At 41.3% G+C, this 72,089-nt stretch overlaps 2 protein-coding genes and 3 long non-coding RNA genes across 7 annotated transcripts; 3 read left to right on the top strand and 2 right to left on the bottom strand.

The window, feature by feature from the left end:
• The first annotated feature begins 32,554 nt into the window (after positions 1-32,554).
• On the top strand, positions 32,555-33,766 carry LOC143258943 (uncharacterized). The gene is made up of 3 exons (XR_013032877.1): positions 32,555-32,755; positions 33,055-33,141; positions 33,359-33,766. It is a non-coding gene; the product is annotated as an uncharacterized LOC143258943 (long non-coding RNA).
• Pvf1 (PDGF- and VEGF-related factor 1) lies at positions 33,688-43,370 on the bottom strand. 3 transcript variants are annotated; one of them, XM_076519564.1, is made up of 7 exons: positions 43,074-43,368; positions 42,760-42,962; positions 39,087-39,201; positions 35,684-35,901; positions 35,481-35,591; positions 34,685-34,869; positions 33,688-34,053 (listed from the first exon to the last, which is right to left on the bottom strand). In XM_076519564.1, coding segments are annotated over exons 1-7 (993 nt in total). In that variant the 5' UTR covers positions 43,075-43,368; the 3' UTR covers positions 33,688-33,893. The 3 variants fall into 3 exon arrangements, 2 of the variants coding, with proteins under 2 accessions (XP_076375679.1, XP_076375680.1); XR_013032876.1 differs by having other exon boundaries at positions 33,912-34,053; positions 34,610-34,869; positions 43,074-43,370; XM_076519565.1 differs by lacking the exons at positions 42,760-42,962; positions 43,074-43,368 and adding an exon at positions 39,791-40,501.
• Positions 35,966-38,797, top strand: LOC117226736 (uncharacterized). Its single transcript, XM_033481382.2, has 3 exons — positions 35,966-36,319; positions 36,651-37,030; positions 37,836-38,797. Exons 1-3 carry the CDS (start codon positions 36,075-36,077, stop codon positions 38,378-38,380), a joined length of 1,170 nt encoding a protein of 389 aa, XP_033337273.2. The 5' UTR covers positions 35,966-36,074; the 3' UTR covers positions 38,381-38,797.
• Positions 43,371-46,791: 3,421 nt separating the features above from the next.
• On the bottom strand, positions 46,792-50,477 carry LOC117226868 (uncharacterized). The gene is made up of 2 exons (XR_004491927.2): positions 48,096-50,477; positions 46,792-47,062 (listed from the first exon to the last, which is right to left on the bottom strand). It is a non-coding gene; the product is annotated as an uncharacterized LOC117226868 (long non-coding RNA).
• Positions 50,478-52,134: 1,657 nt separating this feature from the next.
• Positions 52,135-53,475, top strand: LOC117226990 (uncharacterized). Its single transcript, XR_004491961.2, has 2 exons — positions 52,135-52,440; positions 53,347-53,475. It is a non-coding gene; the product is annotated as an uncharacterized LOC117226990 (long non-coding RNA).
• The last annotated feature ends 18,614 nt before the right edge of the window (positions 53,476-72,089 follow it).

Genomic DNA, 72,089 nt, shown 5'->3' with positions numbered 1-72,089 from the left:
AAAGTCGAGTATTAATTACCCACGGCCAAATAAACGTATATATTCGTGCAGGTCTAATTGGTGTATACGTGCTAACTATGGATCTTTCACCTAGGCACGGTCGCCGGGGGTTGCCCCCCAATTTCCGGACGATCGTCAGATAATGGAGTTAATGACTGTCATTAGCATTCGCCGCGCCGCCGGCTTATCATATCTTTGTTTATCGCGCGGGTTGGAATACCGAGTCTAATTTAGCGGATCGTTGTGTCCACATTATGGAAGCTTCTGAAAATTTCGACCCTCGAGTCTTAAGTGCATGATTCTTCCAAGCGTAACAATTGCACCGCGAATTTTATGCATTTACGATCAGAATGATTAGGTATCATTTAAAATGAGAGTCAGATTAAACGAACCGAACGATATCGATACATTACCGTCAACTTATTCAAATCATTAGGGAAAGACAGAAGCTATAAGTGGTTTCTATTTCACGAAATTAATGGACAAAATTTTTATTTTGCAAAAAGAATCACAGCCGAGTAATAAAGAGTGCATCTAACATTTTTGAAGCTGTCACGTTTTGTTTTAATTAACTGCACTTTTAATCCAATTTTTGTTCACGAGTTCGAAACCTGTTGCTTTCTCAATCACTTTATGTTTTCTATAATACAATTTTTACTTTGAACGTTGTTCTAGACACATGCTCATAGTTAAGATTGAAAATATTTCATATTTGAGTGGGAATTTAATTTTTTAAGTAAAAAACGAGAATCAATATTTAATCGGATTAACAAACATCGTAATTATCTATCAGATGAACTGTTTCGATTTTTTTTCGTTCTTATGGTTGCTGCGTCAAATTTTGCTGCAGCTTGCACTTCTTTAACGAATTACTTGCTGCAATCTTCGTGTGACTGTTACAATATAGAATTAAATAGTAATGAAATGACTTTTTTACTTTTTAAGTTTATAACTAACATTTATTTATTTTCTTAACTTGATCAATTAGCTATGTTTGACGAGTATACTCGTCATAGCACAAAATGTTACCATTTCTTCATGACGAGTATATTTATGCAATACAGCTAACTGGTTCATAGCATAAATCTAGCCACGATACCTAACATCTTAAATTATCAGTCAGTAATGCACTGTGGTCCCAGGAAGCAGACTAGTCTTCCTGTAGTCTGAGGTTGAAATTTTTATATTTCGGCGCCGAGTCCAAACGGTTCGAAAATGTAACTAGTCGCAACAGGGCTATCCGAACGAACTCTAATAGACAATTACATAGCGAGTGCAGTGAGTATACCATGTCAACGTCCTTGAACGTAAGCGATCTGTTTACGAAAGGTACGTCGACCCCATCGGTGGCTCGCCTCCATTATGGAGCTGGTCGAGGGGGAAAAGGAACTGAAACGATTGCGCGTGTTTATCTCTACTTCCCTCTGGCTTCCCTTCGTGTAAAGAAGCACAAAGAATTTCCTATGTTCCCTAGATTTATCATCCGCTCTCTCGACTGCACTGAATGCGTTCGCGACCGCATAGAGAACGCAGATCGCGAAAGCCCGTGTTGGGAAGAGAGGAAATTGCAAGTCAGCCAGGCAGGAAGTGTAAAACACCGGTGCGAGAAGAAGAAGGTTTTGCTTTCTCCGAAGCGTTTACCTACACTTTTATTAATGTCGAGGAGAACGAGCATCCCGGCTGGTTTCAGCGCGGTCAATGGCAATTGTAGTTTCTTTCGGTAGATTGCATTCCGGGAAGCAATTGCACTAGGCAGTAGCCATAGAGATTCCCCATTTCGACTTCTTCAGTTTTTACCAACAAACTTTTCTCGCTACCTATCTTTTCCACCGAGCAAAAAGACGGGTCGTTTGATCCTTTCGAGAACTCAATCAGGATGAATGCAGTTGCACATTTCATCTTTGGGAAAGTGGCTTGTCTAGAGTTCGTATTCGAGGCGCATGGCCTCCTGACCGTGAGTAATTCGGGTTAACCATAAACGGGAAAGGTCCTCCGCGCTTTACAATGTTGGTCCAACGTCCAAGCCGTCCTTGTTCGTTTTTACCCGATCGAGAGTCGGCCAGGACAGTTTCGTCTCGAAAACCGGATTGGTTGGGTAGCAATACGGAAATTCTTCGGTGTAAGAATTTCCAGTCAGCCATAGCTCCGGAGGATCGTATATCTATCCCGTCTCGGCCACTAAAGCGTTCCTCGCATTATTTCTAGATTGTTGCCTCCCTCCGGTGGCTCGTGGCCCCCTTGCATAGTTTACGGACCTCGGACCCAAGCCCTAAAATCCTCGCTACATAGTAGCAGCTGCACCACGCCTACGAAAATAGTTGACTAAAAGATGTTCTATTTTGTATATTTGGAGCTTAAAGTTTATGCAATAGTATATCAGTTACATAGTTGCACAGGTACATTATTTAACGTGCGATGGAATACTTTCTTGGCAAAAAAGATACATAACAACAAGGCTCGTTGTGCAAAAATGTAAATGCATCTTTATGGAGAAGAAGTCTAGATGATCGCAAACAATCGCAGTTAAGGACATCTAAATTTAATAGACCAACGAAACAAGTGAAGTAATAGGTAAAACAGAGTAGGTAAGAAATAACAAAAGTGTTTTCTAAATAAAAGGAAATCAAAGTCAGTTCAATTTGTCCTGTCACAAAAGAAAATATTTATTCTTGCTCAAGGATCTCCGATCGAATAATTAAGCTACGAGAACCACGGTAGCAACATTGGCGTCTCTGACCCTGACATTGGATCCTGTTTGAGGAGTAAAGATTTTGAAGTAGGTCAGCAACCGTAGGTCGCTTTCAAAAGCAAGGCTCGAATTTTCGACTCCGCGTGAGATATTCATCCTGCGAGAATGGTAGTCTTTGTTCAAAGCTGTGAAAGGTTAAGCAAAAGCGAGACTCTGCAATTCCGTCTAGTGTTTCACGGCTCTTTTAAACGCGAGCTAGGGGACTGACAACACACTCAGCCTGCTGGGTAACATATCCACTTTGTGGTCCGTTCTTCTACCCAGCTTGGAGAGAGACGTTTTTGTTCCACGCAACCCTGTGCGAGCACGCTCGGTTCAACGACCGAGAAATGACCTGCATCGATGTCAGCCGATGCTACGGGTTACCCTACTCTGTGTAACAATCTCACCACTTAAATAAAATACCAACACCGTCATAAAATAACAGCAGAGGAAGGGAAAAAGAGGAACAGAGGGAGAACACGGTAGAAATACTTTCGAAACGAGACTTGTTCCAATCCGAGAACGAACAAAGAGTATTCGCGGTTAATCAGTTGTTTTTCTGTCCAATAAAAGACGTCGTAAATCCGCACTGCGAGAGACGACGATTTCCGGGGTAAAATTCTATCTCGTAAAGTTTCACTCGCCGCGTTGTTGAAGATATTAAATAAAGCTCGTAAACCCGTCAGCTAGTAATAAAGGAAAACGTTCGGCGAATGAGCTTCCGGAGGCAGAGGACTCCTACGGCGGTTCGCATGGGAGCTGCGAACTGTACGGAGGAACGTGTACCAAGAGAGTAGGCATCCGAGTCCCGCGAGTATGTTCTCGCCCAGAGGCCTGCGAGAGGAAGAGTCCTGTAATTGGTAGCCAGTGACTTTCGCTGCAGAAATTGTTCCTCCGCTGCATGGAAACCTAGCTGTGAGAAGTCGACCACAGTGCACAGTGTTTGCCCCAGGGTGGAAGGGGAATTACGCCAGAGGCTGCGAACCTCGCGCAAGAAATCCTGAAACCGACCCTTCAATTGGCCTCGTGGAATCCGCCGCGGCCTGATTCGACGAACCCTTACCACGTTCTTCGAACAAACTTTGAACAAAACTGTGTGAAGCTAATCTTGAGAATAAATGGCATAGGGAACAGATGCAAGATCCTCTGTCTTACTCTCCAAGTGCATAGTGCTCGAGGGGCGTGGTTTTGTTGCCCTATCTGTACAAAATACTCTCGGGTGTGGTTTTGTTGATTTCTCTGTATAAACTATCTCAGAGGGCGTGGTTACGTTGTTTTCTCTGTTCGGAGTACCTCAGGAAGCGTGATTTCCTTATTCTGACTACGGAGCGTGCTATGATAGGTGTGTTTTCTTTAAGTCTTTCCATGTAAACTATCTTACGGGGCGTGACTTTATCTCTGACACCGGGCAAAGTTTTCTAAACACGTGATTTCCTTTCATTCGCTGTATGAAATGTGTATAAATGTGTCTCGTAGGGCGTCGCTTTATTTCTAACATTGTGTATAGTGCTCCAAAAGTCGTGGTTACGTTGCAATCTCTGTATGATGTTCTCTTAGAGGCGTGGTTTTCTTGTTAGCATTGTATGAATTACAATTTTCTGCTTACGTAGGATGTCTTATGAGGCGTGGTTTCACTTCTCTCGTTGCAGCGAGACCTAACAAAGGTGGTTCCGCAGCTCTTTATCGAAGTGTTCTAACGTAGTGTGTTCCTTCTATTTTCGTGTTGTCGATATCTTAAGCAGCGCAGTTTTCTCTCTGCGTAGAGTGCACAGAATGGTGCATCCCCTTAAAGCGTCCTAATTTGATACTTGATTCTTAAGGAGACTGGTTTCGTTACTTATTCTGCATGAACAGCTGCGAGAGGCGTGGCTTCGTAGCTGCCAATTCCGATCGATCCAAAGCACTGCTCCCAAAGAAATTACCATCGATGTGAAACGGAAAGCCTAACCAGAGGATCATCTCGATGATCTCCAGCAGGGACTGCAAGCTCTCTCGTGTAAAGCAAGGGCAATCTGTGATCGTGAAAAAAGGGGGATACTGTATGTATATCGTAATAAACCATTATCCTCGTCGGATTCGGCTGGTCTATTAGAGCAATTGTGCTGCGGTGTCATTTACGGTCTCTATACTGATTGTAAATTATGAGAGTGTCGTCGACCGGGGTCGTATTGCTTGGACATAATCAAGGAAACGCGAAGTTGTCCGATCGTCGGGTTCGTTACGAGGCACGGGTCGTAAGTAGTCCGTGGCGACGATTAAAATATTACACAGTTATCGAAACGTCGTCCCAGGGACGTTAGGCTCGTTGCGCGATTCAGGAGCGCGGTTAAAGTCCATTTTCTTAATTTAACGAATGGCCGGTCGGCGATCTAGTAGTACCCTTCCGCGGCGGGGAGAGATCTACAGTGGGCCCCGTATATAGGATGATGACCGGAGCTCGGTGTCGTAAAACGCATCCGTAATTTCGAAAAGAAATTGCACGGCGAGAGCGCGGCGTTGCCGCCGAGCCCGTTAAACCGGAGCCGGAGAAATAAAGGAAAGGAGAAAAAAAGAAAGCGGAAACGGTCCGACCTTCGCGGGGAACGAACGTGCACTCCGAGAAGTACGAGCAGCGGCTCCCTCGTCCCTGCACTTGTTGTTACAATGGAAGGTGAAAAATGTTTTTCAGGGTGAAGTTAATAACGCGGCCGCGGATACGCGTTCTGCACCTGTATTTGCTGCGTTGCGTGCGGCCTGGATGCGCCGCGCTTTTATTGAACGGGCGTACATCAGCCGCAGGCGGAGTACCCGCTATCAACTCTGTCCCATCCGACTAAAAACCGCCCGCAATGCGATCTACACGATCTTGCCCTATGAGCCGGCTGGTAAACAAACTACATGCAATATCAAAAGCACATAAGGAACTGATGAACCTTGCGTTTCATAGCCTCGAGACCGAGCTTTACTTCTAACACTCTCTGTTCTTAACACATTACCAGCGGGCCACGTATTAGTACAATTTTCCTATATTGTCGGTTGAAAAGCGTAACTTTGTTTGCATAAACCAGTATTTCATAAAATAATGACTTTTGATGGGAAGATATTGTAAGAACACTTCATTATGAAGAGTTCAATAAAATTGGATGGAAGTTCATAGCGTATTGATCCTCGCCATATCATGCCCCGGTTTTTTCGGACCCAGAGTTCGAGGCTTGCCTTGACCATTTGACACTTGATGTCGTCCGCCGTTTGTTTATGTTACAGCAACGATAACAAATACAGAAACAAATGTGGCAAATGTAATTACTATGTAAAAAAGTACGGTAAGATAACAGTAATAATAATAGTAATAATAATAGTGATGATAATAACAACAAAATTTTAGTTCAAAATGTTTGTATGCTTAAGGTCATGGGTCGGTCTGCACTCGAATGTGGGGCTGTGCGTGAACACCTAACCGCCGCTACTGCAAGGGTTAATACTTGAACGACTTCCTAACACTGTTCCAGTCAAATTGCTAACAATGGCCTGTGTACAATGCATTAACCCTAGCATGCTTATGGGAGGATCGAAAATTGTTTCCAGAATTTTAAACATGTATTTTTATTCTAACAATGTTCCTCTATAAATTTTTCATATTTTATTTTTTTTCCTAAATATATTTTATACCTCGAACAAAATAAATAATTCTTATAGCACTTTTTTTACGTGCAGACCTTAAGCAGACCTTAAATCTTCTAATATCTTAAGCGTCCTAGGGTTAAGATAATTTTTTACTGGAATGGTTTTCAAGAAAATTGTTTTCTCGTATGGTCTTAAAAAATAGCTGCATTGGACGATGTGTTAGCCTCTTGTGTTCTATTCTTTAATTCTAGATATATACCTTTATTAAATACATCAAGCTAGTAACTATGTGGACTGGATCTTTTGCAAGATAAAAATGTGGTGCATATCCATTGTAAGAATAAAGAACTACATAAAAGTGTCTTTCTTTATTTAACTTCTTGAATTGCAATTTCTTGCAGTTGTCGTTAAAAAATTCTTACATGAGAAAGAAACGTTGCTACCCGGTTTGACAAGTTGTTATATAGTGCTAGAGATTATTTATTTTAGTCAGTTGAAAATAATATCATTTTTATTATAAATACATAAAATTCGCAGTCTATTTATAAGTCAATGAGAAAGATATCAAGTAACATTTACTATAATATTCTGAGCGAGCGGAACAATCTCAACATTTTTCCAGTTATATTCAATTTATTCGAAGGTCGTGTAAATTGTAAATCATCGAGAAACCGCAATAATCGCAGGAAATCGAGTTTGAATTTTTCCAAACGAGCAATCACAACGATTTATATGTATATTGGCGAGCACATTGCGACTCGCAACTTGAGAGAATAAATCTGTATAGAGCGCACTGTTCGCCGTTCAGGTCGAAGTTATCTGGATGACCGTGAAAACGTGTGCAACTGATCATCCCGTGGCTTTCGATCTCGATCCGCCCTCGGCGGAAGGCTCGATCTGCATCGCCATTTTTAGTCACGATCTGGGGATCTCTGCCCCGTCCCCTCGATAAACGAATAACCATCTTCTCTGGCCAAGGCCATTTTAATAGCGGAGACATTTATCACGCGCTGTCTCTCGACTTTTATGTAAATTTACACTTTTGTTCTCACGATTCGCGAAGCAGTGAGACGGAATTTTTTCGGTAATTGTTTCATTAAGAATGTTACGTAGAGGTCAGATTTTTTATGGTGATTGTTTCAATGGCTTCAAAATGATCCAACGAGAATTATTTGTTTGAACAGTTAAAAAATTATACAGATTTTGGGAGCAATTGTTTCGATAGTTTGAGAACTATAAAAACAGAATTAGCATTTTCTGTGGTAGTTGTTTTAACACTTTCACGGCCGCGTCGAAAACCTAAAAAATTTTATAAAATTAAAATATTTCATTCAACTGAATTAATGTTTCAAAGCATAGCAGTATGACATTAATTACTGTTTAACATTCTTACCATCTGCGAATCTTAATAAAATTAAGAAATTATAATGGTTCCGAGTAAAAATTAATTTAAAGTCAATAAATACTATAATAAAGTCAATTTTAAATAATTCTGTCACCCATATATGAGTAACGACATTATATATTATACATTTTATACACATTAATAGTATAATTGTGATACACTTTTTAAATAGTACACTTATGTTATATTTTATTAATAATATAAGTAGGACAAATTTTGTTAATAATATAATTAAAGACACTTTTTCAAAAAGCTGAATCGATTTTTATAATTCAAATTTTCTCGAAGTCACGTGTGTACATGACAACGGCCGTCAAAGTGTTAATAGCTGAAAAATTATAACAAACGATATTAGAATTTTTCTGCTAAGAGCTTCAATAACCTCAGAGTGATACAGAAGAGTGATACTATTTTGAAAGTTATTATCTTAGTCTCTTTTGTAGATTTTTATCTTTCTATGTGTACATAAAATTACTCGCATTTTGGTTATAAAATTGTTTGTTCTATCTCAACCAAATCGTTCGGAGATTCTTTGAAAGTCCTTAGAAAATGTACAAGCTACTAGTTTCGAATACAATGGTTAATTTTCCTTGCCGAAGACAAATCGCATTTATTATGAATGAAATATTGAATGAAAACACGTAATTCATTCTTACACGTATAAATAAATAGATACAAGCAAAATCAATTATTCCATCAACAAATCTGCAGAGGGAATTCGTACAAGAATTAATCCCTGGACCAAAGGTTGCTAAAATTTCATGTTCACCATGTAAACCCGACATCGGAGCTTCTCAGTGGCCGTCCACCTTATCTCCGGCACTTTGTTGTATGTCCAAAGAACCAGTCAAGGAGACAGAGAGCGATTGTGTTGATCCAGCATGGTTTTGCTTGGGGAAAGATCGAAGAGGAACCATCCGGGAATTTTCTCGAGGAGGTCGCGACTTCTGGAAAGTTTTCCCTGGGAACGTTCGGAGGATCGTGCTCGAGGAACCACTGTTCCAACTCGGTTCTCGTTCATCATGCACCGTGCAGGACCCGACAAGACCGTCTTTTCTACACGGTCCCACTTGATCGCCGCAAAAACACGCACTTCCTTCTCGCACGCAAGAGTTTAATCGTAGATCTTCCTCTACAACCAGTCGTGCCGTTTCCTTTCGCAACATACCACGACGAGATGGCAATCGTCTAATGACACTGGCCATTACCTACGGTAATACCGCTGCAAGGACACTTTTTTTGCGGCTGGGAAAGCTGCTGGTAAAAAGTCTGCAGACTCGTCAATGTCCGAAGAGACGGAGCAGTGAGACTGTCGAAGACTTTTCGAAAGCGCAGAGGGGAGTCTGCACGGAGCTCGAGATTGCGCGAAGATGACACGAGGATCGAGGGAATAGGCGCATTGATTCGCATCGTGACGCGGCTAGATCGTCCACACGGAGATCGTTATCGGCCGGTCTGGCCATTCGACACCCTTCGTCCGCTAAGCAACAACTTCTAGGCTTACCATCGCATCGACGCGGCGACACTGTTGTTGCTAGGGGAGTCCGATTACGTTTTTCTCATGAGCGTAATCGATGCACTCCACGCTGACAAACAGCAAGCGATACTCTGCGCAGTGTTTGCCGGCTTGTTCTTCTTATCACGGTTTTTCGGAGCGGTTACATGGAAAAACCTGTCTGGCTTCTCTAATGTCCACCGACTTGTTTGCGATGGATAGGGTATTGTTTTGAGCTTACGTATAAACTGAACTGAGCTGGAAAAACATAAACCGATTAAACCATTGCTGGATCGAATTTTCACACCTCAGTCTTACATATATTTTTTAGAACAGTTCTTTGAGTTCAACGCTAGTCTTCTTATCGAAACTGATACAAATTGCTAAGTGATTGGTTTGCGGATATTTATGCAAAATAAAAATTGTTTAAGTTAACTGTAAGTTAGATGAAAAGTTGTTTCCTCTTCTAATACTTGTACTAAATTATAAGCAACATAAACAACCAACATCCTTAACCCTTTCGCTGCGGAACGCCTAAAAATGAATTACTCTCTCAGCAGCCGGCGCGATAGTAGATTGTCTGTACGAACGACACGATACGCGCGACGCTCGTAAGACGGTGTGTGAAACCGATTTTGTTGGTCTTTTCTTTGAGGCGACTGGCCGACATGGCAGCCAAACAATAATAGTAATAATAATGATAATAACAATTTTAGTAATTTTTAATAATCTTAAATAATATAGACAATTAATATAATATATTATAACAAAATTTAATAATCGAGCGCCAGAAGGCGCTGTTCGCTGAGAGAAAGTGTCTATAGCCGAGCGCCAAAAGGCGCTGTTCGCAGCGAAAGGGTTAAATGTTGGTAATGTCTTCACAATTTTGTATTTTACCTGTTCAAGTTTGTCATAGATGCATAAAATCAGCAGTCTACTGATGACTTCAAATGAATTCTAGCTGATTAGAGTTTAAACAGGTTGCAGAGTTTTGTGCATTTATTGCGTGCACAAGTGTGTTAAACAAAATGCATTCATCTCATTTTCTCAGGTGACAATTCATCCATTTTCTGTTTTTATACGGAGTATTTATGTGTGGAGCGCATTTGATCGAAACGAAGTATAAAACGAAAATGATTAAAAATCACATTTTTGTGTAAAAGTTTGGAGAGGGGTATGTGTAAGAAAGTTAACGAAAAAAGAAATCCTCGATGAAACGCGCAAGTAGTTGAACATTAATTTAAGAAAAGGAAAAGGGTTCGAAAAATGTTGGCGCACAATTTGGCTTAATGATGGCGATTAAAATCTGTTTGGTTTTTATGATTCGATCAAAAGCTACTATCTGCGATCGTTATTACAGGAGGTGACTCGCAATTAATAGAATCAGTAATTAAATATTAATTAAACTTTATTCTGCACAACCCTAAAAAGCTGCGAAAGGAAGCAGCGAAACGGTTTTCACGTTCGAAAAAATTCACTCATTGTCAGTGCATCTTCATGCTTCCCAGCAATTAATTAGGTCTGCATTACGTTTTATATCTCGATATATTTTTTTATTTACAAGACGCATCGCGTGTCTTATGGCCCCATTAACTCTGAGTTATTGATCTTTAAAAACCGTATATGTACTAGGCTCCTGAGTAGACGGGAGACTATACTAGAGGAGGGATTGTTGAGCACGGCATACAAAGTTGAAGTTAACATACCATTTGCATAGTTTTTTGCGGGGACGTTTATGTAAGGGGAAGTCTAGCGTGGCAGTGCTTCGAAATCGTCCGTCATCTTTTCCGACTCTGCTTTGCCTTTCCGTTCGGCAATGAAAAACGATTGCATCTTGACAGCCTTGAACATCCTGTCTAACATTTCTTCGACATCCACAGGAACGTAAACACGTTATTTCTGCAGCATGCGAATCAATAAATCCGTGACTCTGGAAAATCGCATAAACAGCGGAATTATTGATTTTTACGTGCGTTGAGTCAACGCGGATATTCAATTATCGTTCACGTACATACTATCAGTGTTACAAACAAGTTAAATGGTCAAGGTTTTACGTTGAAGTTTGATACTGGGACACCAAGCACTAAGAGCGATTAGTTTGTATTTTCCTTTAAAAATACCTTTTATCGCATTTATCAAGATATTGCACGATATTTTTTTGCAAAATATTATATAATATATTATATAATAAATATATATAATATATTAGTATATTATATAATAAATATATTAATTATTTATTAATATATTATATAATAAAAATTATTATAATGTCAATAATTGCAAACTAAAAAATTTGAAATCGGTCATTTTGACGTGGTAGTTCTACTGTTGAAAATGACTAGCTCTCGATTGTCAATTTCACTATCGAAACTATAAAACTGTTTTTCACTGGGAATTAGATAATCAATTTATTTTCATTTCGATAACAGTAAGTAACAGAGATCAATATTCCTAATCGACCGGCAGTTCCAGTATTAAATTCACCAGATCGATACACGCGAGCGTTACCAATACTCGAACTCGATTTGTGCATCGTGTTTACGTTCGAAAAGAATCGTATCATCGATTCGATAAATTCTATCGTGACTCTGGCTGCGTTATCAGCCTTGGTAACAACACGATTCGTTGGAAGATAAAGTGGCATTCATTCCGGTGACTGTCCGCGCGTGTTAGCCGCGAGATTATTGGGGCTATTAGCTATCGTTCTGGCAACTGCAGCGTAAATACAGTGAAACGTCCCGGCGCGGATTGAATCGCCGCAAAAAGCCAGTAATCGATGGCGGTACCGTTTCCTGTCGTTCTGCCGTGACTCCGGAACACAAGTCGACGGACACGCGGCGTAGAATGGATCGACTGCGATGGCGTGTGGATCGAATCGATTTCCCGTTCTCCGTCGAAAACCTTCAATTCGGGCCCGCGGTTTCGTCCGAAATTGCACCTCGATAAACTCCGAGAAAAAGCGGACACGGCCGCGGCACCGCTTCGGCCAGAAAAACCTGAAACGACATAACAGCGTCACGGAACAAACCGGTGGCTAAAAGAATAATTTGCTCGAATATTCGCGACGCTGATATACCGATGTGGGTTTTGCTTGGTCACTTCGCGTCTCCAAATTTTTCCAGATCCCCGGACCCTATCTGTAACCCTGAAATGCCGAGGCATGTCTTCGACATCTACTCAAATTTTGTAACACAAAAATTCCATAGAGTCTATACAAATGGTAATCAGATTGTGCTAATAATCGCGATCAATTTTTAAGTAAAAAATCAAATTTTTAAAGTAAGAAATCATAAGGTATCTCGCACTGTTTCCAAAATTCTCCGTTTTTTGACCTTCCGTAGTTTAAAAAAAAAAGGATACAATTTCACAGATGAACTGCGAAGTTGATTCGATTCCTCTGCAAATTGATTTTGAAATATTAAAAATCCAGTTACGCAGAAGTCAGGATTGCACTCGGGAACAGAGCTTGGATTTAACTGCAATTTAGCTGTAAACTTTTATAAATATAAGCTATTTACACTAATTTCTCGCTTCATACTGACTTATATAGCAGCAACATTGTGAACTGCTGCTGCTGACTGACTTAGAAACGGGTTTTTAAATTTTTGCTCAATCTAATATTCAAGTTTAATTTAAATCGACTCTTTGTAAGACTCAACTACTTTTACTACTAAACGGTAAATTTGTTTGAAAATATTTAACCTTTTTGAAAGCAGAACAACTGCCACTGTCCAACTAGAATTTTACCCGTTTTCAAAAAAGTAAAATTTTTCTGTTTCTGAATAAATATATGGAATAAAAGTTTCACCGGATTTACGACTTTTTTCTTAGAACAGAAAAAAGTTAAATATCAAAAAGTAACTATCGGAATCGATTGAAAAATTTAAGTTTCATTTAAGCTCCGCACGAGAATCTGCAAGCAGAGCGCCGAAAACGCATATTTGCATAAACAGCCTCCATCGATTGCGAATCTTATAGTTAGCAGAGTTTCTTGTCTCGTGACACGAAATTGGCTCGAATGTTCCATTTCGACGATACTGTCGAACCTCCGCTGGCAAAAGAAGAAAGTTCGTGGACATAAACGCAGACTGGTTAAGGATCACTCGTTCCTTTACTGCACAACAAATAAACCGTTAAGCGTTGCGGAAAAGAGAGCTGCGTCCCCGCAAGGGTCGACCGCTGTCGCGATTACAGCTTGCGGTCGATGCGATTCTTTGAAGCTGTGGACCAGATCAAAGTACCTCTGTCTCCGCGCGATGAGACATCTGTTCCCCGGCGAGCTTCTCTCCGCTTGTCGCATGAGAAATTTATTTTTTTCACCAGCGTTGAATCGCTGCCAACAGTATTAACGAATCTTAACTGCCTGTCAGCTGTCGACGGGATTACTGGACGGCGATAAAACCGCTCGAATCTCCGCAGGAATAGACGCGCGACCGAGCTCTCTTTGAGGTCGCAAGATCTGTAACCGAGGTGGGGTGGTCTGCAGGTTGACAGCGCTCTAGATTTGCCCCTGGGAGCGATTTTTCCAGGCAAATGGTGATGAAGAAAATGGTAGAAAATTCAGTGATAGAATACGGTCATTTAGTTCGCCGTTTTTTTTTTTTGCTAAGAGGCGTCTGAAGGGGCGTGGCTTCGTTGCTCTTGATTTTTAAGCATTTAGAGCAAACCTCCATAGAATACATTTGTTTTGAAAATCTTGTAAATCTTAGATAGAGTGGGCGTGACTTCGTTGCTCTCAATTTGTAAATAGCTACAGTAGAGATTAATTAGTACTCCAGAGTACGGACTGTGTACATCCCTTCTATTGATCTTGGAAAATTGATTTTATTCCAGGAAGGAAACTATTTATCCTTGTTCCTCTGTGTGCAAGGATCTAAATGGGTGTGCCTCCGCTGCCTCCAATTTTTGAAAACCGTAATAGAGTTTCAGTAACGCAATCTTCTAAGTTTGAATCTAACAGAAGTAGGAATCTGTATAGCTTGTTCTCTCTTTATAACGTGCACCAAATGCACGTGGTTAAATCACTCTCAATCAATATTAGCTACAATATTAAGTTACAATATTACCATATGCTGTAACCTGTGTATATAATTGTGTATATTTGTATATAATATATATATATATATATATATATATATATATATATATATATATATACATATAATGTAATATAATAATCTATATAATAATATATATAATATAATAATATAATATTTGTATAATATATTTCATTTTATTAGAAGATCTTTATACCCGCGGTTGATCGTTTGAGCTTTGAATGTATTTTTAATACTGAATCAAAGAACAATCAAACTTGTAAATCCCCGCGTACACGACCGTGCCGTAAAGCAAGAGTCAGGCGTTTATGACAGAACAATGCAGCTAAATTCAACGAGTGCCGGCCACGTAGCTTGGGACGGTCAGAAATACGGTTTTCCGAAGTGCGGGTGACAGTTTCACACCGTAGCCATTTAAGACATCAAGCACATGGCCCCCGCCATAAATCCCGGCTGAGGAAACCTCGACAGAAGTAGATAGAAGATTTTCTACTCTGTGCAAAGTGCTTCGAGTGGACGTGATTTCACGCTCTTAAATTTTAACCCATCGGCTGGTTTCTCGCCCCGTTCGAAAGTTCTTTTGTCGAAAAGCTACCGTACAACCCTCGCACCAGGGAGAAAGAAAAAGACCATCGTGCCCAGGAGAGGGAATAATGATCATGAAGGCAGGGAGGAATATTCTTTTCGAGCGGCTTAACACCCAACGCCACGTCGTGTATTTAAAATGCAAATCCCTCGCGCCAATAAATCTCTCGCTCGCGATATGAACCGTTTGATAGGCTGGCTCTTCGACTTTCTTTTGGAACGATACGCTCGCGAATCGTTTATTATTTACCTGGAGGCGTTGAAGTTTCAAGGGGTCTCCTTTGAAAATGATTGATGGCCACGTTTCTGCGTACTGCAAAAGTGGACGATTTCCAGAAAAGTCGCGCCAACAGCAATTGAAGATCTCGGTGCCGAGGCCTCTGGCAGCTTTGCACTTTTAAGTAGATTTTGAAATATCATGGCTGCCGTTTTGAAAAAGATACTTTCGTGAAGAGCACATTTAACGTGTTGTATATCAATACTGATCATTCATGTTGCGAATGATAAACCAGCTGTAACTTTCTTAATTTTAAGAATTCGGCCATGAAATTTTTTTAGATTTATTTTTGTGCCTATACTCTTCAAGAAAGCGTAATAAGAATCGATTTTTTCAAAGATTCACGCTAGAATATATATCTCTTAGTTGTTTCATCAATGTTTTCGCTTTTATTTATTTATTTTTATTATTGGAAAACCATGAATTTACCATAAAATGCAAATACTATCGAGCCAGTGCACTGAACAAATAAATAAATAGCATACACTTCTGGCTGTATTGTGAGCAACTATTGCGAACCGTCTGCTGTCCAACCGCGTGTCCAAATCTTGACAGTGTCGAGAGCAAAATCGACGGAGCCGGGACAAAAAGCCTACGTCCCTTGGATCAGCGTTCAAATAAAAGAAAGGTCGGGCGTGATTTGGTTCCCTCGTCCTCGACGACCTTTCCGCAAGGGTATACACCGGTGACGTCACCGTGGTTGCACACAGCTCGTGGCTAAAATGCAAACAGGTCGAGCACACAGTGTGTCGCGGGGCTCGGCAGTCGGTCGCGCCAAATCTGGCCGCGATGCTGGCGTACACGAGGACAGACAAGTTGCTTCGTTGCTTGTAGCCTTTACGACGTGTAAATCACAAATGTGCGACGCAAAGGATCCCCCGAGACGCGGCCGAGCTATTAAAGTGTCCCCGAAGATTTTACGACAGCCGGGGAATTCTTTCGTGGTCTCGGTACATTGAATCGAACGAGCCCACGGCTCTTTAATTTTCGGGACCAGTTTACGCCTGCGGATTTCCACGTTCCGGACTGTTCGAAATCTCTTCTGGAAATCGCATCGTGATAACGCGGTCCCCAATGGCGATAGCACGCAGTCCCCGATTCGCAATCCTCGCGAAACTGTCGGATAAATCGCAGTAAACAAAGGGCCAAGCGATCCGGGGACATCGAGCCGAGAACATCTAAATGCAGCAGGCGCAAAAACCGATAAGGAAGGTAATAACGGCCCGGAGTTTACAACGCGGATCTCCTCGAGTTACCACATCCTTGCTCTTTGATCTCTAACGACTCGCCTAGCGAGAACCAGTCGGTTTACAGCCGAACATCGAGAAAGTTTATAATTTTAAATTAAATACCGTTGTGACGAATCGTTCGACGACGGCTATTAAATGCTAATGCTCGGACCTGTTTAAAAGCGTCGCCGATCTTCCGAAAAATGATTCTGATGGTGTCAAGAGAAAAAGAGGAGCTCCGAGGGGGACGGGGACAGTTCGAATCAGATTGGCCGAACGGTCGCTGCAATTTCGATGGGCGAGGCTGTAGATGGAAGAAGATTCGACGATTTTAATCTGTTCTGATGTATACCTCTTGTAAGCCCCCGGTCCTCTTGATGCGTTCACCTCTTCTCTTTTTTTTCTCTTCCTCTCTCTCTCTCTCTCTCTCTCTCTCTCTCTCTCTCGCTCTCTCTCTCTCTCTCGCTCTTGTTCTTCTTGTTTCTCTTTCGTCTCGTTTCGCAGTGCTTGTTTTGCTCGTGCCTTCCTTCCGAATGCTATTACGTGCAACGGCTACCGCGGGGAACACAACTACCGATCGGCTCCACCCAGGAGACGACGAATGAGGAGGAACTTACAATTAGGCAATTTAAATCAACCCGTTCCCGATCGACCCGGGCATCGCGTTGAATTGCCCCGGCCCCCGTATTAATTTCGTGAAACGTGTAACGAAAAAATCGTTGCTGTCGCAATATTGATTTATTTCGCGAAATTGGGTCCGCTCGAGTTTTAGGTACTTAGGGGACTCTGTTTTGAAGCCGGTAACCAGCGACGGTGATCTGCACTACGGGTTGAAAGAAGACTAAATAAAATTCTGAGAAAAAGGACACATGACTTGCAGAGTATACTAGATTTAGGGGAAGCAATTTAGTATTTTTGCATGGAATGTTATGGTCGGACGTTTTAAACGGACGAAGTCAGCTTGAAATTTGCCTCTCGCCACTAATGGACCCGCTGCATGCTAAGGACCTTGGTATGACCACAAAGACCTATAAGGAGAGGTCCCCTAAGAGACCTTATAAGCTCATCGAATTATCTTGCTGGGACGCCCTTGCGTGGACCTCTAAACAGGACCTCTTTGAGACAGTTGAAGGTAGAACTCTACAGAGGTCTCTTAAAATACTTAAAACATTTTTGCTAGGTGTTCTAAGATTTTTGAATGGATCCATCATTAAAGAGAATTCTAGAAGGATGTTCCAAAAGATCTCCAAACTTGTAGCAAAGATTTCTCAATAAACACTTATTATCGGAATCTTCAGAAGGATTCCCTTTAGGACGACTAGGAACCTCAGATATATTCCAAACCACAATGATCAAAAGATCCAAGGAACACTTGAACTGATTGGGATCCACAAGATTCTCGAATGGATGAAATTAAGGACAGCTTCCGAAGGATTTTTTACAGGATTCGTAAGAGACTTGCATGGGGTTAGGAGACTCCTGGGATCCTTACTCTTTATGAGTCCTTACAGAGAGCTTCAAAAGACTCTAAAAGGGATTCAGCAACAGCACTCCAACCTGGACCTTCTCGAGATCCTGCAAGTTCAAGGAACTTGAACTAACGCAACTCCGTACAATTTACACTTTATAATATTTTTTCATTTCTCTAAACCTGAAAAGTACGATTTAATAAATCGAGACCTGATAAGTCGATAGAGTACTCGAATATGTACTCATGTAGACAACTATAGAGATCACAAATGTTTAAAAACGGTCACATGGAAATTATTATATAAATCATTGCATCGTATCAATAGCAATAAACAATCGACCAAGAAAGTTCAGAGTATGGCACCAATTTGCAATCTTGCATTCTGATTGTCATACTCTTTAATATTTCGTCCTCTGTTTACAATTATCTTGTGAAGATCAATTCCCATTCGCGAATCTACCAAACAACGACTGAAGGTCGCATTCGATGCATCCGTGCAAATTACTGTGCCGAAAATACATATTTAGCGAACGACCCTGTCATCACTTGAAAAGATAATTTTTGCGCCAATTGGGCCTGGCAGCGTGGACGAGGATAGGATCTTGACATCCAGCGATTGGCAAGTTGCCCCGATGCTGTCTCGGAGTCCGAACCTTAGAGGACGATGCTGAAGCGGTACACGCGCAGGTACATAGCCCCGATGAAAAAGAACCAGTGCGCATTATGCTCCCTTACACACGTGCACGTGCACGCTGAAAAGTCGAATGCGCTCGGCGTGGTACTATGTCTTGGCTCATCTGCACATTACTACACTCTATACGGCAGGCGTGCTGAACTGGTGGCCCGCGAGACGTTTCTCCTCCTTCGCTGTTACGTTCAACGGTCCCCTCCATATCTACTAGAATCTGACGATCTCAGTAGTCGTAAATGCACGTATTTATACGAATGTAGATACGAGTGGTGAAGGAGGAGTTGATCTGCTGCGATCGTTGGTCTCTAGTAGGTGTGGAGGGGATCGTTGAACATAGCAGCGAAAGAGGAGAAATGTCCCGCAGGCCACCAGTTCAGCGTGCCTGCTATACTATACGGTATAGTAGGAGCCAGCTAACCAAAGGAACCAGAAGAGGAGGCAAAGAGAGAGAAAGAGAGAGTGCCGGAGAGTGCGCGTGGTTTTGCCCCTTTTGCCAGTTCTGCCTTTTTTTCGTGGCCTCTTCTTCCCTCTTCCAGCTCCTTTATCTCTTCTGCCACGGTCCAGGGACGTAGCGACCAAATATCGGGGTCCGAGGAGACGTTTACGATTGTTGCGGTTCATCGACTCCTGTTCTTTCACGTTCCGCAACAATGCGTGCACGCTCCGCGCTACCTCGCTGCTTTTTGTTTGCTGCAGCACGGGTGTCGGAGCCGATTACATTTTTCCCGGATTTCACGTTCACGCCTCTGGCCTATTAACCACTGTCGAGTTAATTGGTGTCGGAGCTTTTCCCACCGACGTCACCAATACATACCAAGGACGGAAAGCCGGTGGAGGACACTCAGCTGATCGATCGAGTTACGAGGAAGTTGGCGCGGACACTGCGGTTACGGAAAGAAAACGAAACTCACGGTCGATCGGCTCTGTCTATATATAGAAGACGAGTCTTCTGCGATTCATCAAATTTCTCAGCAAGTGTTCAGCCATTGCGGAAATGAAATCTGCGTGCTGCTTGGTTCTTGCGCTCGGAAGTCAGACTGAGAGAGGGGATGAACATGATCTAGTGAGGATGAAATTTGTGAATGTGACATGGTTCGTTTTTTGGCACATTTTTTGTTTTTTGCATTTTATGAACTTGCATATGCTATAAATGCATAAGGGTCCGCAGTGCCGTCCCACATACTCTGCTGTTATCAAAGCTTAAACACTAAAGTGTTTAAATGTAAACGATATTTCTACAATATTAATGATGACAAAAAGATCCCAATCATACTAACTGTAAAATAAATTGTAGGGTAGGTAGCTGACCCTCATATACTACTTAGAAACTGTGGCACGAAAATTCAGTTTTATGCTATCATATCTTCTTAATTTTATTAGGATCTTCAAAATGTAAGGATGTTGTAAAAGTAATTGATATAATACAACTTAACATTTCAATTTTAATTTGGTTAAGTAAGATACTTGTATAAAAGTTTTCAAGTCGGTAGCGTGGCAGTCAAAGTGTTAAGGAAATATATCACACAATTCAAATAGAATGAAATAAAACATTTCATCGTACGCAAAAGCAGAAGAAAAGTAAATGTATGCCATCCCGGCGAACACGTGAACGTTGATCGAGTTTGTAATGAATGTCCTACATTAACCCTTTGTGCTCAAGCGACGACTCTGAGGCACCACTGAAAATTGTTACGTCACGTTCCAAAATAATTTTTACATATATCTTTGTATTAACAATTTTTTAAATATAAAGATTTTTAATCGTTTGCAATCGAAGCTATTTGAACTATAAATCCAAAGTAGTTTTTCTGACATATTTCCATTTTACTTGACTTAGTGCATTTTATGTATATGAAATTGAGTCTCGTGACTTATACAACAATTACACTTTTACCTTCTTTCTTTTAATACAAAGCATAATTGTTGTATGAATCACGAGACTCACTTCCACATACATAAAATGCACTAAATCATATAAAATAGAAGAAAATACTATTTTGGATTTATAGTTAAAATGGCTGGAACTGAGAAGGATGAAAAATCTTTTCTTAAACAACCATTCCAAAAGGAACTATTCGATTAGATCAGAATTACCGACAAATAAAAAAATTCTGAGAACTTAGTTAATTCCGAGGGATTGCACCGAAAGGGATTATTTTCCCATGACACCGAACCGTAAATATGTAGCAGTACCCTGTTAAATGGAGATACAGACCCCGGAATTAGAGGATGACTAAATTCCCGGTTCCCCCGAAAACGATCGATCTAATCCGGCCGAGGCCGCGTGTATGAGGCACGAAAGTCTCCACCTTACATCCCTGAGGTCCCCTCTTCGTTTGGCCGGTCTCTTCTTCTCGGTGCCCCCCTCGACCTCCCTCGGGCCCCACTGGTCCCCACTGGCAAGCCGCAGAGGATCGACTCTTTTTCGTCTTTTTCCAGCACGGCTGTTCGGTCGGTTTGCTCGCTTTGCGCGGCGTCACGGCTACTTTTGTTGCGCCTCTCTTTCCTCCTTCTTTTTCCCTCGTTCCCTCCTTCCCTGTTCCACCCTCTATCCTCCTATCTTCGGCCGTTCGTGTCCTCTTTCCTCCCGTCGAACCCGCTGCCGCTCAACGGTGCCCCTCCATCACGGTTCCCCATCGCGGAGGAAGAGGCCCTCGCGGTTCTCTTTCTTTTTTCCTCCACCCTCTCCTCTCTCTCGGCTTTCCTCTCCCTTTCTCTCTTTCTCTCTTTTTCTCTTCTCTTCTGCCCACACCAGTTGCTCCTTTTGTTTCCACCGAGTAAGTGAGTCAGTGAGCGAGCGAGAGGGAACAGACAACGATCGGAGGAGGATCGAAAGCTGAAGAGAGCGACGATGATCGTACGAGGAGAAACAGAGAGGCGGAGAGATGCTCGCCGAGAGAGGAGAGACAGCGAAGCGTGTCTCGACACGCGAGATGCAGGATCGAATTCGACCCTCGGATCCGGATCCACGAAACTCTCGATCTCTTGGATCACTCGCGGGTCCCGCGTCCCTGACTACCTTCCTCCCCGGTTTTGGAGAAATTTGACGGCCGACACCGCAAACCACCGTATTTTCAAGGACATCAGATTTCGAAATCGAAAAGCCAGGTCACAGGAGCTATCACGAGCAGCAGAGAATGAATTAGCTTGCAGAGAAATTGGCTCTCGATCTTCTAAACCATCGTCGTTACTTTCGATCCGATTCGTACAGCATTACAAAGACTAATATTCTGTAGAAAAAGAGCGGCGGTGCTGATGGTATCGAATGTGGATCTTTATGATAATAATTCTTGCATCGGTCAAGATCATGTTTTTCTTACGGTTTTAAAGATTGTATCGGACAGGCGATGTTGAAACGGCTATAGGTGATAATCCAATGAGGCAAGGGATAAGCTGCAGAAAGGAGAATGAAACTTGACGTCTCAGTATAATGTTTCTAATTAAATCACGGAGAGAATACAATCTCGGGTACTCGTTGGACAGAATCGAGTTTGACAATGCTTTCTGAGGTTGCATCATTTTTTTTCTCATTATATAATATTACACTTCAGTAATGTTCAAACTGAAAGTCGAGATTTCGAAAAGAAACAACATAGAAATCCACTTGTAATCCAGAGTGAGGACTTGCGTGATGGTGTAGATTCCAACTTACAGAATGGAGATGCAGCATCGACGGTCCTTTTTATTAATCTTTCTTATTCTTATTTTAGCAAACGGTACTACTTGTATGTTTGATAGTTCTTTATTTATTACATTTCCAGCACTATATGTATATAGATATACATATTATAATATACTACACTGCACCTCTTACTTTCTCTTCTTCTTACTTTTTGTATATCGTTATATTTATATTCTGATTATATATTATATTATTATATTTTGATTACATATTATATTATATTTATGTTATATTTATATTATATTATATTATTATATATACTTATTATATATTTATTATACACTGTACCTTACTGTTCCGTCTTCTTACTTTTTGTACTGCATTGTTACTTTTATATTCTGTTTTTCATTATACGATTTCGAAAATGGACGAGTGCGCCAGTGGAAAAAATAAACATCACGATATAGAATAACAAGTCCCCACAAATCTGCAACTTGATCACTGCCAAACTGAGCATTTTGAATCGTCGAAGGCAGAACACTCCAGCTCGGAGCGTTCGAGCCGCAATTTACATCTCCCGGCGGAGTGTCTGCGCTCGCGGGTCCGTATAAATATTTAATGGAACGATTTCAACGTCTATCAACCTTGTAGAAGAAGAGGGTCGTTTACGTGGAGCGAATGCATCGCGCCCGGACCACAAGGTTGCGCTATTACTCTTTCGCCGCAATATTCCACAATCGCGAACTGCTCCTCGTTAGATACCGTAATCGTGACTAAGATTGTCTGTCGCAAAGTTTCGTCCGATGATAGGAGAACCGCGTATCAAAACGGAGGTGATAGCGAATTTCACGAGGAAGTTCTGTTCGCCGCAATAGTCCCATAAGACCAGATTCCTGCGGTCGAGCTTCTTTTCTTGCGCGGCGCTATCGGCACGAGGCGTCATGTAAAGCGGCACGATATGAGCAAGGACTTAATCAGCTCCCAGCATTTAACATTATAGACCTTGGACACCTCATACATTGTCACAGACGATTGCTTCATAGTTTTTCAGAATGTACAGGGTCACAGCAGCATTTGCACTGCATATAATTAATTGTAACTCGAATACTTCGTTAATTGCACACAAATTTTCAGTAACATCTTTCCACCAGTTACACTTTTAAAAATTATGTAAAATGAAACGATACGCTGCTTATGTTGTTACGGTGATGTGGAGACTTTTACAATTTTATCTACCCTTTTGTAGTTATGCTAGTTACGTTCCTAAAAATCAAGTAAAATGGAAACGTGTAAGAAACGCAGTAACTTGAAAACAATCTATGAATATTCTTTAAAGTATCTCTACGATTCTTACCCATTTCTATCATAATACAATTAAAAATACTGAGAACTATCTTTAATACACCTTGGTACATAACAAAATTCAGATATACGAAACGACCTAAATATTCCAATGGTCTCAGAAGAGGTAAGCAAACACGCGGTTAAACACAAGGAGAGAATTGTAGCACATCCTAACCAACTTCCTGTACAAATGGAGAAAAAGTCATCAGAAAGAAGATTAAAAAGAAAGCATCCCTCGGACCTGATAGTCGAATAACAAAACATGAAGAAGAATCTTGTAATGACATCTCAATGGGGCTGTTACACACGTGCTATGAACCACACATTAAATGAATTTACCAAATGTCCATTAGGCAAATTGTAAAGCACTAATCATTGAATAAAAAAAAGAAAAAAAAATTTCTATCATAATGCTTAAAACCTACTTTACTTCTTTTCACCAAGGCTAGTCGATCAAGGCCAAGACACGCATAAACACGTTAGTCAATAAAAATCGCATAAAAGTAAATCCGAAAAGGCAGTACAAGTCGTTACGGTAAATTTATTACCTTGTGGTTTAAAAAATCATCAATCGTCAGATAGAAAATAATTACGGGATGGTTATTGGAGCCGCGCAGCAGCCAATGAAGAGTGAAGTGTGGCTCGTGCGAGGCCAGTTCGATGAAGCCGTAAAAGCGTCAGATAGTCGCGTAGATATGTTCGTGAATGCGAAGAGAGAGGGAGGGAGAGAGAGAGAGAGAGAGAGAGAGAGAGAGAGAATGAATGAGAAAGCCAGAAAGAGAGAAAGAGAGTGAGGAAGGACAGTAGGAAAGGAGAATCTAGGAGTAAGGAAGGGCCGCTTATTGAACGCGTTGGGTACGGCACGCTTTCCATGGGCGCATTTTCCTGGCGCGTAAACAAGTCCTCCCTTACAGATGCAGGCTGTATCGTGGACAAAATGCACTCGTAATTCTGCGGTGACCATTAATGTCGCCGACACCGGCCGCGAAATGCAGTTCTCCGTACGCGGTCTTCTGCATACGCATCTTTTCCGCGTTTTTACAAGAGTCCGAAGACCGTTTGTCTCTGCCCCTCGGCCCGTACCTAGCCTCTTTCGCCCCCTCTGTCCCCCGAGACCTTCGAGAGTTCCGAGGATAATACCGCAAGCGAGAACGCGAAACACAATCTGTATCGATAAAATTAAATATTAAGTGGCACCGTCCGCTCGTCCAGGGACGCGCGTTTCACGCGTGTGGGCAATGCTACGGGTTTTATCGGTTTCACGGTTGAAATGAGAGACAAGTGGCTCGATACGCGAATAATTTTCTCTCACCTCCTTGGCTGCAATTTTTTCCTGCGCCCTGTGCTTGCTCTCAACATTGTCGGTTCCCTTCTCGGATCGTCGAGGATCGAGCTGGAATCCGCACGTACCGACGGGAAAGATTCGTGCAATAATCGCAAATACGAGGCTTGATCGAGTTCGCGCTCGTTCTTTTTCTCGATTCCACGTAAGTGGCCACGTATCGCGTGTAGATCAAAAACGCTCAATACCCTCGCGCCGTAAATTGCGTTGCCAATTTCGCTGTCAATTTTTGCCCTGCCAGATCGGCTCGAAGCCGGTACTGATTGGTTTGGCAAATAACGACGCACAGGTGCAGATCGACAACGACGGCCCCGATCGAATCGGAGGAATACGAAACTGTTCGCGCGAACACGTTCGAGTCTTCTCGGCTGGCTGTACCAAAGGAAATTGCATCGCCTAGTTCTGCGGCTATCGCGCGTGGTCATCTCTTCGCACGCACGGTCTCTCGCTACACGCCCCGCTAAAAACGTCAGCCGTACTCAGACGCGGTTATCTGTCGTCAGCATTGTGCGGATGGCAACGATCTATCGTGCCCGCGACCTATGCTACGCTCGAACGCAGCACAACCGACCGCAGATTTCTCTTTCTTGCGCCGAGTTTGTTGCCAACTGGATTTCCAGCCCGTCCGAGAGCCGCGCGCTGCTGCCGGGCACATTGGGACTTAATTGTCGGCGGCAATTAGTTGAATTACTGGCCGATGCCTCGGTTACCGGAAGCCCGATGCATGCGGGCCGCCTGGCGACCATACAAATTCAGGCGATTTCCTTACTGACACAGAAACGAAAACGCCGGGATTCGTCGACGCAAGTCACAGATTTTTATGAAATTTTGCATCCCAATTTCTTAACGAGTTGTTCCGAAATGAATTGTGAACACGTTAGTGTCATATTTAGATTTTACCATGAATCACGTCTTACTTCTCTGCAGTCATTTGACAAATCTGAAAAATTAATGTTTCAGTCTAGATGAAAAATTGTGTTACTCGTGTGCGACTAACAACGTCATCAAGGTGTTATAAATGGACTGCGAATTTTTATGCAAAATGTTTTGTATCTGTTGCAAGAAATAGTTAAACCGCTTAACCCTTCGAATGATCTACAACTTGATTAAGTACACAACAAAAAAGATTAGGAGTCTTGTTTATTTTCTAACATTATTTATATCTTTAATACATAATCTAGTTCCCTTTTTTTATTTCTTCAATCATTTATATTAACAATTCTTTTCATCCTTTTCACTCAACTGGCGACTCTGATGCAGCACAAAGATTATTATACTAATCCAAAATATTATATAATCTAAAATAATTTTTGGATTACAATGCATTACCAAAATTATTTATATTTAAAACATTGTTGAAGATGTAACTATTGTACCAGTCGCGAGACTTCATTTCGCATGCACAAAATTGCATGATGGTTGCGAGTGCAGAAGGATAATCTTTCTGCTGTTGCGAATACGGCTTCCCATTTTCGTCGTAAACGCGGGAAATCGCGGCAGTCTAGTCGTAGCACCAGTAAAAAGTAATAATTATTGTGCGGAACAGCAACCCTAAAAGAACTGGAGTCGCGGCTTAAAAAAATGAATAATTCATATCGCAGAGACGATTACTGTTGAAAAATTGAAACCGAAGGGCGACCTGACATGTTCGAGACCCTCGGGATCGGAGGAACCATTACTCTCGGACTCTCAGATGCGCGTTCCCCTGACAAAATTATCGCAGTGACTCGTCAACATTGTAGGCAGCCGAGGAAGTATTAAGTGTACCCTGCTCGATGAGCCGAGTACCCAGCAATTGGCGAGCGTGATTGGTCGGTGCATAATACTGTGCTGCAATGTTGACTACACCGGGATAATTTTTCTAAAGGAACACGACTTGGGACTCCCTTCGGTCACTAACGGATAATCATAGCTCCCATGTGAATTAAAAATTGCATGGTCGGTAACCGCGAAAAAAGAACGCATCGACGAAGTCGAATTCAACGAGGATAACTGCGGACGAATGATAATTTCTGCTAAAAGGAAAAATTAACGGGGCAAATTAGCCGTCGCGGGTCGCGCGCCGGGAGGATCGACCGATGCAGATGCATCCACTGCAGGTCGGTTTTTGCCGGTTGTTGCGTATCGTTTCGGACAAACTGCAGCATGCGAGCGTGACGCAGCGGGGTCAACACTCAATCGGTACAACGGGAGCCGAGCGTGCACGAGGGACGGACAAAGAACGAAAGAGAGAGAACAGAGGAGCGGAGCGGAGAGACGAAACGAGAGGAGAGGAGAGGAGATACAAGAGTGCTACTGGTACTCTGTGGGTGCCGGAGGGAGAGGAACGCGAGAAGATGGAGGAGGATGAAGGCAAAGTGGGCTGGAGTATTTCTACGGAGCAAGGGGAAAATTGATGGCACGGTCGCGGACGGTTCTGTTGCTTTTATGAGGCAAAAGCTACCCCGACGGCCCTCCGATCGTTTCTCCTTCTCCCTCTCTCACTCTTTCTCTCCCTTTTTTAATCCTTTTGTGAAACGACGATGAAAGTTACGATCGCAATTTTTGAAGAGGGCCTCGCACGTTCACGTATCTCCGGAAAGGCTGACGCCTGTGCCGAATCGCGTGAGCGGCCACGAATCACGAGGGAAGTGTTACAATGCGACGTGCAATTTGTAACAGGGTTCGCGAGCAGGACCACAAAGAGTCGTTAATGTGATAGCGAGCTCCGCATTCACTGCGCCACGATCCACGTATCGGAGTCCTGGACGGAACTGATCACAATGGCCGGCCAGATCGGACACGATCGCGATCTACGGACGCCTAGGCCCCCAATGGGCCCACCGATCGTCAATTCCTGACCCTCGGGTCGTTCCAGAGACTTAAATTGCCCGGGACAGATTTTTCACCGTTCCTCTATTATTTACAGACAATACAGCAGTGGAAATTGTACGACTTACTCTTCTAAGGTGGCTCTAGTTGCTGATGATTATAGTACTAACAAGATTTGAAATTTTTGGATCAGAAAACACTGCATCAATTTTAGACCAAGTTCTATTTAATTCTGTTTCGTCTTCCGGGTACTTACCAACCAATCCACGTCTTTATTCCTCAACCCATTACCTATTATAATTTTTGAGAATCTACAATTTACAGTTAAGAAATTTTTAATGAATTATTCAATGATTGAATAATGAATTATTCAATAGCAATTTTAGTCGTGTATCGACAATTGATCTCCAGTAACGTAGGCTAATCATTCCGTTAGGATTATCATATAGAAAAATAATTTTATGGTTCCTCTTAGGATAACACAATATGTAATTGAAAATCCTATCAATAGCCTCCCGGCGAATCAAGTGTTGAATATTATCGTCATTGTGTAGTTATTTGCTGACCAATCGTTAATTATGCTCGTTCATACAAAAATGGTTCTAAAGAACAGCGTGGGAGAATTGTTCCTAGGGAACGTTCATATTGGAGCTTCGATAAAAGCTAATAAGAGCTAATAAGAATAAATGAACTGCCGCCATAAAACAATATTCTTCTTATTATGGTGCTGACTATGCGGTTCAGCCGAAGAGGTCTGCAGCAGAGTCAAACATTGTATGTACTTATTTCGAAAGTTTTACCATTTTACCTAAACGATTGCTTATTATTTTGCAAATAAATGCGTTCGAGTTTCTGGCGGATGATTTAAGGAAAACATTTCGAATGCAATGGGTTGAATTTTCAGATTTGCTCCTTGGGCTCAGCTTTCGAGGGTCCGCAATATGCTGACCGATCGGTTCGGGGCATTCGGGGCACCGGTCATTTCGCGTTCTCTCCCTTGTGCCTCTTCGGCGAGCTTCGGCGATGTCTTATCAGGTCGTATCTTGTATAAACACGTTCCACCTGGTCTCAGACCGTCACGACCCACGCCATTTTCTACTGTCGCTGCCCACGTTGTTTCGTAACTTTCCACGAGACCACTTTATCATGCGCTCCACCGGACCCCTCTCCCTCTCTCTCCCTCTCTCTCTCGCTCTCCTTCTCGCGTTGCTCGTTGTTCCCGAGCATCGATAGCCGTAGAATCGCGTGATTGATTGTCCGCGCGTCCCCCCGAGCGGAATATACCGGCCTAATGGCGTTAATGATTTACTGATCGATGCACTGCGCGGCCAACAAGGAAAACTCGAGTCGCGATTAATCAGCCAGGTTGATTTTGAGCGGCTGTCTTGCCGGGCTGAATTTTTACCCGCGATTGTGCCTGAGCGGATACAAAGGTCGAATGAGGTTTGACCTGCAGAGGTCGAGAAGAGAATGATGAAGGGAATCGGTGGTGTTTGGAGATAAGGAACAGGTCCTCGAAGTGATTAGTAGAATCTTTAAGCGCGATTCTTTGTGCTTCGCCTAAAATACAAACATTTTTGCGTGTGAAAAAAGGAATAGAAATCGGTCTCTAGAGCTAATGAAAAGGTCCTTCATGTGATTAGCTGGACGTTTAAGAACGACACCTTGTATTTATCTTGTGCAGGAAATTTTTGTCAGCGGCTATACCTAGTGGATACAAAGGTGTTAGGATCTGATGGTTAGCAGGTCCTTTAAGGACAACACTTTCCTTTCATCTGCACAGAATAGTTTTTCCAGCTATTGATTCCAGCAGATCTTAGAATCTAATCAATTTGGTACGCGCGGGTGGTGAAAAACGAAAAGATGGACACCGTCTTGAGCTAGAGCAGAGCTCCTGCAGTTAATCATGAGGACTGGATTCGAAACAGGATTCGAGAAGGATCTGTCGCATTTATTCGAGGGAATTTTTGCCAGCGGCTATACATATACATATGTAGTGGACAGAAGGACCGGGCGAATTTAGTGCGAGAAAAAACGAGCGAATAAAAATGCGAGAGGGAGTAATCGGTGGCTGGAGCTAGAGAAGAGGCCCGCCAGATGATTAGCAGGACTTTTAAGGACGATCGAATTACTTGGAGCGCGGAATTCCCCGTACGGGACGATTTGTAGCAGTAATCCGGGCTTACGGTTCCCGGTGCCTGGATGCGCTTTAATATGATTTAAACCTACCACCGTGTTGGCTACCGTGTTACGATCGCCGGGGCCTCTTACCGGCTCTTTACAACACGGACCTTCCAGAGAGGCGAGTCCTTGAGGAGGAGAGGCCCTGAGGAGGAGCGGAGTCGGCGATGAAGCGAGACAGCGACACACGCACGGCGTGCGTACACGCAAGAAAGTGGCGTAAAATACGTAGGCGAGGTACCGGTTTTTTTCCGGGACCCACTACTGTTCTCCTCTTTGAATTTTAAATCTGCCCCGGCTACCGAAAGCAATTAAGCCGCATTCACCCGGGCGACAGCAAAAAAATCTGCGCGCGACAAGATTAAATTGCATCGAGCCCCGGCGAACTTGTGGGTGCCTTCAACACTTAGCCATATAATTATCCGTCGATCGCCGCTCTCGCGCCGAATTCTCATCTGCTTTCGAATCACCCGGTACAAGCGCCACGATCCAGAAGAACGTCGTGCAAAAATCCTGCGGAGATCGCCGCAGAACTTTTCAGAATGCTCGGAGCCCTTGATCCATTTCGTCGCGGAAAGGAAAACACGTTTATCTCCGCACATGTTTGCGCTTTGCAAATTCAGCCGTGCTCATGTGCTGCAACGACGAATATGTGATACAGCGCACCTCGAGCACTGGAAAGCCCTTTGTTTCCCTCTGTGTCTTTGGCCTTTTGTCCTCCTCCAAACTGCTTCTTCTTCTTCGTCGTCGTCGTCGTCGTCGTTCAGCCAGCGACAAGCGCGATCGCTTTGAAGTAGCCGCCGTGGAAAGGTGCGCGGGGCGACAGAACCACGAGGTACTTCGCTGCGGCAAACGCGACAAGGCCCCGGCAATTATAACGGGTGGCAGAAAAAAACGGCGCCCGTGTAACTCCTTTCTTCGACGACGCGCGCCGAACGCGGACGACGTGCGTTGCCAATTGAATTCAAACTAATTCGAATGCAATCTCATTGTTGCTACCGTTTGAAAGTGGAGGCCCTTGAAGCTGGTCAGTGGGGACCCAATTTTTGTTTCCAATATGGAAGAATGTACATTGTCAGAAACTTCAGTTCATAAGGCGATATTTTGTTCGTTTACTGTCCTCTTCTGCTAGACACCGATAGACTCTTGAGACCGTGAATAGTGTGTAGACTGCAGATTTGCTTTATGCAGATTTAATTTTTCATAGCCCATTTCGTATACATTGAAAGCAAAAAGAGACTGATCCGGTCAACTAGACAGATTAAAAGATCTAGTCTGAAGTGAATAACTTCGATGACCATCAATCACCTTTGCACTCCTTTTTCAAAAATTAGGCCATAATTATTCAGCCATTTTTGCTTCCAGCACCATCAGGTCATTCTTCTTTTTTATTTACATAACTAAGTCACTTAAATTAGTTTTCTATATATCTAATTATTTTTTAAAAGCGAAATTGAATCAAGTTCATCAACTCCAAAAAAAATTTTTTTGAAACCGATTTCCATTAATCATTTTCTCACACTCTTTTAAAACATAAATTCGTCTTTAACAAATCGAAAATTTGACTAGCTCAAAAGATAGATAAGTTCGAGAAAGTAAAATGCGAATATACGAAGAAGCTGATGTCGTAGGGTGGAAAGCTTAAAGCGAGAAGAATTCGTAATATGTATATCATCGAATCAGTAAGATACGTTAAAAAATAATCCAAGTTTCTAACCAAAATAATATTTCAATAATCAACCCTTCCGAAGTGTAATAAAACCGCAAAAAAATGGTTTAGAACTTTTTATTCTTTCTCACTATCCCATGTCTGTATCTTTATCTCTACAAAAAGTAATATAATACCTTCAGTAAAATGCATGAGATGATACCATAGACGAAATAAACAATGAAGAGTCGAAATAAACAAAGTCGGCTTAACGCTTGGCTCGTGTTCGTTGGTCGTACGGACTATAAACTATAAAAGGGTTCTAAAGATATTTGGTACTCAAACTATAAGGGTTGGAAAATTTGAATTTTTACTGGCGTGATGAGCACCATCTTCGATTATCCTGATGGAGCATAATCCAAGGCGATTCCGGCAATTGAATATACTCATCCTGGATTAAATTCCATTGAGAATCATTGTTTATTGGTATGCCCAGTCGCGAATGGGTCTCATGTGCACGGCTAATGAAATGTATTTCGAATAGCCCGCTGCGTGCTCGACTGGCGAACGCATATCAGTTGCACGTGGTAAAAATAGAGGATACCCGAGCCTGCAATTTATCCTTAATGCACGCCTGTGCGACCTGTAATTTCAATTACAGTACGTCCGATGAGACTGATACGAATTTTTACCGCTCGCGGAAATTCGAATTTGTTTCGTGCGAATTACATATTTATAGGGTTGTTGATAGTGCGTTTAATTATGAAAGGTCCAGGAACGAGGCTGATTTTTATTTTTATTTTAGGATCCATATGTGTACTTCAGAAATATATGAGGTCAGGACAAATTAATTTAAAGGTAATTATAAAAGTATATATTAAGTATTTAACAGTGCCGTTAATTATTCAAAATGTGTGATCTATAAAATGATTTATAAACAAGCGATGGTATTGATCTGTGTTAATCGTACAGGTTGCGACATCTAGCGATTATATAAGAAATTATAGTGTTCAGGTCACTCATCATCAGATGGCAGTGAAACTGTGTCATTTGCTAGCGGACATTGTTCGGTCGTCGGTAAACTTTTTGCGCGACGAAACTGCTACGAAGATTTGTTTTCTTGGAAGCGATTAAAAAAATGTAAACCAAGAAGAAACCGTTGAATATTAAACTTCGAGAGATGTTTCTTACCATGACCTTTGAAGTTCAAAGTAGCAAATCAGTTGTCTTCTGCGTACGACTTCAACAGCAGAGGAATAGGTAAGTTTCTTATTCCTTGTAAAGTATTCTTTGATATGTTATTTCAATGCTTAAAACTGCACCGGTCTGTGGTTGTTTTCGATTAAATTTAAAATATATTATTGGTACGCAAGGGCTGCTAATTTAAAGCTACAATTCCTAAATTGATTTTCTTGGTGCGTCATTCTCTTTTCGAATTGTGAATCGCTTGTTAGTTCTCGCGCCACATGGCGCTGCATCCGAGTATTTAACATTAAACAACCTGTTTAAATGGATATTTACGTTCCTTGAATATTATTTAATTTATTATTTTCGACAAGAGATGGATCATAGTATTAAGGAGAAACTGCGAAAACGTTTCAAAACTACGAAAGAATCGCCTATAGAAGATATTGCAGCTACTATTAGTAAGCAATTATTGTTTATGACAGAATTCAAGCTGTATGCAGATATATATTTAAGTATTATATTTTAATTTGTAATATGTGATAAGAAGTACTAATTTAATTGACTCAGTTTTTACTAATTTACGTTCAAAAATTAGATTAAGGTTATATGCTGAACTTTTCTAAGTTAGTAATAAGCTAGTGCTAATTACCATTTTTATAATAGAAATATTTTTAGGTGATATAGCAGATACGGTAGATTCCATAAACAACACTTACAGGGATCTGTTGAGAGTTAACAGAACCATAGTTTTATATTGTTTGAATGTTGAAAGACGTGCGAAGGAATTGAATATGGGAGACGTAGCGACTAATTTGACAAGCAGAAGTGATTCAAGTGCGCAGTCTACTTTGGAATCAGAGTGATTTATATTATAATAAGCTATAAATAATACTATTTAGAACTTATCTAAAAAGGAGAGTTCGGTAGAAATATATTCATTTAGACGATTACCGTCTCAATAATTAACTTGGGTATCGATCTTACAATAAGTGATGGAAACAATGTATTTTAAATAATTGTATTTTTTTATATCATAGAAAAAGTCTTTTGATATGTAAAAATATAATGACTCATATCCTGCAATATCGAATTAATACTATCTCACGAATACTATAATTAAATATTTAATGTGTTGTAATAAAATGGCACGGTCGTGGAAGGTTGAGCTGTAAGCGTGTCTTGTGATGTAGTGTACAACTTCTGAATCCTTTTAATATTCTGGATCATCTTTGGGTTTTCTTCTAGGATCCGCAGCATCTAATGGCACTATAACTGGCGGTACTGTGTCTGGTTTCTGTGTCCTACTGAATCTGTAATCTGTACCCTTTGTCGGTTGAAACCATGTTCTGGATAATGGCAGTGGCTTACACCTGAAATTTATTTTTTAGTCTCAAAAATGCACATCAATTCATGCCTTAAATATTAAGTAAAAAAATATGGAATGCACAACATGCTTCTCAATGCATTAGGCACTTATAGTAAAAATATGCATGCTTCAATTGTCCTCAGTTCAACATAGTAATACAACAAAAAATTGTAGCAGTAGTGCATTCTTGCTGGTAGAACGGTTATTACAAATTGAGTCTTTAGAGTTATTAACACACTGAGTGCTGTTTAATACAGTATTCGATAGAAGTATTATTCTATCAAAATTTGTGATCATATATTTAACAACTTGGTATTAGTGCTTTATCCACAATATACCTAGTATCTTATCTTTTCTATTATAATTAGTTTTGTACAATACATATTAGATATAAGCGTTAGTGTGATCATTGTAACATGAATGGAATGTTACATGACTTTATGCAACATTCAGCGTGTTAATGATAATAAATAGTTAGTTTCGCAAACGAAACGAATAAGGTAATAGACGTTCAGAGTGAAGAATCAAAGAAATGATCTGATGCAATGCGTGCAGCTTACAAGATATGCGAGAGAGTGCAGTACAAGACAGTTGCCCAATTCCCTTAGTTGCGCTCCTATGTTTTCAGCTCACACCTGCACGAGTTCTGATCAAAGTAGAGCCCTGTAGAACATTCTTCCTCGTCCCTGCAGAGACAGATACAGCGATCTGGATCCCAAACTTTGATATCTTTGTTTCGCAGACACTTATACTCCTCGTCGACGTTATTGCACTTGCATCCGCATTCTGACTTCACATACGATTGGTTTTCCTTGCAATGCTAAGAAGATGGAAATATAAATCATAATTACTGATTCGTCTTATTATACATATATCATTACCTATGCTAAATACAGGTTGAATAGTATTCATGCAACATCGAAATTTCTTGACGCAATTTAATCAGTTAGAAATTTATTCTTCTTCTGATATACGTATACATATACTATATGTAGTGTTCTTCTTATAGTGTTCTTTCTTGATTTAATTCATCGTACTTTCTTACGTTTGCAATTTATTATTATATATTATTTACCGTTCTAGTGGATAATATTCTGCAGCATTCACTGACAAGAAATATTGTTGTGTACATTATCGAGGCCTGATCATAAACGTGCGAGAAATCTCGTTTATAGTCTAATTTACCATTTCAGACCGGAAATACCGTCGCACAAATTTGTCAGATCTGATCGTGTAAAGAAATTTCGCATACGGCCAGTATTAAAACAGTATTAACTGTGCAACAATGGAAACAGAACATCTACAAGAGAGCACAGAATTTTGAAACGTCGTCAGAACGCGACGACCGCGTATCAAGCGCGAAAGTACTCGCGAGCCGACTTGCACCGGTTTAAGAAGGAAGATGCCAATTATCGGCTGTCCTCAAATTACCTCCGCCTTGATTCTACAGTCGCACTTGCATTTCGTGTGCTCTTCCAACGGCACGATGCGATTCTCCTTGTATGTCATCTGATTGCTGTTACCAATGGTAACGACCGTCACCTTAAAACAGTCATACCATCAGTTCACGACACTCAATGTCGTACCATCAATTTGCTGTACTAAATATCAACAATTATTTTCTATGTACTCACCTCGTAGTTTCGAAGTTCCGTTGCAACCGGTTGACACGAAAGCAACGCATGACTGCAGCACCCCCCGCACCTCTTGACCCTCGTGCAAGAGGGAAAGTAAAGGATGGACCTCTCTTTGTTTTCTGTCAGGGAAACAGGTTGCAACTCGGGTATACACTTGGCCGGCGTCGCTGGTATTGCGTTCGAACGTTCTTGACCCTGGAAGTCGCCTATTCTACCTGAAAGCGAATCGTTTTGAACCGACAGAATGTAATTAGACGACTTCTCCTCGGCCCAGATCCCTCTCGCATTCCTTTTACGTCTGTAAAGTAGTTTCTGTAGTTTCGTGGTCGGATGTGGTCTTATTGGTTCCCGTCGCAAATGCTGCGTTGCTCTTTTAGGCAAATCGAAGATGGACGAGCGCATACAAGCGATCTCTTTCGCGAATTGCTACTTTTCGATGGTCGATGGCCTCGTTTCCGGTTTAGAGGATCATCTATCGGAGAACGTGGTTCTGGATTGGTTCGGCAGGACGGTAAGTGGCAAGAAGAACGTCGCCGCATTCATGAACTCGCGCAACCAGGTGAACAGTAGACACGTGTTTAAGAATATAGTGCCTAGATCTGACATTGGGTACAAAGGAAAATCGTCGAAACGGTGAGGGAATTTTAGTACAGGATTGGGTGACCAGATCGGAGCACCTGGAAATCAGTATGTGGCAATTTTTAAAAAGACGAAGTCAGCAATTACGTCTTTCTTGCTGCACGAAGTTTCGTATTATTTGCGATGTGCGCACATGAACTTTTTGTGCAACGTTGCAAGCACTGTACGTTGCTGAAGAGATGATTAGCGGAGACCCTACTTGTTCATAGTCGACAACTAATCGGATACAGATCGCGAAAATAAAAGCATAGGAACAAATTACAGGACGTCTGGTCACCCTTATTTAGAAATCCCAGGAGAATCCTAATGCTGATTTTAAATACAGGAGAAAGAATTTAGAAGGCGATACCATGAGAACTGAAACATCCTCGGAAACCGACACCGTCATAGATTACAATCAGAACGAGATTGATCGAGCGAAGGAAATCGCCGTGATAGCGAATGAGGACTGTGACATGTCTTACAATTTCGACGAGGGCGATCTCGTCAATCTTTTCAAGCTGGAGATATCGTCGACCAACACTGAGGAGATCGAGCAGAGCATTAATAGGATAAAATTGGAAGAGGAAATGCCACCAGCCGTCAAACCTATCAAGAGACAGCATAGTGACGGAGATGAGCCTGTTATCGTCAAGAATGACTTGAAGTACGTCGAAGCTGATGGTTACGTCGACTTCTCGAGGAAATTTTGGAAACGAGGCAAAGGTTGAACGAATTTGTTGAGATATGCTCTCCCTTTAGGTTGATGAGAAAGTAGCAACATTGTTGGGGTGTTACTAGACTGCGGATATTTGTGTGCAAAATTGAAAAAAATCGAGTATGTTAATAGAGATTTGTTAACTGGAACAGCGTTTGGCTGATAAAAAAAAATATTTCTTTGCGAAACTCGTTCTTGATTGCACGATGATCAGCAGTCTAATAACTACCTAAGAGAAAACGCTTCTTGATTTCGCAAATCAATTGAATCGATAAGGTAAAGATCGCTAATTAATATGTTTGAAAAAGATTCAATCGGGTGAGCTTATGATACACCGTGTACGCATATTTCTCAATTTGTATTCATTGAACCCAAGAACTGTGTTTTGAAAGAAGGAGTTGACTGGAGTACACTTATGATCATAGCAACTGTTCATCCCACTCCAATTACTTCCGATTCGTAACACATTGATTATAAAAGTGGAGTGTACATCTATTATGGTTACAATGCCTTGCTCACATCTTCGACTTTTTGAATTGGAATTGATTGAATGATTCATTTAGAATTCTAGAGTTGATTTTCTCTGGTCGATTAACCCAAGAAAGACAAATGGGAGTTCTCATTTCCCATCGAATATTTCTCTATGGCGAAGAGCCATTTTTATTTTATAATTAGTAGACTCTCTTCTTCAAAAATGCTGTTCCATATTAACTAGATCTTAGATCAATTGCTTAGACCCAAAAATCCTTGGCTTTTTAGACAGAAAAGTTAGACAATTTACAGTTGATTCTTAACAACGACATTTTCTTCAAGATTGGGACCCTCATTTCTGGGGCATGTCAAGTATACAGAAATGGAGACGATCATGCAAACTGCAGATTGCATACTTCACGTTGACAGAGCACTCGCAATCGGTCGAAGAGCAACCGCGCAAACATCATGCGATGTGTTTCAGTCAACCGAAAGTGAAATTGCCCAGTCTAGAAGAGATCAATGAAATCAGTGACAGATTGGTGCCGAACAAAAACGATTTTAATGGTTTCTTGAAGGAATTCGACTTCTTCAAGGACCGTGTGGATTTTCTGGCGCGCCTGGACACGGAGTTGCTGACTAAAGATCCTTTATCCATCGTTCCTCAGTATGTGGAGAACAAGCTCGTGTTCAACAAGCGTGACAACAAGAACGACAAGAATGATCGGAACGAGACGAAGTTCGTTTCCAATTATCAGATTTATCTGATTATATACGAGAGCACTAATCGAATTAGATCGAACCTTCTTCAGAAGTTGGAAGATAACAAAGTAACGCAAATGGAAACACCGGAAACGGAGGATCAACCTAATCAGAAAACAGATTAACGTTCGCCTTTCGTTTACTCGCGCAGGAAATACGCTTCCTGAAGTATTCTCGCGCAATGTCAAGGCCATATTATTTTTGAAAATCGTTTCACTGCAGAACGATCAGTTTTTTGATCGCGCGTTTTGTTACAGATTTTGCAGGCCTACTTCTACGATTGCATTTTTTTTACGTTTTAGTTTCACGGTCATGTGTGTCGTATGATCTCATGTTCTGATAGCCGAGCGGTGTTTGAACAATGTAATCGCTAGACGTTGTTCCGATTAATATTTACCGCGGCTGTTCATTTATTTTCCGCTGTTTGTTCGTTAAACAGCAAGGAGCTGTTGCGGGCTGGCTCAGCATCGGCTAAAGAAAATCAAATTACGCGAGCGATATTATTCATAATTGAATTGAATAAAGGTATTTTTCTTAGACCATGATGCGTGTCTTACTTTACGAGTCAACTGGTCTTCCTCGGAGAATATTGATACGAATAAAATCGATGTATGTAATTAGACTGTGGGTCTCTATGCAAAACAAGAACTGCAAGAAACAGGAACCTAATAGAAAAAAGTATTTTACGAAGTCGAAAAAGAAACACGAGAATATCTTTACATATTTTTAACGTTTAAACAGATATGTATTTTTGTCCTATTCATTTCTGTACGATTATTCTTCCTTCACTGTATTTGTCAACGAAGACGCGCAGTATCAGCAAAATTTTACCTGAGAAAAGAATTGAACCCGCCGCAACGTTCTTTTTGGGCGCACCTTCGACGTGTTTCATGAATTCGTCCATCGACTCCATTTCGTTGATCTGTTGTGCCAGTTCCAGATATTTCTGAAAAAAAAAACACCAACAATGAATCGCCTGGGAGAAACAATCGCTGGTAGGTTTGATAACGCGGTACCTCGATCGCTCGGCAATCTAATCGGAGAGGATACGCCGATAACGAACCGACTCGAATCGTCGATAAAATCGATGACAGAGACCGTAAGAAAAATTCGCGGTCGATTGTCTGATAAGAAACAAAGAATGTAGCCGTCGGGACCGAGTGACATCAGTGTTGCGACATCTAATATGCGCTCCTTGAACGCAGAAACATTTTTTCCTGAGAAGAACGTGCTAATCAGCCGATTTGAAGCCTGTTTTGCTTAAGAATTCCGCAAATTTTGCATGCAGATCACTAATTGTTCGAATACAGAATACGTTAGCCATTCTTACCGAATCTAAAACTAGAAAAGGTTCGGCATCGTCTACCAGATAACAAACCGCGACACGTACACTGCGAAAGCAGTGAGGAAAACAGGATCGACCGGTGATAATGCGACATTTTCGAGCGTTGAGCAATTCCCAGGGTATTCCCGGTATCATCGGGTTCGTGATTCATCGGCTGCGATCGCCGATACTCGACCGATCTATGGATTACCTGACGATCGGCAGGTCAATCATCCGGGAAACCATAAAAAACCGTTCGCTTTCGTTTCGGCTATATTTGGACCGCCATTAAACGCATCCTCATGCAGCAATCGCGTCGTTATCTTCTCGGCAGCGTGCATAGTCTACCTACAGCTTGCTCCGGACCTGGCACCCTTCGCCTGGAACAGGTTTCGAGCTGGTGGACGTGTCCAAGAGCGATCGAACGCCGCACCGAGTTTCTAAGAACCAGCTCTCCGGCGATAATGTTCCTTATGAATCATTCGATCGAATTTTTTCTTCTTGGAACGCCGAGGGATCGGATTCTCGACGCTTTGTAGTTTGCCCCGTTCGCGAGAATTGTTTTGTTAGCGAAAAGATGCTTCTTAGGTGTTTTCTCGGGAGCGTATTGCAGGATTACGTGTACAGATGCTTGCCGCATACGTAAATATCGCAATCGTCGCGAATGTGCTGTGCGAGAGACATTGCACTTTCGAAGAACCGTAGCCTGTCGGCCTCCCCACGTCGTTGGGCTAGGACGTCACGAAGTGTTCGCAACGATTGGTTGTAATGGCAGGCGCCAATAGTTGTTGGAATAACGTCATGGCATTGGAGCACACGCTGCCGATCGACACGCGGTAATTGCATTACGATCGAACGAACGGAAACTCTGCGAAACGACGCCGGCCTTGCCGGAAGAACGGACTTCACCTTGCAACACCTGTGTCGCGTGTTTTCTTAATCGCAACCTCAATTTTTCGCTTTCGGATTAGTCAGCGGCACGCAATCCTAATTTGTCCACGCACTGACCTTTCCAGCGAGCTGCCGCGCGGGGCGCTTATTAATAATTAAATTCATTCAATTCTGTCGGCAGATTTCTGTTTCGAGAACGGAAGTCTGCAACAATTGAAAAATAAAAATTTCTTCCTTCGCTGAGATTCTATTTCTAATTCTTCGAATACAGAGAAATATCTAATTTTGTCTGATTCTGTTGCATTTTGTGGCAAAATGTAGTTTCGAACAAAACAGAATTGATTAGGGTGAAATGGAGAGTAAAATTAATCGAAATATCATTAGATGTGTTCTAACGATATATTGTTATGTAGTACAACGTTCTCCACTTCGAGCCAAGGATTAACAATTATTAATTTATCTCTGATCTGCCTAGAATTTTGTATAAAGTCAAATTTGGCTAATTCGAAGGTTTAGTTTGTTTGAAAATGATAGCCATTTGTAACAGAGTAAATTCATATCTCTCGTTAATACTCCTACCTATACAGTATTTTTTGAACTGTTTACATTTGCATAAACATCTGCGTTCTACAGCATTTACCAATGTGTTCTAGATAACTGTGAGCCGAGTCATCTGAATTACGATGCTTTCTGCGGTCGTTGTTTGTTAATCGTTGAACTAACCCGCACATTTTGCTCGATAATTTACACAACTGCAATTACGACACAAAAAGTGACGCAAACAGAAGGTATGTAGACTACGAGAGAACACACGAACCAGCGTTGTTCAGTGATTTGTGAGCGGAAGAGGAGAGTCCTCTAAAAATCTCTGTTAGGCTGATCAGGGATTTTAGGGCTCGATCGACGACTTCCGTGATCTGTGATTCACTCGATAAAATGGTCAGGTGTAAATTTACGCGATCGCGATCGCGATCGTAATTGACAAGGTATTCGTCAAGCGGCGTGTAATCAATCACCAATACATCGTGACGGATACATCGCGGACACCGTGACGAGCATTCGAAGCATGCCGTGTACCAGCGAGGTTTCTGCTTCGATCTCTCGCATCCTTGACATTAGTGTTGTCCGGCCTTCGACGTCATCCAAGTCTTTGCGGGAAAAAGAGCATGCTCCCGTTGACAAGGATGTCGTAATATCAATGTCTACCGTCGTGAACAGGAACTAGCTCCTCCCATGCTATCGCAACTTTATTACTCTATTCGATGACGGCAGTCAGTATTACCGGTTTATAGAACTTTATTTTTTTATACCTACGTTTCGAGACTTTTCTCGGTACAAGACGCTTCCAACAATACCAACGAACATCTATCTAATTTTCTCTAACCTTCGTTGAAATCATTTCATTGTTCAAGAATCTTTTTGGGACAAAACGGCTGGAACAAACAGCAATTTTAATGTTCATTCATTTCGAGCGTATAATTTTATCGAGTTGCTTTATCTATCCCCGTCTTTTTCTAAGCAAGAAACAATGTTTTTTTTCGCTTTCAATGTAGCAATTATACAGTAAAGAAACCTCTTTACACGGAAATGTGAAGAAAGAAACGACACCTTACTTTTGGGACCAAGGTGTTGAGTCTCTGCTGGTTGTACAAATAGGAAACTACGACTCTGTTTTATCTCTTTCCAATTGTAGCAAACGTAGAATTGTTCCCCATGTAAGACGCTCGAAGAAACGATTTTATCCTGCACAGAGCTGCGAATCACTATGAAAACATCCTACCGTCGGGAACAACAACGGACTTCCGATGCGAAATAATTCACGACCGGAAACACTGTCTCTGTCACATCAACAAACCGATTTTCCGGGACAAATAACCCAAGATAAGGCACCCGTGAATTTTCTATCGTTGCTGGTGGCCATTTCAATTACTCACACGTTGTTTATGCTGATCGCCACGCGAGACGAACAACAAAAAACCGGTGACGAATTCAAAAGGTCAATATCTGTCGTGCGGACCGTTATCGCAGAAAATTTCATGATCAGCTTCTGATTCGCGACAGAACCGCAGCCGGTGTATCGGTTCTCGACACAGTATTTTTCACGTCAGAGGAGATTGGTTTACGAGTTGGCGCGCTCATTGTGTGCACGCTCTTTACAATCGCCTCATGCCGGACAACACATAATTGCGCTATTTACCGTACAGAAAACGTGGGAGTGTTGCGTGAGACTTTGGCCTGAGAACGGTTTATCGAGCCGTACGCGACTCAGAATCGGTGGGGTATCTTTACCGATAGATCCGTGCTGGAATCGTCGATGGACCGGCGATTATAAGCGATCGTGGTTCCTGTCAACACCCCTACTACCAGACATATCACCAGTAGGAGCAACCCCAAGGGCCATCTTTTGGACATTTTCGGGCAGCGTTTCTGTCGGCGTTGTCGTTGTTGTTGCCTTTGTTGTAGCTCCCGTTCCTCTTGATCTTGACAAGGCACTAGAATATATTACTCGGGTTAAATGAAAACGGTCCACCCGATCGAGGGGTAGACGATCGACGAAAAAGCGACGAGCACACAGGGGGACACCACGGCGCGTGTTTCGGTACTTGTTTGATATCTGGTTGCGTGCGCGATCGACGTCGTTCGCACGTGTCGTCTACGAGACACTGCGGGGGCCACGGTTTGCGATGCACCGTGCAACTTCCACGCGCTCTGCTGCACGCTGGGAACACGGGGACGCACACCTGAGCAAGTTCCGCTGCTCGCGCCGCGATCGACTGCCGAAGCGAATACGTCTCGCCGCGTATTTCTGGCCACACACACGTGCCACTCTCTCGCGTACTGCTCACATACAAATCGCAATAGGTAGACGGCCAGCGCTAATCGCCTGTCGCCTGAAGACTGGCGACTATCTCCTGTCGTGTGCCGGCTACGGCCAATCTGTACTTTGTCGTAATTTTTCTTGCCGTCGATTTCCTTTCGATGACGAGCTCGTGCTATCAGACCGTAAGCTGCAAGCGTTGCCCCGTTATCTATCTTGTATATGATTTTTTGAAACGTTCGCGGGAACTATGCGTCGTGCGATTTATTTGCGACTTTTTGAAATTGAGATCACGTTGAAATTCAGTTTTATTGGGAAACTTCGTGAATGAAAATTTGTGAAAATGTTGTAAATCCGCGGTCAGGACTTTGCAGAGACGTTTTTGAAATGTTAAACTGCAAGATTCTCCAAGGAGGCTGGTCGATTGCTTTCATCGCAGAGAAAGTCTCGTTTAAGATTCCTCGGGTTGTTCGTGGGAAGTCACTGCGTGCTGAGTAGATCGTCTTCGATCTTCGAACTTTCCAGTTCCTTCATATTTTATTTCATTGTAACTTATTCGAGCGAACGTGCATTTTATTCTAGCGAAGTCAGGTTTCAGCATATTAGCCAATATTATTGTAAATTACGTGAATTCTCAGTTAACATTCTACACAGATGTTTCTAAAAAGTCAAACTGCAAGATTCTGCAATAAAGAAAATGAATTTTTCTCGCCAAACCCGGAGAAATTAGCTCCTGAAGATTTTTCATATTATTCGCAAGAAACAATTCGTTCATTCTAATTTTCTAATATTATTCGAACATTGTTGCCTTAAATTATAAAGAACTGCAACTTTTTATTCTTAGTTCTGGAACTTTTTCATAAGCTACATTGGAATTTGTTGCATCTGGCACTTTTTGAAAAAGATCTTGTATTGTAAGCTCCAATGAGAACAGATATAAACGAATTATTGAGTTTCAAAGTTTTGATTTTGAATTAATAGAATTTAAGAATAAAAGTGTTCCTACAACAAGTTTTTCCCAAACATTGTGACAGATGTTAAATATTATTTAACGATTAATATTATAATAACACCAAATGATTATTCTGATTATCAACCAAAACTAATAATAATAATCTAGCATATAATAATACGGTATTTTATTTATTTTATAGGATCTTTTTAAATAAACGTCGTGAAAGAATTTGTTTCCATAGAGCATTTAATGTGCAGATTTTTAAATCTTTGTTCCACGAGAACATTTGAGCCGTTTATTTTGAAAGTGGCATAAGTCACTTTGTTTTTAAGTCGATATATTTAAGGGTTTGCGTTTTAACACGTTTAAAAATATGGATGCTAACTTTCGAGAAGATTTACTTGTATTTGTTATCTCAGGATACTGATATTTTTCTCAGTATAAATAATTTCGTATAAACATTAAAAAATCACCACTTTTCATTACGGTAAAGTGACTTATGCCACTTTCAAAATAAACGGCTCATTTATCGAAAAAATTTCGAAGAGTAAGAATTCTCCTCGTAAAAGTTTCACAATGATTTTGTCGAACGAAACGTGAAAGTTTGAACAAAATGTTTTCCGAACGTAAGGTACCCATTTATTTCGAAATACATAGTCCTAGTAATCCAATATGTTGCAGTATGATGCACTATTGTTGCATTAAATTGATTGGAATTTCGAGAACAACGCTTCAAGGTAATTTAACGAAGCTATCAAATTAGTAAAGTATCGAAACATTGAGCGAACTGTATTTTGATGAGGTAATGCAATTTTATTGGTGCCTATTGCAATTCGTCTTGAGAGTTAGGATATATTTTCGGAAAATTGAATGAGTTTATTACAAAAGTGGCAAAATAATTCGATTTTTCGTTCTTCTTCCGGATGATTGTTTCATCGTTATCAAAGCTGAAATTGACGCATCCAATGGTATTTACACGGATTACGATTTTCCCTCTTATTCACCGGAAATGTTGCTCTGGATACTATGTTAGATAATATCGCGTACATGAATGTGGTTTATTGACATTATTTGCTTTAGCTGGTAGTGAAGCCTACAATAATTATCAGATCCAAGATGCATTGATAATGGAAGAAATCGTGATGAGAAAAAAAGTGGTGAGAAATCATTTCTATAAACTATATTTTATCGATAATACTTGTAAGTGGTATTAATACATTTTATCTTTGGGATGAGTAATACATTTCGATTTATTGTGTCTGTATCTGCTGAGACATGACGCTATTATCAGATTAGGCTTTCGCTGTATTAAAAAAGTCTTTTAAAGAAAGGATGAAAAAAAGGAAGATTTCTACAATCTGTTCTCAGTACCATAATTAATGACTAGCTCGAACAAAACATTCAATTTTTTGATTAGAACATTTCACCACGATTTTGTATAATTTTCTGAAATATTGCATAGCTATAGATTTTTTTTTGGATGATTTTACTGTTACTTTCCGAAATTTACTAATCGGGGACACCTCGAAATTTACTATTCGAGGAAACCATTTACATTCCCGGGTAATCATATGATATGGAGATTTTATTTGGATCCACAGAACATGGAAATGATACGCCACGAATTTAGGAGACGACACGGTGAATTTTGTTACGCAATTTGATAAAAAATATAAGCGAAATTTGTGCGCCTGGAATGTTGATAGACGAGTTGGTCGCTCGACGAGAGGATTTTAATGATTACGGGGTCGAGCGAGGGCGTGGGCGTTTTAATTTACATGCGAGATTAAACTATTCTAGAATTGCTCTGTATAATGCAACGCCTCAAGGTAGCGGATTATTAAAAAATTCGGTGCAATGTAGCAGTTGGTACGCAGTACTGGTGTATTAAGGATGTAAAATATAAGCGATAAGTAATTTTGTAACATACGGTTTATTATAAATCGTGATATAACCATGTCAGAATTATTGAACACCAGAGACATTATTGAGATCTCTGCAATGTATAATCGTCATATCTTGCTGCGACTGCAATTTTTACAGTGATAACAGTTCAATCCTTAGCAGTTATATTATCGGTAATATAATCGATTTAAGAAATGTAAAATGGAAATCGGAGATCGAAGTATTAATATTGTTCTAATTGACTTGATCGTTAAGTAGATTGCCGACTATATAGTCATCCTAATTTCTACTAAATTGCTTGACTCTTATTGCTCTTATTTTACTCTTAAGCTCATGAAGTGTTTTATGAATCATGGTTACACGAATGCTAGGCATTCCAAACATTATGGCGAACTTCTGTTGTATTGCAAACCGTGCCACTGAATCAACATTATATATAAATGTTGCAAATATTCTAGTAATAATGGTCCGCTACATCATTATTAAAATGCTGTTTAATAATTTTCTAGTGATGGAATACATCTTTAAGTAAACGAAAGCAAATCCTGGCAGCAGCCATTTTGTTTGCGTCGCAACAATGACTGATTAATTGGGGATTTATTGGAATCTAGGAATCTATTATTCATACGTCATACCATAATAATTGCAATTAACTGTATAATTCTTTATTAATTCTTACTCAGAGGTTACATAAGGGACAGGAGACAAGATTTAACTCAATAAGCTGTGATTTATCTTACACGTATGTATCTGATTACAGAGATGTTTACGATAGTAAAAAAGATGAATCCGCAACATAATTGACCATCAGAAAGTCAGGTATCCATTGCATATATCGATGTTGGATCCATTATAGTTTGAGGTAACACGGATGCTTTTGCGTGTATATGTGTGGACTTCGTGCTCGAAGTTCACTGTAACAAAACGCAAAAAATGAGCATTATAAAATTAAAAAGAGAATGATAATAAATGAAAAAATGAGTATCATAAATGAGAATCAAAATTTAATGCTAAACATGTCTCAGTCAATTAATACTTCTGATCTACAAAAGAGGAATTGTCTCAATTTTGTCACATAATAATAAAATAAGCTAAAAACAACTCACTAAAAAAATCCGTAAAATCAAAAAATGATGAAACTCTGCACATAATTAAATTATGCTTGAAACAACTGAATTTATTAAACCTGATACATTGTTTAAAGGGGTGACATCCCTTGAATTGTTATTGACGTTTCGTTTGAATAGTGTGCAAATTTTTTTTTTTTAATTTAATTTAATTTTGAATTTAGTTTTGAATTCAATTCTAAATTTAATTCGAAAACAATTTTTTTACGCAGTTGAGAAGACACAATAAAACGATGCAAAAGAGACAATATTGAAATTTTGTCAGAGCCTGTTTTCATGCCTATAAAGAACGTATGGACATAAAAAAATACTATTATATTAGGTATAACTTAATCCACTTGTAAGCAAAGGTTTACAATTTTTGGATTTTACGGGTTCAGAAATATCGCTCGCGTTTTCGCGATCTTTACTGGTTTCTAATTCATAACAACGTTAACCGATTTTGATGACATTTTCAGTATGCTTATAATTTAACTGAGATCTACAAACACATATTTTCAATATTCGTTATTGGCTCAGATAAAAGATCTAAAAATTAGAATCTTTTATCTTTCTTTATTGTTCTAAATAATCGTAAAGTTAAAAAAGGTATTTTAGTAATCGTCTAGTAAATTAATCCTTCTACCACCTAAAAATAATTCAGGTAGTTTAGCATAGCTTTAGAAAAGTTCTACCATTTTAAAAGGTGTTGACTTATATTTAACCCCTATTGTACATTCATAATTCCAATAATTGTAGAATAAAAATAATCAAACTGGTCATTTGACCGACTATGGTTAGTGATAATAAAAATTAATGAACTTTTAATTGAATAATTTACCGCATTGGTCACAATTTCCCTGCACCCCATGTTGCGAACCAGTCTGTATCCCACTGGACACCGTCTACTCAATCTTCTTTCCGGAAATGTTAAGGGTTTGGATTGTCCGACAGCGATCAGAGCGATCACGAAAATCGCGAGTAGTATGAAACGCACTGGCGACATTCTATTTTCTGGTCCTTGACTGCTCGTTAAGATTTTTTCGTCTGTCCACGGGGGGCTGGTCTACGACGTTTAGATACAAATTGGCGACTGACACGGAGGCCAATGAAAACACCATGGATATACCCTCGTTTACGTGCGATATCCCTCCCCTCTTTTCGTTTATTCGCACTAATTTGTGGTTACTGATCATATCCTGGCCACGTACACATTGCGGTTTCTATTCGGTAATTGCGTCAAATACATTCTGAGATACGATAAAGTCCGGAAACTTCAATCTCGGTAGAAGTTTTACGATGCAGTCATGGGAGATTACGTTTACATCAGGCTGTGAGATTTTAGTTTTGTCTATCTGACTCTTCGTTGCGGTTTAATTCCACGTGTTTTTAATTATTCATACCATGACATAATTTGCGCAACAGATAACTGATTCTTGTCGTTTTTACAATAACATACCGTGCGAATTGCGGAAAGAATTAATTAATTCATGCGATCGAAATTTAGCCCTCATACAGCCCTATCATAAAGTGCGATTTTCCAGCTTTAATTTAAGCTCTCAAAAATTTGAAAATTCCTACGACTACATTTTAAAATTGATTCGCAGTAATCCTTGAAAATTCAATGATTTTTTTCCGAGCTATTGGTCGAGGTTTCTTGGTTTTTTTACGCGAATTCGAATTCTTTTTTAAGGTCGAAGTATTTTTCGATTGAGTACAATCTTCCAGCTTAACCTTAAGTTTCCGCAAGTTATTGAATTGTCACGGCAAACTACTCTTATAACACTGTTAATTCGTTCTGTGCTGCATCGAAATCGTGTTAGAAAAAACCTAGAATTAATACAATTCGGAGAAATCCGTCCGTGTTGTGTTGAAGCCGTGTTCTCGGAGTACATACATCGTGTGTTATAAGAAATCTAGGAACAATATAAATCAAGGGCATGCGTTCCGTGTTAAAAAATTCATGTAAAGTATTTTTAATGTTTCATACGACAAAAACTAAGGAATACAAATTTCAGAAATGCTGAGGACTTGTTGTTGGACACCAGCCATAAAACGAAAATGAAACAAATCAAAAGTTCTCTCTCTCTCTCTCTCTCTCTCTCTCTCTCTTTTATTTAATAATTATATTAATACACACATCTGAAGTACGTTTAAATTCGTGAACAAGCAACCGACTGCAGAATTAGGTTTCAATAAGGACAAGCTACGCATTACTACGTACAAGGCAAACGCCTTGTTTATGGCAACAAAACCGTGACGCGATGGAAACATTTCTGCTACCAATATGAGTTGAGCTAGACAAAAATCGTGTTATAAGAATACGTGTTGTAGAAGGACTGTCGCAATTTTTTACATCGTTTCACATCAAATCCGTGTTCCTAAAGCATCGTGTTATAGGAGGATTGACTGTATTTAAAAATTGATTTGTAGTTTAAATTAATAAATATTTGGAAGAACGATTGTGACGTCACATGTGGCAAAAATAAGAAGCATTTCATTGCCTCGATGTAACCCGACATTGGTGCTGCCACCTATAGAATTTGTACCAAGTGATGCTAGATAGCGCTGTCATCTTAATCTTCGGTGAAATTTCTCTGTCGGTAATTTTGCCTAATAGTTTGAGAGTTTTGCCATTCTCTCGAATGGCACATGTAGGTAATTAAATAGTTTATTCATCAGTAAAAATAATTAAGAATAAATAGCTTCAAAGGAAACCGGCTCATCACATGATCTTAAAATAGTAGTAGATTTTATGAATTTCACAAAAATACATTAAAATAGTCAGTCTGTGAAAATACATTCAATTCTTTTTATTGGTCTATCTATCATTGTTTTTTATTGTTGTTTTATATTTATAATACAGTGGACTATAATAAAGAGGAAATTCTGCGTTTTTGTATATTTCTTACAAACAATTCGATTGTTTTATAGTGTAGATAACTTACGGACAGGTAATAAAGAAGTTTTCCTGTGTCGACGATTTCATGCGATTAATCATTATGTGGAAAATATATTTCCTATAAATATTTACACATTTTACTGTTCGCATTAACGATTTCCGATTAATATGCTGGAATAATTTGTATTGTTATTGATTGATATCTTCATTACCAACAGTGGCTTCATGGACGCAGACGAATCCGTTGTTTCTGCAAGTATCTGCTGCAGATATTTTTGTTACAGACGATACGTTAGGAATACTTGATTGAGAGGTAGATACCTGGTACAGAAAAATAGTAAACGTAATTATAAAATATCGTTACAGTAAAAAATTCTCTGCAATCTTTCTTTTACGTTATTCCACAAAAAGCATATAGAACTGAAAAATAAATCAAATAGATCCACTTGTTATCTCAAATTTCTCTCCTTTTTCTGCACCGGAATACTAATCAATAGATAAATTAAAATTTGTGCAAAATAAAATTTGTCTGCCTCGACTGAAGTAAACTACAGTCGAACAAGAAAGAATGTGCTCGCTCTGTTAATAAATCTAATAAGTTGGAAATAATAGAACAATTTTCCTAAATTTTTCAACCGTTTTCATTATCCCGTATTTCATCTGCTTATTTGACGCATAAATGCATGAAAAACAAACTAAAATTTTCCCGCATATATCGCAAGCAACTGGAGCCAAATAAAACTCTTTCACTAACAATTGTAACAAGCTGGCAGCATTATATCGATTTCTTCAAATTTCTTTAATCTCCCTACTATCTTGAACTTCACCAATTCGTGTCTACCATGAACGTATAAAATTGGCGATCTGTTAACTACTTACTCAGAAAATCGCTCTGCACCGGTTCCCGATCCGCACCCTATCCGGCGGACAATTAATAGGAACGTTAATAAACGATCCCGTCTTAATCGTTGACGTCTCAAATTTCACGAATGTCTTGTTCTGTCTCGTCGTCGGATTGTTAACGGCCTCCGTCGATGATAGAAACAATAAGATCGCCACTGTTAACGCAACGGTACACCGAAGTCCCATGTTGCAGCGAGATGATCGGTCTTTAGAGGATGATCAACACCTTTGTTCGAGACGAGCGTGTCGAACCGATTCCGTCGTCGACAACGGTTTCCTGAGGTGACGTTATGATGATTTCTGGTGACGTTATCGATCGGCGAATTTCTCGATAGCTTCGATGAAACGTGCTTTATCACCTTGGAGTTTTCACGGAACCCGTCGCATTTCGATTTTCACTAGCGATGTGATCGGCACGTTGCATAGTTCGTCGGGAGCAGCGTGCTCAGAAACGAGAGCCACGATCACGGACGGCCTTGTCTCGCGGAAAGATTGTCTTATCACTCGCACGGGTATCGATGCCAGTAAAAACTGTTATCAGACGATACGATGTCTTTTATCGGCTCGAAAGATTGGTATCGCGTCGAATCCTCGTTCGGGAACGGACTCCCTCCGTTTCCAGTGAACGATAACGAACCTTCGCGTGCACGTTCATCGTCCTCACGAATTTCGACACGATCTCTTTTTGTAAGATGTCTTTACGATCGAAACAGAAGCAACATGTTCACCAGACTTTCCTGCATACTCCAAGTCGGTCGGGCCGATAGCCAGGCCTGCAGACCGACAGCCTTCTTTGCGAAGGAGTCCCTATTATCGAATTCTCCGACACTGGAAATTCGTTTTCTCTATTAAACGGAATTGTTAATCCGACGTTAGATTCCTTCAACTCCGTCACGTTCACGAAAGACCAACTCGCGACCACTGTCACCCAAATTGCTATCAGCGCGATTACTCTGCAACAGAGTCTCATGGTACCGATCTTCTAGATCCGATTTACACCGGATTTGCACGGTCCATACGGGATTTCCGCTGCGCCGCAGCCGTCATGCGTCGCCGACGGATTTCTGTCGGATACTAAAAGGTCAAACCAGAGATTCACGGTTTGTCGGACTCATCAGTTCGCGATAACCTTCGGCGACGCTCGCCAGCTTATAGTGGCAGCTGTTTTTATCGAGAGCTATAATACGTTTGCTGTTCTCTTTTGGTTTGTAGAAAACTTTGAGAACTGTTTAACACGGGAAATGCCGCCTCAGTCACGTATGAGTGACTCTAATGTTTGACTAGTTTTCAAACATCTCTGTTCTAATACATTCGAACGGACTGAATTTAACTGGGACGTTTGGAATGCAAAAAATTGAAATATCATCTGCAATGGTAAAATGTAACTTTCTAGTTTTACTTTCACTAATTTTATTTTGACTTTGCGAGAATTTTCGGGATTGATTTTCGGCAATTAACGTGTTAAGTCAGGAAGCCGAGACGGGATTGCTGCAGCGTCTAGTTTGAAGCTGTTTTACAATAGACAGTTGGTCCCCGGTCTGTGGTTACCGGGTCATTTTGACCCAGCGTATTTCAATCGTCACCTAATTTGTCAATTCTCGGCAATTCGATTAAATAAATGGCTGTTATATTATCATCGACAGAAAGGTTAATACGTCTACATGAAGTATAGTCAATTCTCCTTAATTGACGCTCAGCTTGGAAACAAAAATGGACACTTCGGGAAGAGAAGGTACGATTATTCGGGCCTTGCGGCTCGTTTTTATAGTTGCTGACAATCGGTGACTATAAAAACGAGCCGCAAAGCTCGAATAATCATATCTCGTCTTTCCAAATTGTCTATTTTAGAAAAAGTTTATTTAAGCGTCGATTAGGGAGAATTTACTGTATCTTCAAAAGTATGTTTGGGAAAATTGATGGTTCAAACTAGCTGCTATTGCCTTACTACACAAAAAAAACACAGCTGTTTTATATGAGTTTATAAAAGTAACAATAGGACATTTATTCTGAATTTTAACAAGTGTTACTGTTAACATTTGCCGTAAGTAACATATAAATTTCATAAATAACTCATAAATGTATCTTTACGATACGAATAATCGTAAATTATTAACAAGTGTTACTTACTGTTAACATTTGCCGTAAGTAACACATAAATTGCATAAATAACTCATAAATGTATCTTTACGATACGAATGATCGTAAATTAAAAAATTAGTGACCCGTCATTTTGACGGGCTCCCTAAATTTAGTGTTAAATTAGCTTAAAAGTTCTTCTCTGTTACAGGACAGTTAAACCAGATTGGAGAAATAAGCCGTAATCAATGTTTCGTAATCAGTGCGAATTAGACTATTATCTCTCAGTAGATTGTAATGTTTGCTACTGATATTGTCAAATAACATGAGTTCTACCGTTCTCTAAGTATTCGCTTATTTAACCGCATCGTTTGTTGCTCATATAAGTGTTCATAAAACCTACTGCGTGCATTAGTCAAGTACGAAACGATTCGTCAACATTGTGGTTGCATCCAGGTTTCCTTGAACTGCATCGATGATTCTACGATCAAGAAAGAAATCGGTTAAACTCTGTTATGTAATGTTCGTATCTCAGACAAAAACGTTTGAGAAAAACTGCGCATGTTCTTTGAACCAGAAGAAATTCTGCGTTTGTTCGTCGCGATAACCTCCGGTGACGAGTATAGCAAATGTTGATATTCTGAACGACGCGTTCGCCCTCGTACTGCTTTGTTCATGTGATGTTGTAGTAAGCTATACATAGTTAAAATGTCTTTGGCAAGACTCTAGATAAAAGTAGATCTTCAGACAGATTCCAACTTATTTCAAACATTTTACATTATAGGTATACTGCTTTACTAGAACATCAGTTTCTTAATACATGTGCAGACAATTCTCCCTAATTGACGCTTAGCTTGGAAACAAAAATGGACGATTTGGGAAGAGAAGGTACGATTATTCGACCCTTGCTACCAATTTTCAATAACTATAAAAACGAACCGCAAAGCTTGAATAATTGTATCTCCCTCTTTCCAAATTGTCCATTTTTGTGTACTGAGCGTCAATTAGGGAGAATTTACTGTACATATATATTCGATCTCAAGTAACTCTAAATTATATACACTGTGTTTGTTCTAACGTTGTCAGTTTGTTTTATCGTGTACGTTTTCACGCATTGCCTCGTTTTACTCAATTGTGCATCTTTAGTCAGTGCTTAGAATTATTTTGACAATTTCGATCATTCGGCATTTTGTCAATCACTTGATGATTGGTACAACAGAAGGCCCATCTAAACAATCTTAAGAAACAAAAATAGCTAAGTTGCAGACGCGTTGATACAAAACAGAATCCAGAGGCGGTATACTGTTGCTCCAATTGGCGTATATCGCACACAGTGTAACTATTTATGTAACGAAGAACTTAGTAGACTAGAACGAACGAGTAGCAATAGAAATCATATAATGATATTCCAGAAACCTAGGAGAATACTTGAGAAAGAAAGCTGCGCAAACTTAAACGAACGATATGCAAGTGACGTCACTGCAGATAATTGAATTTGACGCATTCTCGAGGAATTCGCAAACCGCGATATCAAGGAAAACATTGTTTTCCTTCGCTCGAACGTGTCGCTAAAACGAAACGAACTGCTGTCGAGGAACCAAAACCGCTTCGAAGCGTCCAAGAGACAACCGACTTCCTTAGCTCGCTAGTTAATTAGAGGATGAGCATTCGCGAGCGGTATTCCTCAGGATATCCGTGGAAGGAAACGAATAAGCAGTTCGAGGTTCGTGGCGCCATCCCGCGATCATCTTGCGACCGATAAAATGGTCGCGGTGTGGTGTCACGCGATAAGCGTCCAGCTCGCGGAGACATTAGACCGTGACAAATGATTCGCCGTCCAGAGGCTGCTGTGGCCGCGCTAGACATTTTTCACCTTATCGCGGCTCGAACGGCGAACACACGCCGTCGACCTACGGCCGAGGATTTTTAATCTTCGCCCCCGGGGGCTGGTGCACACTGTCTCGTTCCTTACCGTCGTTCCCGCGATTAATTAACTCGGCCGATTCCTCGCCGGCAGACACGCTGATACGCGTCGCGCGATTCCGCGATTACGGAATCCTCATTATCTGAATATCGTCGCGCGGAATCGTTTCGTGCAAGTTCCCGCGAGTCATGTCGCAGAGATTGCTGTAATTACCGTTCGATGTTTTTACTCGGAATGTTCACCCTCCAGGGACATAGAATTCCAGCGGTACTCGATTGGTCGCGTTTCTCTTTGCGAGAACTCTGCTATTACCGGCGACAGTGGCTCGGGAATTTGAATAGATCGAGGGGGAGAATAAAGGCTGTTTCTCGGGCCGCGTTGAGTTATTAACCAGACGTGCGTTTCAATTAATATTTCATTGCTCGCAGGTTGTTCCATATTCTAAAGTCTTCATGAATTTATTATATTCGGGAATTATCCCGCACGCTGGTATAGAGCCATAAGGAGTAAGCAGCATTGTATTAGATCGAGTCATAAATAACTTCCGATGCAGCTAGGTAGAATCTATTGTTCGTATCTACCCGCTATGAGTCACCTGGACAACCGAGTTTTTACATTCACTAAATAGATAAAGGTTCAAAATAAATAAAATAAAAAAAGAAAAGACAAGGAAAAAGAAACGGAAGTTATCTATGACTCGACCTGATAGAACGGAGAACGACAGGTGGAAAATTCGCTGGAACAATGCTATATCGAACGTTCCACTGGAAAGATTAAAAATTGATGATCCTTGGAAAAAGTTTCATATCTTTCGAGAGTATTCTGTACGCGATCTGCTCGTCGATTTATTGTTTTTTGCAAAAAAGCAAGCGCAAAAACGCATGATCGCGCACAAACAGTCATTTACGTCACGCTATGATCTACAAGCAAGACAAATCAAGTTTCGATCAAGAAATTTTACTGTCTGTCAGTCTATTCAAACCGTGTGCCCGTTTCAAGCGAAACGATTCTAATTCGAAAATGCCAATCGATCCTACCTCCGAAGACGATACCAATTTCCTCCAATTTACAAGTACATAATTGTAAATTCAATTTATCTAGTGTCACAGTTCTATACTTCTCATGGTAAGCGCTACAACTGAGAACATAAAAAGATGTTTTGTTTATTAACTCGTTCGTTATCAGGTCCGCCTGTGGCAATAGCCTTTGCACATAGTTCTAAATTTGTACACAATGCAACACGAAAGTGCAAAATCATGGTAACGGCGAATATACAAATGATAACGCTACATATGAGCCGTTTATTTTGAAAGTGGCATAAGTCACTTTGTTTTTAAGTCGATATATTTAAGGGTTTGCGTTTTAACACGTTTAAAAATATGGATGCTAACTTTCGAGAAGATTTACTTGTATTTGTTATCTCAGGATACTCATATTTTTCTCAGTATAAATAATTTCGTATAAACATTAAAAAATCACCACTTTTCATTACGGTAAAGTGACTTATGCCACTTTCAAAATAAACGACTCATATAGGCGGTTCAGAAGCCAATCGTGTAGGTCCAGTAACCTTAAAATTGGGGTAAGTAAAGCTTTTGTAAATTAGTTGTAAACAAATAACAATGCTCTGTACAATTTTGTTTAGTCATTCCGTGATCAATATAAGTGCTGCTATCCATTGTTCATTTATGAAGAAATCAACTATATTGATTTATCTCTGATTGGTTTCTGAACCGTTCATATAGCGCCTACAGAATGTCAGTGCAAGTGTCAAGGATGTCATAGTTTTATTTTTTGTTAACTCTTTGCGGAGGAGCTGCAACATGAGTTGCAGTCGTTTGTAAGAGGCACAGATATATCTGTATTAATAATAATAATAACAATAACGAATAACGACACAAGAAGATGGTACCTCTGAGCTGTCTCTCTAAAAACCAATGAAAGAAACGATTGTATAACTGTACTAGTATAACTATACTTTCGTTAAACAACGAGATACGAGTTAAAAAATGGTAAAATCACTTAACCTTCTGTTGCGGGAAAAATCAGGTTACGGGGCGGCGCGATCGAAGAAAAACCAAGAATTCCCATTATCGAGGAAAGAGATCTGGAACGTTTGTTACGCTTATCCCCTATTCAGTCAAGGGTTGACTTCTCCCCGGGGTATGGATGTGCGGCAACGGTTTACGTGCGGATCGTGTAGGGCCAATTTCTCATACGTACACGTCGCCGCGTGGTCCGATTTTATCCGCGATTCGCTTTGCATGAGCGGAATATCTGGGCCGACCGATGATCGATTTACTAAACGTCAAATCGCGTTTAAACTGTCCAGACCGATTTTTCACTATATGCTGTACACGATGAACCGAGTCGCCGGCGCAGAATTTTTCAACGTTGGGACTTCAGAACGCCCCGAGCCTATCAACTAAATGAAATCGGATCAATAGCTGCGAAGGCTGCGAAATTATTTGCATCTTCGAACGGATTGCGACCTTTCGTTGATTGTGAACACCTCTAATTGCAAGTATTTCCTATTCCAAGCAATTTCAATTCTAAGTAGCTGAAATCTGAAGACAGAGACTTCGGTTTGATGCTGCTGAATGCGATATATATATATAGGATACAGATCTTATCTCTACAGAGATAGGATCTCTCTAGAGAGAGATTGTCTAAGATAATCTCTATATATACAGAGAGATTGTGTAAACAGTTACAGCTTTATGAAGTATTAGGTGGTGTTGTCAGTTGACATCGAATCTTTATACAAAATAATAATCAATTGCGTCTACCGCAAGAAATAAAAGTTATTTAAAAAGATTTTCTCTTTCCTTTACGAATGACCAATTTCCAATACAGTAAATTCTCCCTAATTGACGCTCAGATTGCTTACAAAAATGGACGATTCGGGAAGAGGTGATTCGAGCCTTGCGGCTCGTTTTTATAGTTATATGAGCCGTTTATTTTGAAAGTGGCATAAGTCACTTTACCGTAATGAAAAGTGGTGATTTTTTAATGTTTATACGAAATTATTTATACTGAGAAAAATATCAGTATCCTGAGATAACAAATACAAGTGAATCTTCTCGAAAGTTAGCATCCATATTTTGAAACGTGTTAAAACGCAAACCCTTAAGTATATTGACTTAGAAACAAAGTGACTTATACCACTTTCAAAATAAACGGCTCATATACCGGTTGTCAACAACCATGAAAACGAGTTGCATGGCTCGAATAATCGTAACATCTTTTCCCAAATTGTCCATTTTTGTGCACAATCTGAGCATCAATTAGAGAGAATTTAGTGTACTTCGCTACTGTCCAATTCTCTTAATTCTTCTACCACGTCAAATAGCAGCTACTCATTTTTGTCTTAAATGCATAAAATCCGCAGTCTAGTCATAAGACATGCGGTTTTCCTGATTGATCTAAATACAAAGAAACCGCATTAATTATCGGCTCGAGTAGAAGTCTAAAGGAAGAAACTTGCGCAATTTCGTGCGCATTCATCGTATCTTAGAACAGACACTTGGACTTTCGTTGACTTTCGAAAGCTTTCATTGCCGCAAAGGGCTGACGCGTTTAAGGCGTATCTTCTTCTCCGAAGGAGACACAATGTTCCCACGAGGCCAACACGCTCGGTCTAGAAAGCCAATAGCAAGAGACGATTAAGATATAGTCATTTTGCTTGTCGCTTCCCTCTTCCTGGACAGAGTCTTGTCGTGCACGAATGCAAACGCAACCGGCGTCCGAACGTACAATTATTCGTCATTGGTACCTTCGATTCGTACGATCGTTCTTCCTCCTCGCGCTAATCCCCGGCGAATAAAACCTGCAAGTAAAACTCGCCTCCGTTGGCCGCGGTTTCCTCTGGAAAATCGCACGGAACGTTTCGCCGATTAGCGAGCGGCAGCGACATGCGAGCAGCTACCCGTTTCTTGCATTAGAAATCGGATCCGACCGATTTCTACGAAACATCTCGGCTGCGTTTCAATGGGGACACTGGATGAACGTCCGCTACAGTGGAGAGCATCTTCGTGACGATCGATCCTCGCTGCGAGCCAGAAACGATCGCTAAATTGTGGATTTATGCAGGCTCCTGAAAAAGAAAGAGTCGAAGAATTTCTTCTACAAGATTCCTGCGACGATGATAGAGTGGAAATGGTATTAACAGAGCCACAGAAAAATTGTTTTAAGGGAGATCGTCGACAAATCTGTAGGCGAGATACTAAGGTGAAAATGTTAGAAGAGTAAATTTAGTACTATGTCATATCCGAGCTATTAAAAGTATCATTTTATTATAATAATTATTATTTGCGAACATGACGTCCCCTTTTCTCGACACGGTCTATATTAGTAGGGTCTTAATGATAATTATTATTATTATTGAATGAGAGCCTAATCATACAAGAGAAAATACAAAATGTATGAATAATATACTCATGACTAAAGTTAACGTTAAAATTAAGAATGAAACCAGAACTAAAACCAAAACTAAATCTGTCAGATGAGTCTGTACAGAAGTAATCTATTTGAAAAAAAATCATCGCATTTTAAGACACTGCTAACAGAACTTATAAATATATGGATGAGCCTGAAAAAGATTCAATAACTAACATGCATATCGTTTGCGTGCATACAGATTCTGATTATTGTGCCGTGATTCATTACGTTGCTTCTGATGAAGTGAACTCTGAATGTTTGGGAGCTATGTAGAAATCGTGAGCAGACATTAAGCTTAATCGAATCAGTTTTAAAGAATTAGAATCAATGACACTTAACTGACGCAGAAAATTTCTATTATGCATCAAAATCAGCAGTTCTAGCTGCACTTTTCTCGCATATCATGTTAGTACCACTTTGTTTTAAAAAATTTGTTACCACAAATTTTTAGAATTGATTTCCCGGATTTCCGACACTATGTTTTGGACAACAATTGTTCACTTCTTCTGACGCTCGCACAGTTTCGTGGTCCACTTAACGTAGTCTAATCGTCTACATTTGAAAGATCGTCCGCTTTGACGACCGGTTTGGAAGGCAAGTGAAACATGCGAATAATCTTGTTAAAGTACCTTTTGGGCGAAACGATGCAGTATCAGTTACTACGGCGAAGCAGTAATGGAAGTTGAATCGAAACGAAGCGACTCTTACTGCTCGCACGCAGAAGCATCGTGCAAGAACGGAGCGGACATTCTGTCCAATCCAATGTTTCGGTATACGATCATCTGGAAGTTTGGCGTTGATTGCCATTGAAAAGCGGGTTTCTTGGACGCGGTTTCTAGCGGCGAGGGGTCCGCGGCGGGACGTTGGAGCGATTTCGGAGCGCGTTTCTTGTCCTGCCGAGGAAAGGAAGATGCTTATCGGCGGATCGGCTCGAGCGTTTGGGAAATTCCGCGTGGCACGAAGCGGTGTGTGCTCGAACACGCGTGCAGGAGTCAGCACGGCAGTTCGTCAGGCAGCCAGCCAGCCAGGTAGAGGTAGGTAGGAAGGTTCGATTTAAAAAGTAAATGACTGACGGACTGAGGTCGCCTACCAGGCAATTCCAGTAGCGGGCAATTGCGTGCAAGAAATTACTTGCCAATGCTGACTGGCACGCAAGCTCGAAGCGAATGCGAACGCTGAAGGCTGATGGGGCGAGCACGCCGACCGCATGACGAGACGCGGAGAGACGAGAAGAGCACGTCGTTCGCTTGCCTTACCTTGCCTTTGACTCTGCTTTTTCCTCTGCCTCTGCCTCTGCCTCTGCTTCTGCCTTTGCCTTTGCCTTGCCTTGCGTTGGCTCGGCTCGGCTCGGCTCGGCTTGGCTTGCCTGCCTGGCTGCCTTCTCTTCTCCTTTCAAGCCTCGACGATCCCGTCATCGTGCATGCGAGCATCCGTGCCGCGAATCATCCGAACGATTCATCTCCAAAGCGGATCGAACTTTCCTTTGGAACTGATCGCGGCGATCGGCCCCGTGAATTCCCGCGAATCTTACAAAATGGCGCCCGGTTGCGGACATGACGCCCCCTTCGCTCGACGGACTAGTAGGGTCTTCTTGGAACGGCACTGCCAGATCAAACGTGGATTCATCCTGAAATCGTGTTCAACGCACAACGAGTCAGACTCGTAATGAATATTTCGTACGTAATCTACTAATCATGAATGTTATTCATTTCTTTTAAGTCGAAAGAAAACTTGATCTTCTGTTATCAAAGTCTAAGATCGAAATTGGATGAAGACATACAAGAAAAAGAAATTGTCTCGTTCTATTAAGGTAACGATTAAGGACGAGAAAGTGCTAATAAATGTAGCTGTGAAAGACATTGCAGTGCAAAGGGTTAATCGATTCCTTTTCCGGAACGGTTCCTTTAGAGAAAGCAGGGTTTCGGTCTATGACATGATCATTTGACAGTAGATTTTATGTATTTATGATTAAGTGAGATGCAGAACTGCGGAAACATTGGAAGAATTTAAGGATGTTGTTACATTATTTTCAACTTATTACAATTATTGAAAGAGAAAAGGCAGTTGTATCTCACTTATATGTCTATAACGATAAACTTACGATACTTTTAATTTGGCATACAGATCCGCATTCTACTGATTATGGTTTCTTTGATGTTTAATAAATAATTATAATGGTATTAATAAATGATAAATAATTTATAGCTTTTGCATATTCTTTTTGAAGAATTCAAGTCTGACATTTTGTAGTTTGGATGGTACAGTGAGAAAGATGGGCTTCATTATTTGCAAAAGTAGTGCATCTTGTTCGATATTCTACCTTCAAGTGTAAGTTTCAATTTTCTTTCGAGGATCGTTAATCAATGGTCGAGAATTATTTAAATTTCTGATGCTAAATTTTATGTTTTCAATCTTTCTCTAAGATGATTTGATCTGTCTATTGGACTTCAAGTTGGTCGATGATAGCTTAATTACGAATCGGTGTCCTATACTTCGAGATCTTCCTAAAACTACCGTACAAAGTGTACACATTAAAACCGTACAAAGTTAACACATTAACGAGTATTAGCGCGCAGAAAATTTTCCTGGAGCCATGAAAAATCTCAAGGTGTCGTTGGTGATCCATCTTAACTTTAAACTCAACCATCGTAACCTCAAGACCAAAGAACCAAAATTGACCCAGGAGTCTCAGAACTAATGAATCTTCAGCACTTTCAACCGCAAAAAGAGTCTATTAATTCAGAGAGAAACAATAACATTAATTGAAACTCGATGTGCAAATGGAAAAATTTCAATCTACTGTATCTAATTGAACGTTATTTCAATTAACGCCGAACTTTATTCAGTCCGATATTTATTTGTTTGGAAGCAGAAAAATGTTTGAATCTCCTTCTTCATCTCCTCCACAATTCATTTCAGTACGAAACATAAAATTATGCTTCATGCGAATGATTCATGGTGACTCATGACTTCAAGGAATCTTTTTCTCTCTTAACGTACACTTTTGTGATTATATCCCAATGTTTCATGTTTTCCGTTCACGCTCTCCTGTCTCCCGTTCTTCCAATTTTAACTGTATCTTAATGTCGAATTGATGCAACGATGAAAAGGGACAAGGTAACGCAAAATGTTCCTTTGCGATATACAAAGCGTGCATCTCGCTCGCACAATTATTTCCACTTAATTATACTGCTTAGTACATTTATACATTGCTTAGTATATTTATTTGCACCGTAAACGAGGGGAGACTCGTAAAACACATCCGTTCAACCTATGCTTTTTAATTAATTTCATCTGACACCCTGCACACGCATCGGTGAAAGATAAAATTGCTTTAACATTAAACGACGACCAATACTTACACAGGGTTATCCTTCCAAAACAATTATTTATAAAATTACCAATCTGCTGAAGACCCATGCTAACAACCTTATGATACGATGCAAAGTATACAATGCAACGAGATATTTTTTGTGTGCCTATAGCTAGCTTCATATTTATTTATTTGCTTGTTTCTGAACAAAGATATGTCGCGTGTAGTACATTATTCCAGCGCAAGAGGTTTTACTCCGAAGTCATTTATATCCCAAAATTTCATTGAAATCGGTTGACATTGTAACACGTAATGTTCGTGAAAATAGCAGTTTTTCATGAATTTCAATCGAAAACAGGTAATTTTCACATCGTTTAGTAGCTGTAGCTTGACCATACGTCAACCGATTTCAACGAAATTTTCAGTATGTATTCGTATAAGTATTAATAAGTCATCGAGGTCTACAAAACGCACGTTTCAAATTTTCTTTATAGCTTCGAATAAAAAAGTTGAGAAAACATAATTTTAACATTTCTTATCATCCGAACCAACTGCAATGTTTGAAAACAATTTAGATCGTTTAGCCCAATTATGAAAAAGTAATTACATTTTAAAAGGTGTACGGAAACTTACTGTACTGATTGCGTAGTACTGTACTGTGCTACTGTACTGATTATTAAACGCACGAATTTATGCTGCACACGTTCACAGTTAAGTATCGATGGTAAGGTGATCAGATAATAGAACAATACTCAAGATGTGGTCTATCCGGAGAATAGTAGAGCAGTTTCAGAGTATAAAGTAATGAGGATAAGTTCCAATGACGTCTCGGAGACGTCATTAGACATCAAGGGGTTGAATTTCTCGTTGCCCGGAAAAAGAACGAAGAGGTCGAAGGAACTGCGAGTCAGCCCGATTTTCGGGAAAGATTCGCGCGCCCTTTCTTGTCGCTCGTTCTTCCGAGTCGAAGGGTTCCGCTGGATCTGCGCAAACGATCCAGGGAACGAAGCAGAACAGAACAGAACGGAGAACGGAACGAAACGAGACGAGAAGAAACGAGACGAAACAGAAACGGTCCTCGTGTGGAGATGCTGCAGTAAAGGAACGTTTACTCGAAAACAGAAGGGGGGCCCGTGCAGATGAGCACAGATAGAAGTTAGATCGTTCCCGGATAAGGGAGCGATCGGGAGAGAACGATGATGAGCCCCCGAGGAATCCCCGGATCCGAAGCAGAAGCGTCGTGTCGTATCTTCTGCACCCGATGGCGGCTACGCCTCTTGTCGGCATTATACGGAACGCGCACACCGATTATCAAAACTGTCGCTTCCTTCGTTACCTTTTCACGGGCATCTGCGTCTCTCTCTCGTTCCGCGCGGTCCGATGGACCCGTCGCGTCGGTCGCGTTCCTCGCCGCAGGAACCGTGAAATATGATTCGTTTTCTGGCAGGCCACTTCTATGATGCCCCCACGCCGGCTGCTGCCGGATTCTTCCCGGGAACTCGATCGTATTTAAATGTCATTCCGTTCACTTCAATGCGGGTTGCTATTTAAGGTCGCCAAACGAGCCCCCGAGGCCCTCTCGATTAAACTTCGGAGCTCGCCGATCGGGCCACGGAGATAGAACCAGAAACGCGGCCCGGATAAACCCGATTCGAATCGCGCTGTCCATCGACAGCTAACCAAAACCCGAGAAACGGAATTCGCGCAACTACCCCATCGAACCGCCCGTTTCGGGTTTCTTGATTCACGCTGATGGAAATTTCAATTGATTCGTTCGTCGTTTGTCGAAACGAGATCGCGAGCTCTGGAAGCGATTGCAAGAAACAGAGAACAAATCTAAGATTCCTTATGCGCGATCGTAAGCACTTCTATGATCTTCATATTCTTAAGACGCTATATTATTCTTTAATTATACCTTGTCCGAGCTCTGGAAGCGATTGCAAGAAACAGAGAAATCTAGGATTCCTTATGCGCGTTCGTAAGCACTTCTATGATCTTCATATTCTTAAGACGCTATATTATTCTTTAATTATATCTTGTCTTAAATACGCAAGTACTATTTGGTCTCCTTATCAAGCCGCATATGTATTGAAAATAAAATAAAACTCTATCGCTTGTGTTCTAGAGCTAATACTATGTTAAAGATAGATATGTGTTGTGTACGTGTTCTGCAGCATTTTAAAGTTCTAATCTTTTTCTAGTGTTTCTCGAGTCGAGAACTATTATGCAGTGTTAAGTTGAATAGACTCAACATGTCGGATGTGTCCCTTCGATTCTGTATCAAAGTTTTACGCAAGTTGAAAGCTGTTTACAGCAGGGCTGTCAAACTCAAAAGCTAACTTGGGCCAAATAAACAATGCTTAACTTTAGGCGGGCCGCAAAAAAGAAAAATCAATGTTCATAGAAACAAATATTTTTATTTTGACTGGTACATTGTAATAAACATATATAAAGTTAAATTATTGTTTACGTCCTGATACTTGACATCAAAAATATTCATCTCGGGCCGCGAGTTTGACACCCCTGGTTTACAGTCTATACCGTTTTAAATCGAAGTCACGATAAAGTTTGTCCCGTACAATAAGTTTCAAAATCAAATGCGTGAACCGCTCTATATATCATATATCGCGTTAAGTGAATCAGCATTCTATGAACGGATCTTACTGCTATGAAGGTCTAGGTAATGCAATTAGTGACCTTGATTTAAATTAAAAGTTTAGAGAACTCGACTCTCTGATACTGTGCCTGATAGCAAAAGAACTTGTAATTCAAGAATACAAAATCGTCAACGTCATTAAGAATCATCATCAGAGGATGTTCAATCCAACTTTATCATGCGCGAAGTGCAACAAAATCTCCGCCATTACGAATTCTAAAAAATGAAGAAGACTGAAGGTCCAAGCGAATACAAAATAAAGTTAGCACAGCTCACGTGTCGGTCGGACAATTTTCTTCGGGGGCCCCCAGGATTGGTCTGGAGCCTAGACTCTAAGACTCTAGGCTAGGAAAGTATTTTCGCGTGGGTGTGTAAGCGCGTCGCGACGTTACGTCCAATTATCCGCTGCGTCGTTAAAGGTAGCCTCTGGTTGGCGGTAAAACCGTGACCGTCATGCCATGGCGAAGATGTTGTCTGTTGTCCAGGGTGTGACGTAGCATCTTGCCGTTTGCCTCGTATAAAATTTGTCGTAAGCAAGAAATTATCTGTCGGCCGATACCGGCTAATTTTACGAGGCGTCGCGCGACCGTGTTGTCTCGGTCGCGGGCTTCACGCCTAATTTTACGAGGCTGTCTCTTTTAACGCTTTCACCTTGTCGCCGGGCATCATAGCGAAGGGTTTGCGTGCCTTTTATCCGAACTCGGACAACGATCTCTCGTACACGGGCGTCGGTTTCGTGATCACGGGTCCCGAGCATCGGACGAGCAAAGCGCGTTCCCAGGTTCATTTGCGATCGAGCCGAGGCTTTGTGAGCCCGGCTCAGAAAAAAAGGAGGAGAAATTTGGGATCGGTGAAGAAGAAGAAGAACAGGAAGAAAGTGGTGGAGGAGGAGAAGGTGGAGGAAGGGGAAACGAAGGTTGTCGAAATTGAAAAGTAGTTCTGCCTTTGGAAGACAGCGCGCGGTTTGCGCGATTGCGCAACCTGTACCCTTTTGTCCGGCGCCCCGAAGTCGAGCCTCAACAAACGACTTGTTCAATGGCAACATCTGCTTGCAACAATTACACGTTCGCGTAACGCTGTCCGGTTCTCGCTCGAGCTGTCTCTCTTTCTCTCTCCCCCCTCCCCTCCTCCTTCTCCTCTGTTCTCCCGGCTTCTCTGTGCACTTAAACGCTCGCGAAATTCACAGCCTGAGTCGGGCCGAACCGGGCCGGGTAGCCCGAAGAATTATGCCGGTGCACCGACACCGACTGATTTTACGATGCGCCGTTGAGCCCGTATCTAGCACGTCGCCGCCTTATTTTACGACGCTGCCCCTCTTAACGCCTCCTTAGCCCCCGAGATCACCAACACGCGCGCCCTCCGCTTGTAAACGCCTCGCCTCGCTTCTCCTCGCGCCGCCTCGCCTTGCTTCGCGCATTTCGTGCTGAATTTCCAAGCCGCTTCGTCGACGCCGATCATTTTCCTCGGCTATCCCGTTCAACCGCTGAAGGCCCGTGTGATCAAGAGAAACGAACGTGACACGCTCGCAGTATAGTTATTGCGCGCGCCCTACCTGCTTGTCGACACCCCCGCATCCTCTTTCTACCACCGGACTTACACCAGGAACGCGAAAACCGTCCTCTGTAGGAAATACATGAGCATGGTGCCTTTGGTTACTGATCTATATACATGCTTGCTACTTGATTTTAAGGGGTGGTTCTGGAACGTTCGCGGTGTTGATCGCTTTATTTTGTGACGCTGCTGATGAATTTTCTTGTCCGCGGTCGGTCACTGACCTTGGATCGTCCTCGTGCAGCTACTTTGTTGTTGGAAGCATTTATTTGTGCCGCGCGCTTGGCTCGATAAAGGGTGGGTCTTATAACTATTGACACTAGATTTACGCAGCACAAAAAACAGCTGTTTTATATTAGCTTATAAAAGTGACAATAAGACATTTATTCTGATTTTTGACCAGTGTTATTGTAACATTTGCCGTAAGTAACATATAAATTGAATAAATAACCCACAAATGTATCTTTACGATATGAATCATCGTAAATTAAATAATTAGTGACCCGTCGTTTTGACGGGTTCCGTAAATCTAGTGTTAATGACGTCTCTACTTTATATTCTTCAAAGAAATTTTTGTTTGTAATACTGATTTTTATAAAATGGCAAAAGAAAGTTTGAATTACTAATAATCACATTACTTCTTATTAGGAAAGTATTGGGTTGGTAACTAAATAATTGCCGATTTGTTCAATGAAATAAAAAATTTTTTTACTTGGAACGAAGTTTAATCTGTAATGTATTTTCCATTTTGTTCGATGACCTTTCGCCATCTCTCTGATAACTTGAAAATTCCACGCTCGTAGAAAGTCTGATCCTTTCCGGTCAAAAACTGAGTTAAGTGAGATTTTACAGCGTCATCATCATTAAAAGTTTTACCACGAAGGGAGTTGTCCAGGGATCGAAATAAGTGGTAATCCGATGGCGCGAGATCAGGGCTATATGGTGAGTGTAACATCAATTCCCAACCAATATCCATCAATATTTGCCGAGTGGACAAAGACGTGTGCTGCCTAGCATTGTCCTGCTGGAAAATGACACCTTTACGATTGACCAATTCTGGTCGCTTTTCCTTGACCGCTGCATTCAATTTGTCCAGTTGTTAACATTCACGGATAATAAAAAATAACATAATAATAATAATAATAATAATAATTTTATAATATAACATTTACGGATATCATAAAAATGGGAGTGATAGACATCTATAACTGAAATCGGCAATTACTTAGTTGCCAACCCAATACTATCCTGTCTTCTAACAGTCACTGATCTTGTAAGATGTTCCATTTGCGGTTACTTCGTTATCAGCAATGTTTAACTGTACCATTTCGTTCTTTGTTGTGAGAGGACGACTCACGAGTCGAATGCCCCTTATGTTCCTTATATTCTTCAGACCAATGAGGACGATTTGTGTACTGTTAGGCTTCGATTTTAATGCAACTTCTCAGGATCGTAGAACGATCAACGATAACAATGATTGAATCTGAAGGACAAGACTACATACTCTTGGCAACCAAGAGACCACATCATTATCGAACGTGGAAAATATATTCGCTAATGGTTTGAGAATGTGGATCTTCATGCAAATTCCAATCTTAATAGGATGTTTCATGGAAGTCAGAATGACAGAAAAATTAGTCTTATCTAGAAACCTTTTTTAGTTACGACTGGCAGCAAAATAACCTTAACTGTCGTCATTACACGTATATGCCCGTATTTGATAAATTATTACACGATAAATCCGCTGTTGAATCATTAGCATCATTATCTATCAAACAAGTCGCGTTCTACCTACGCGAGACAATTTTCCTAAACCACTCTGTTTCCTCGAGAAGCAAGTTGCCCCGTTTCTTCTGCGTGTAAATAATTTTCGCGAGGATCGTATTCGCGGATTCTGATCATCCGCCTTCCGCCGGGGATGATGATTGGCGCATTACTGTCGCCTGGTTAGATCCGAGCAACACCGTCGAGGAACGGCCTCGCGGAATCGAGCATGTTTTCGTGACCGCGAATAAGCGATCCCCAGCATTAAGCGGGCGGGTGAAAACGGGTGTTCCGTAGGGAACGGGCCCTGCGTGTGTAAAAGAAGAAGGTAGTAGTGGGACGGAAGGGTGGGCCCTTCGGGAGGAAGGGCCGGGAGGGAACGAGGGGGTCTGAGGTGCAATGGCCCGGCTCGAAGAACAATGATCGACTACCTTGCCGAATTTTACGACGTGGCCCTTTTCTTCGCGCCGCACGGGCCCCCTGCGTGCTAACCACCTTGACGGATGAACACACCATGCATAACGAATGTTACGGGTATCCCGGTGTTGCGGTAAATATCCTGGCTGCCTCAACGCTGGCTCTGCTACGCGTGCACCGAGCTCTGTCATTCTTCGAGCCATAGCAAATGGAAAAATCGTCGGAAAATTCGGCTCGAAGCTTCGCCTCCAACGAACAGTGAAAATAATCGCGTCGATTGCGATCGCGTAGCGGGGTTAACCGGACGATTAATCGTTGAATGGGGTTTTTCACGCGACTCTTCGGAGGTCCGACGGGGGGTCAGCGGTCCCCCGAGAGCCGGCCGGAAAGGATACAATATCATGGGCAGCGTTCAAAGAGCAGGCCTAGTCACCGCTCGCTACCGTACGCTCTATAGGGTCCGTATCGTTGATCGGGAATCGAGCGCTCCTCCTCATCGGCCTCGAGAGCAGGGGCCCGGGGAAAAGTAATTAAAGAATTAATTAAACGGAGGCTTACTCAGCTAAGTTCAGCCATCGATCAAGGCTAACCATGGCAGGCTCTTGTTTGCCGCTGACAAAAAACACCGCTACCGAAATCATAGGGAGCCCATTGTGGGCCCGTTTCGCTACTCTCCTGCCCCCGGGACGGCATAGCCGATGAACGGACAGGCGGAATAGTAGGCAGAGGTTGTTCTCGAATCGATGCTCCCGATACGAGAGGCGAGAGAAGAACGGAAAGGCACATAGAGAGAGAGAGAGAGAGAGAGAGAGAGAGAGAGAGAGAGGGAGAGAGAGAGAGAGAGAGAAAGAAAGAAGGAGAGAGGGAGTGAAAGCCCGAGACGAGTCGAGGAGCGAACACGGCCGGACGAAGATCGAAGAGAGTAGGAATGCAGCTCGCGTGCTCCGTTCCTGTCGTTACAAATTAGAGTAAAAATCATGAAGGAGAATCGTGGCAAATAACTTGCGCAGCGGGAGGGTTCCACCGGGCCCAACCGGCGAACAATGCCTCCCCCTCCTCCACCTTCTCCTCCCCCCCTTCCTCGTCATCCTCCTCCTCGCCGAAGGGGTCCCTTCTCCGATCTTCTCTTTTTTCACCGTCCTTTCTCTTTCGGTTTTTCGCCTTTCTACTCGCCGTCGCTCTCCGTTCGTCGTCGATCGCCCCTACTCCCTCGTCCCCCATAAAGCCACCGTGTTCCCCGTGCTCGTTCTTTTCTTCGTGTTTGCCCGGTCTTGTCCATGTTCTACTGACTAATAATAACGATCAACCAGGCTTGAAGAGAGTTCGACGCGTCCAGCGACTATCGCTGGCCGCCGCTCCTGGGCCTCTCGGGGCCCCTTGTTCTCTCTCTCTCTCTCTCACTCCGTCTCTCTCCGTCTCTCGTCCTCTTAGCTGCTGCTGCTCCCCACGCTACCGTTTCGCTGGCCTCCCCTCTATATATATCGCTTTTTCTTTCTCTCGCCACGAATCGCCGCTCGTGTCGACACGTATCGGCCTGTCGATAACTCCGTGTCCAAGATTCCGGCTGGCGTAACAGAAAAGTTTAAAGACCAGGCTTACCGGTAGCCGCTGACAGACCTCTGCCACGCCGTTGTTCGATTGTTTCCACCGAGTGGAAGGGCCGGTTTCAAAAGCACGCGATTAGTCGTCGTCGAAACTCGCGGGCCCCTACCGTTCCCGCTTTCTTTTTCTCTCTTTCTCTCTTTCTGCCTGGCGAGATACGAGCGCGCTACGACATCGGCTTGTTCCGTGGCTAGGCCGTGCCAAGCCGAGCCACGCCACGCGTACGAATTGTTCGCTCGATTCCGTCGCGATCGATCTCGCGACGCTTTTATTTAAATACTTGCCGCGTTAGGTAGCCTTACGGCGAAACCACAACCACGCCGACGGTGGTGTCGCCGGCGACCGGCCCGACCGACACTCCTTTCCTCTTTCTTCTCGATCGATCGCACCCGGCATTCGTTGCTGCTCCGCTATGCGACCGTAGAGAAATCTTTTACAACGCCACGCTGGACCCGGGAATTATACGCGCACGAACCACGGCTCGCTGGAACGCGATTTTTCTCTAGAAATGTCACGATTTAGGCGGATTCTTCAGAGCCGACTTACACGGGCCAGCTTTGTGCCATGATGACCTATGGGATTGTTACTGAATCTTGCCGACATCGAAGACACTGGCGACTACGGAGTGTTAAGTCGAATAAACTGTTTGTACGTCATTTGCAAGAATGGGACAGAATTTATTTCTTCCGGGAATAGTTTTAGTCAGTTAGCTGTCTTTGACGAGTATACTCGTCATGAAGAAATGGCGATATTTTATGTTACGTTATTTTACGTACACTCGTCAAATACAGCTAATTGGTTAAGAAGGATATATGCTTTGATACTTTCTATTAAATTATATATTTCATAAAAGAGTTGTATTTAAGCAAATTATAAAGAATATCATATCAATATCTTCAGTATAATTATAGTAATTTACACATTTTTCAAAGAGATTGCGGCAGCTAACTGGTTAATTAACTTCTTGTCGTATTATTTTCTTCATAGTTGCAATCATTAGAACTGTTTTGATTGTAATAATTGCTTAGAAGAGAATGAGAATATGTATTTATTATATACAATACCTATATTCCCTTGTATCCTTAAATATTGATAAAAAGAAAACAGAATTTTATTTACACTTAAAAGAACGAAGTAGAATTCATATTTAACAGGATATTTCTTGACATCGCCATCGTGAGACGGACTCGACAAAGTACGACATGGGGTTAATAGGATGTAACGTGCTCATGTTCTTGCATTCTTCTAGTGCTTCTACTGTTTTATGTACCATTGTCTTATGTACCA

Source organism: Megalopta genalis, chromosome 3 (genome assembly GCF_051020955.1).
Source record: "Megalopta genalis isolate 19385.01 chromosome 3, iyMegGena1_principal, whole genome shotgun sequence".
Taxonomy (NCBI): Eukaryota; Metazoa; Arthropoda; class Insecta; order Hymenoptera; family Halictidae; genus Megalopta; species Megalopta genalis.
Note: the sequence above shows the minus strand (reverse complement) of the source record. Positions and strands in the feature narration are given on the sequence as shown.

Excerpts from the sequence above, each read along its gene's own strand:
- Pvf1 (XM_076519564.1), bottom strand. Across the intron at positions 35,902-39,086 it reads GGGTTCAATTCTTTTCTCAG|GTAGAATAGGCGACTTCCAG; the intron begins GTAAAATTTTGC and ends ATTCGCTTTCAG. Across the intron at positions 34,054-34,684 it reads TTTGATCAGAACTCGTGCAG|GTGTAAGCCACTGCCATTAT; the intron begins GTGTGAGCTGAA and ends AATAAATTTCAG.
- LOC117226736 (XM_033481382.2), top strand. The coding sequence starts at position 36,075 with ATGGACGAGCGCATACAAGCGATCTCTTTCGCGAATTGCTACTTTTCG. Across the intron at positions 36,320-36,650 it reads AAAGGAAAATCGTCGAAACG|GAGAAAGAATTTAGAAGGCG; the intron begins GTGAGGGAATTT and ends TTTTAAATACAG. Across the intron at positions 37,031-37,835 it reads ATTTTGGAAACGAGGCAAAG|ATTGGGACCCTCATTTCTGG; the intron begins GTTGAACGAATT and ends ATTTTCTTCAAG.